The 60,948-nt window shown below is 39.8% G+C and overlaps 7 protein-coding genes and 1 pseudogene across 9 annotated transcripts; 4 read left to right on the top strand and 4 right to left on the bottom strand.

Moving 5' to 3' along the window:
• The first annotated feature begins 3,760 nt into the window (after window positions 1-3,760).
• On the top strand, window positions 3,761-6,292 carry LOC124311900 (annotated as a pseudogene).
• An 11,817-nt stretch (window positions 6,293-18,109) lies between these two features.
• Window positions 18,110-22,630, top strand: LOC124311898. Its single transcript, XM_046776267.1, has one exon. It carries the CDS (start codon window positions 18,110-18,112, stop codon window positions 22,628-22,630), a length of 4,521 nt encoding a protein of 1,506 aa, XP_046632223.1.
• Window positions 22,631-24,326: 1,696 nt separating this feature from the next.
• Window positions 24,327-27,024, top strand: LOC124312618 (kanadaptin-like). Of its 2 annotated transcripts, none has more exons than XM_046777097.1 (7): window positions 24,327-24,937; window positions 25,011-25,527; window positions 25,608-25,794; window positions 25,885-26,039; window positions 26,116-26,289; window positions 26,348-26,752; window positions 26,824-27,024. In XM_046777097.1, exons 1-7 carry the CDS (start codon window positions 24,468-24,470, stop codon window positions 26,959-26,961), a joined length of 2,046 nt encoding a protein of 681 aa, XP_046633053.1. In that variant the 5' UTR covers window positions 24,327-24,467; the 3' UTR covers window positions 26,962-27,024. The 2 variants fall into 2 exon arrangements, with proteins under 2 accessions (XP_046633053.1, XP_046633052.1); XM_046777096.1 differs by having other exon boundaries at window positions 26,821-27,024.
• LOC124312621 (snRNA-activating protein complex subunit 1-like) lies at window positions 26,942-28,731 on the bottom strand. Of its 2 annotated transcripts, XM_046777100.1 has the most exons (7): window positions 28,721-28,731; window positions 28,162-28,340; window positions 27,912-28,058; window positions 27,701-27,854; window positions 27,468-27,630; window positions 27,227-27,382; window positions 26,942-27,162 (listed from the first exon to the last, which is right to left on the bottom strand). In XM_046777100.1, exons 2-7 carry the CDS (start codon window positions 28,299-28,301, stop codon window positions 27,038-27,040), a joined length of 885 nt encoding a protein of 294 aa, XP_046633056.1. In that variant the 5' UTR covers window positions 28,302-28,340; window positions 28,721-28,731; the 3' UTR covers window positions 26,942-27,037. The 2 variants fall into 2 exon arrangements, with proteins under 2 accessions (XP_046633056.1, XP_046633055.1); XM_046777099.1 differs by lacking the exon at window positions 28,721-28,731 and having other exon boundaries at window positions 28,162-28,410.
• LOC124312620 (beclin-1-like protein) lies at window positions 28,566-30,418 on the top strand. Its single transcript, XM_046777098.1, has 3 exons — window positions 28,566-29,228; window positions 29,295-30,047; window positions 30,114-30,418. The coding sequence occupies exons 1-3, from the start codon at window positions 28,828-28,830 to the stop codon at window positions 30,280-30,282; spliced, it is 1,323 nt and encodes a 440-aa protein (XP_046633054.1). The 5' UTR covers window positions 28,566-28,827; the 3' UTR covers window positions 30,283-30,418.
• A 3,911-nt stretch (window positions 30,419-34,329) lies between these two features.
• LOC124352594 (brain-specific homeobox protein homolog) lies at window positions 34,330-35,844 on the bottom strand. The gene is made up of 4 exons (XM_046802128.1): window positions 35,695-35,844; window positions 35,294-35,594; window positions 34,828-35,130; window positions 34,330-34,516 (listed from the first exon to the last, which is right to left on the bottom strand). Exons 1-4 carry the CDS (start codon window positions 35,776-35,778, stop codon window positions 34,398-34,400), a joined length of 807 nt encoding a protein of 268 aa, XP_046658084.1. The 5' UTR covers window positions 35,779-35,844; the 3' UTR covers window positions 34,330-34,397.
• Window positions 35,845-37,519: 1,675 nt separating this feature from the next.
• LOC124352551 (leucine-rich repeat neuronal protein 3-like) lies at window positions 37,520-39,922 on the bottom strand. Its single transcript, XM_046802084.1, has 4 exons — window positions 38,992-39,922; window positions 38,533-38,916; window positions 38,267-38,445; window positions 37,520-38,159 (listed from the first exon to the last, which is right to left on the bottom strand). The coding sequence occupies exons 1-4, from the start codon at window positions 39,742-39,744 to the stop codon at window positions 37,787-37,789; spliced, it is 1,689 nt and encodes a 562-aa protein (XP_046658040.1). The 5' UTR covers window positions 39,745-39,922; the 3' UTR covers window positions 37,520-37,786.
• Window positions 39,923-40,960: 1,038 nt separating this feature from the next.
• Window positions 40,961-41,552, bottom strand: LOC124312641 (cysteine-rich PDZ-binding protein-like). The gene is made up of 2 exons (XM_046777129.1): window positions 41,224-41,552; window positions 40,961-41,149 (listed from the first exon to the last, which is right to left on the bottom strand). The coding sequence occupies exons 1-2, from the start codon at window positions 41,435-41,437 to the stop codon at window positions 41,061-41,063; spliced, it is 303 nt and encodes a 100-aa protein (XP_046633085.1). The 5' UTR covers window positions 41,438-41,552; the 3' UTR covers window positions 40,961-41,060.
• Between the last annotated feature and the right edge of the window lie 19,396 nt (window positions 41,553-60,948).

Here is a 60,948-nt window from a genome sequence, read left to right as displayed (position 1 = left end):
AAGATAGAACCAAAAAATTCATTCCACGGTTTGAAGGCCCATACTAAGTCTACCGCAAGGTATCTCCCACCTGCTATGCAGTAGAAGACTTGCCATGCAATAGAAAGAAGCGTCTTTGGCGTCACTTGAATGCACACGACAGCCAAATCCGTCGATATTCCACACGGCGTGAGACGGATTGGTGCACCGACGATGATGATGAGTATGAAAATCTGGATGAAGAGACCGACCCAATGTAGATTCCGGATTATGGAGTGAACGATGGAGCCGAAGCTGCGCCATACAACCCGGGAAGCAACGATCAGGATATCCAGCAGTTCGAGCCGAAGCCCCTTCTATCGCCTTTCACCACACGGACCGCAAGAGCTGTAAGGCATAACAACATCAACGACGACTTTATTTATTACTAGCTTTTTGTGTTGTTCCCTTCTGTCAGCATTATTATTTTTTTGTGTGTGTGTTTTGTTGTCGTTGTCTTATCTGTGTTCCGTTTTGTTATCCGTCTTATCTGTCCGTCTGACTGTTGTGAATTGTATGTGTTGGGCCGTCCTTAATTAAGATTGTAGATCTTTCTGTCAGGAAAGGCCGAATTTTGTAAATGTGGCGTTGTTGTACTTTTCGTGGCGGTCTGACAACTTCGCCCCTACCTCCTGCGTGAGGGAAGGCTAAGTTCAGTTCAGGCACAGCTTAAGTTCGAGCGTTATTTTCTTTGTCTCTGAATACAATTCGTTTAAATCGTAAACGAGCCGCTTCGTTTCTTTATTTTCCATTTCACGCGATCGTTCACGTTAGTTGAGTCAGGCGAAACCTAACATTGGCACGTTGAGTTTCACCCATTGATTGGGTTTCGCACATTAAATTATGGCGAAACCCAACAATATGGGTTGTGAATTATCTCACAAACTAGAGTCCTAGAGTGCAATGTGCAACTCAATAGGTGGTAAATCTGCACTCAACATACCATTTATACTTTGGAATTCGATGTGTTTCATTGTATGGAAATTGATGTTTGTTTATCCCTTTCAACTAGTAAAATTGTCCATATTCCTCCATCGTTCGATTAAAATGTGATCGCAGGTCAAACAAACATATATGTTAAGTTTCTAGCCGATTTCTCTATTTTCTATGGAAATTACTATTGGATTTTTTTTTTTAAATTTAAATTGGGCAGAGACTCGGAGGCCGAGTGTTGCCCAAGTTTATTACGTCCAAATTTAACAGTTACATATGTACAAGGGGGTAGGAAGAGACACAAATTAGCAAAAATACGATAAGATAGGGGAGCTCGGCCTGACGGTGCACTAGTGCGGACATGTGGTGGGGTTCGCTCTGACAGGGGAAGGGACGAAGATTATCCCTACTGCATCGTGACGTCGAGTTGGATCAATAATTATTTTATTCTCTTTACAATCTAAATGAGTAGGCCACGTAATGTATCGTATAGTATATTCAAAGAGTAGTTCGTACTATTATTAGGGAATGGCGATTTAGTTCGAATGAATTAAAGATAGAAAGCCAGTGGCGATACTATCTAAAGAAAGACAAAAGAAATAATTTATAATTTTTTCCAAAAAGAAGGGGGAAGATAACTTGCAGCGGGTTGGATGGGGGATAGCTAGTTGATGCTCTACTTCACTTTCAACAATTATGATTGACCATCTTTTCTTGCTCGGCCAATCTTAAATTGGCGGAGATCGCCATGATGGATTTGGATTTGAAGAAACGAACAAAGTGTAGCCAGCATTGTCTTGCTAATTATGGAAATCTCATTTGAATTGAAAATCACGGATACGGAACGCAATATTAAGGTAACTGTTTTTTATTGTTGACATTTGTGTTATTATTAAATTTGTGTTTCATTTAAGAAAATTTATGAAATGTTTTGTGATAGCTATCCATTTTTGTTTCCATTAGCTGTAATTAGAAAGTTAATATTGTTATAATTTACTTGCTATTATTATAATTATTTCTATACCTTAAAAATTTATTTTATGTCTTTGAGACAGAAGTAGATCGAAATAATGCTTGTATTACTTGTTAAATATTAACCCTATTTTTAAAAAAATTACTCAAGAGATAAATTTTAATTTTTTTTTACCTTTTTTTATTAACCTTCTGATTTTTGCGACGGACACGTCGATTCCTCTGTTTATTGCCTCGACGCTTGGGCTTGTTTTGGAAAAGTAGAATTTTTTTGGATTCCCCATCCATGGCATTTGCATCCTGAAGCTTTACGATTGAAAAAGCTTTCATCAGAAAGCACCCTTTCTTGAGATTCCATTCCCCTTCTTTAAATGGCTTTTCCTGTTACGATTAAAGATTAGATAGTTAGGTAGGTAACTTATTAACCTATTTTATATATTTACCCCAGTGAAGTAATCTGGATTGCTTGTGAATTATTTCACAAACCAGAGTCCACGTTTCCGATTTTAAGTGGGCTGGAGAGGGGTCTATCAGAACGTAGAGCACCTCTCTGCAAAAAGACGCTTGTTCCACGACAGTTTTTGCATTTTTTGCTCCTTCAATTTTTCAAAGTGTTGCATGACCATGTCATCCATGCCATCCATGCCGTCCAGCGTTAAGTGTTTTAACGAGGGTAATTTCAAAATCTGTAATAAACATTTTTCCAACTCAGTGCTCCAACGTTACAGAACAACTGTTGAACTAAGAATGAAGAGTGATATGCCCCCCCCTTCTCCCCACCTCACAAGTCATATTTAAAATTAGGTTTTTTTTTATTTTATCAGGTGTGTTTCATTTTCCTTTTTCTTGCCAGCATGATATGCGAAATTTTCATTTTTCTTTCTTAATATCGCACAGGGAATGCTACAATGCTTACTAAATTAGGATCGCCCCCAAGGAGCATTGACTATGGTCAATGGATTGTTGCAGAATTGTCCTGATTGGGGTTAAGAATCACAGGAGTTCAGTAGTATTCTATGGGTAGCTCATGATTTATCTCATCTTTTTTAATATTATCTTAATATAAATAATTTATTCTCAGACTTTGATGTCTTGGCTTTGAATCTGGCTGGCTACCCTTTGTTCGTTTGTTTCTTCAAATCCACCATGTCGATCTTCGCGAAGTAACTTCTCGGACGCTCCCAAAAACTATTGTGAACTTTATTTCCAAATTATCTTAACTGCCTGTTGATATAATAACTGGCTGATTGTTACACTTGGCCAATATCAGTGACTGCAAGAACTTTACATATTAGCATTTTTTGGCTTTTTCTGTGAAGTCTTGCTACAAGAACATTGTAGAATACTTTGAATTAAACATTTCACATTACGTTTTTACTCTAGAAATGATTCTATTTTCGATTGTTTGTTCGAATCTGGATCCATGCCTTACGTCCCTGTCCCCTTCCCGTTTGAAAACAGTAAAGAATTTGAGGACTGCTTCTTTGTTGATTTCATTGCCGAAGGCATCATTCAACTACGTAGTTGTTATGTTTGTTAGTAAATCGATTGAGCCATTTAACTACCAATATATTTGCTCATGACGTTGATCAGTATTTGGCTCATGACGCAATTGAAATTTCCAACGATAAGATCCCGACGGTGCGTTTTCTATCCCACTACTACTAATAAAAATAATAAAAATCGCCTTTGGATCGAGCAGATCGTGTGGGATGCCAAGAAGGGCCAGTTGTTCAATACGAGCAAGGATAGCAAGGGATAAAGCGGCCACTTTAGCGCTTCCGCCGAAGCTTTTATCTTTGTTGACGAGCATATATCCCCCTCCTTCGCCACTATCATGAGGGTATTAGCTTTTTTTAAATATTTGTTTGATCGTACGCCCGAAATTTTCCTGTTTTCCGAGTGTTGTGGCATTACGTAAGAGTTTAATGTGTAATGTGTCACGCCATAAGTATGAATAATGAGAGAAATTTCTCCAGCAATCACGAATCCACCCCACGTCTCCGACTCCCTGACCAAAAAATGAGGAGAAAGATTCCCAGTTGAATATCAACACACACACACGTAACACTGGAGCATCTAGAAGGGGCTTATTAGTAAAATATGGGTGAAGGTTCTTGTTCAACCCTACAACAGAAGATCTTACCCCATGATGGGTTATGCAAATGCCGGAGCAATCACCCAGGAAGACATAAAAAATGCACCCGTCATCGTAGGAGTCAAGCAAATCCCCATCGACTGTTTGCTACCCAACAAGACCTATTGTTTCTTCTCCCACACAATCAAGGCTCAGGAAGCCAACATGCCTTTGCTGGACGCAATGTTGGAAAAGGTATCCTTTTATTGGTGGTCCCGCAATTGTTATATTCGCTTCATTATTTCGTTTTCCGTAGAATATCCGACTGGTTGACAACGAGAAAATGGTGGATGCAAACGGCCTGCGTGTTGTGGCTTTCAGCAAGTACGCTTGTGTGGCCGGCATGATCAATATTCTTCACGATCTAGGTCTACGACTCTTGGCCCTCGGACACCACACCCCGTTCATGGTGAGGATTAGCATTTAAAAGATTCACAGGTTTTGTTTGTGCCATTTGTTCAAAAACTTGTTCCTTTTTTCTCTCTCTCTCTACAAACTGGTCATTAGCATATTGGACAAGCGCACACAAGGGGTCCAGCAGTGCAGCATTGGAAAAATATTTTGGTTCCCCAGCTCAAGAGGCAAAAAGGGAAGTCCTTGGTTGTCTTTGGAAAAAATTTGGAAATAAAGGCAGAAAAGGAAACGAAAAGGTAGAATAGTACGGGGGAGGAAAATATAAAGAAGGGAGTAAATTTCACTTATATAGCCACTAGCTAATTAGTGCTAAGAGAGGCCACGGATAGCACCCTTAATCGAAACAATTTTAAGAAAAATCTAGCAACCAAGTCAGCCGTGAAAACTACCCCCGGACAATCAGTCCTTCGCGTGATGACATCTAGTGGGAAATTCAACTATTGAGATTTTAGAGCGTTGTGCATCAACTATGGTGATTGCAGAACCATTTAAATTTGGGGAGTTTTTGTTAAAAAAAAGGTAAATATCCCCTAGGCTTTTGGAACTTTGTTACTTGCCGGTAGCTCGTGTTTATTCATTGTTTATTTATTTCAAAATTTTTGGGGGCAACACCCAAGGAAATTTCCCCTCTGCACTGCCGGACTCCTTGAGCGCACAGTTATCGCAATTCGGGAATGGCTCGCCAAGCCGTTCGTGATGCTGGTTTTGAGATCACCATAGGCATGTTGCCCAAATCCATTGGTCCTTTGACCTTTTGACTAGGCAATGTCTCTTAAGGTTGTCAAGAAATCTACAAGGTAAATAACGTCTATCTTAATTGCAACAGGATGATTATTCTCACTCGCCCTCACGTTTTTTTGGGGTGGCCGATCACGGAGCCACGAACAAAATTTACGCCTGCGAAGTCAGCCGGCGCGATCATCTCATTGGCATTAATGGCGGGTCTTTTGACGCCAAAGAGTACGACGAATATCCCAGCCGTTACATCTCCGTCTTTGGCAAAAATGTGAAAAACCAACCGTCCCAGTCGTTCAACAACAACAACTAAAGTGCTCCCCACATTTATTGCTAGATTTCTCTTTACGCTTCGGTTATAATCAACGAATCTATTGGGCTCGCATCTTGCCAAAGCTCATCACCATTCCGGATTCCAAAGTACTCATCCGCTCGGCTCAGAGTCACCTTCCCTGGGTGCAGACGTCACTCGGCTCACCAACTCTGCCACAACGGCTTATTGCCATTTGCGACATCAGTAAATCAGATTTCTTTTTTGTGTTGTTTTTGCAATTTTGCACGATTAATGAGTTGTATTGTATTGTATTGTATGTCTCAATTTATATAGCGCACTATCGCATGGAACTGAATCCCGATCTAATGACGCTGTTTCGCTTCCAATTTGGAAGATGTGATTGAACACATCACCGTATGTTTAACGTCATATCCTTCAAAGCAATCAAGGATCCCTGTGTTATGCGTGCTGCCTTCCGTCGGCGCGGTTGCTACAGGTTTTTGACGGATTCAGCTAGGTTTCGAAACCAGAGCCTCATTGCCTTTTTTCAAAGCGTTGACGCTCTAATCCACTACACCACCACATCCTCCTATAATTGGCTCTATTTATTGCTGATCATGCTGTTTAAATCCAAGTTTCCGACCCCTGAGGTTCGATCGAGTTTATGAACGAATGCACCACCATCAACAATCAGTTTTGCCTCTACGACGCCAAACAGCACAAGGACAACAGTTTAAAAAATAAAAGAGAAATTTTTAAAATAAATTTCGAAATATTTTTACATAATTCCTCTGTGTTTCATAGAATGAAAGGCCCGGAAATTTTGGTCTGACGACGTCTCACTCTCACGAAGTCGAAATCTTGTAGCTGGATCAACGCCACAAATTGTGGGGAATTAATTTGGTTTGTTACGGCCAATCTAGCAGCACAGGCTATTCTCTGACCTGGCCCACACCGTGGGATTCTCTTGCTGTCATTGCCACCAAAATGTTGATGGAAGGGGAAATTCAACGCAAGGGCACGGTCTACCAGGAGAGGTAGCCAAACGCCATGGTAGCAGAATATCCATGGAACCTTGAAGTTTCCCTAATTTGCCGCTAAGATCACGGGCGTAGCTTGGCCACAACACTCTAATGCTGCCATTGCCGCCAATTGCCGCTGGTGGCTGAGGGTGGGATTCTACGAATACACAGAAAGAGAGGAAGACTATGCGTCACACACAGCTAGTGGCCAAGCTAAGCCCGAAATCCAAGCGGCATTTTCATTGAAGCTTCCGGGTCCCTTGACTATTCTGGCTGGCCACACAGATAGGGCGTTTGGCTACCTCTCCTGGTAGACCGTGGCAAGGGCATGGTCTTGTCCTTGACCCAGGATATTTACAGGCCAATGCTGAAACGCCTCAAGGCCGAAGGCATTGTGGCCGAAGAAAAAACCACTTGGATTTGAATCTCTCGTAATTTTGTTAACTGGGAATTCTCTCTTTAACAGGAACAGTTAATACTCTTTTGCGACTAGGTTAAATTTAACTCATTTAAAATCCCATTAGGATGCTCTTTGGCGATACCAGGGAAACTTTAGCAGGGAAAAAATGCTTTAATTAGTTCTTGTTAACGTTAACCATTGAACAAAAAAAGAATCTCCGATTTGGCGTTGCATGTCAGTCGGTCGGAATGTCAAGACTCTGCTTCTTTCAATTGATATTTTATGAAATAAAAATGCAATAACTCATAGTTTATTAGACAAAGTGCCGTCTAACGGCACCTTTGTCAGAAATGGCATTAAAATTTTGTTAATTTTCTCCCCAATTTTGGATCCAAATTCAAAGTCGTAAATACTAAAACGCGATGTCAATTATTTCGATGTCCGCCATTTTATCAGGTTGTTTTGCGTTGCCTGTAATGGATGAAAGTGTGATTTTCCCAATACAAAGTGGATTTTGTGAATAAGTGTGTTATTTTTTGTAATTTTTTTTGCGTCAGTTTATTGCTACGTATCTTGGTTAGTATGTGTAGCAATTTGTGTTTCCACATCACATTTCTTTTATTTAAAAAAAATGTTTTCCCTTTTGTTTACTCTTTTCGCGACCGAATCCACAGAGAATTGGCCCGAGGGAAGAAAAGGAAGAAAAAGGAAAGTATGAAAAAAAGGAGGCCCATACTTTTCTCCTCTCCTCTTTCTTCACTCGGGCCAATTCTCTGTGAATTTGGTCACTCCACGGTTCTCTAGCATCCAAACTCCAACCACAACTTCAAATTGACTGGGGGAAGTTCGCTTACGCATTAAGACCAAATCTCCCATCTCTCAGAGATTTCGATAACTGGATTAATGTTGCAGTCGGCGCTGAGGAAAACCGTGGTACGAACCCCTAATCAAAGAACCCCCTACACTCCTCGTCAGCAACAAACGAACTATGGCCAAAGCAAAAGTAGTGGATACCGTCAACACCAGAACGGTTCCGGGAAAACCATCGACGGCACTTCTCCTGGCCCCACCATTCTTATGCAATCGATCACTCCAGAAACAAACAGGCCCTACTAACACAGCGATGTACCATGGATATGACTGCAGCGTACTCCCAAGGATAAGGGAGATACAAACAGCATATCCATGGAATGCTTCATGTTGATCCTTATTTCCCCTTCCCCGCTCGTACCATTTGTATGTCCCTTGAATATACCGGTTTGTGTATACACAGTATCCTTAAATAACATCCATCTTTGGATATGATTTCTGTCAGAAATTAAAAGATAAAAGTCTACCCCGAGACTTGAACTACTGACTTTCAATTCCGTAGCTCACCTCTCTAACCATTTGACCAACTGTTCATACATTTGAGGAACAAATGTTTGTTTGTAGTGAAAATAGAGATATTCTTTAGCTTTTTCGTCCACTGTGTACCTTATATGGTTATACTGTGATGCACATTCTGTGTATGTACCAAATGGTATCACAACAAAATCATACCCCCGGGTATATTACTTTGAAGTACAATCAGTATATTAATGAATATACGCTGGTGGATCTACGATGAATATTCTTTATTTCATCCCATACTAGATCCGAATAAATTTATACCTACGCTATACTACCGCCCCCCAATTGCGACCTGGATCTATTCATCCCATATTAACCTACATCTTACATAAAGTGGATGGGCCGTGTTAGTAGGGGGCTGCCCATTCCTCAATGCTCGACCTGCAACGAAAGACCAGGCCATCGTCTTGACTTCTGCAACACATTCAAACGAATGTCAATCAATGAACGCCCTCCCCTTGTAGCTGACAACATCTATTGCTTTAAATGCCTCACAAAAGTGGATTATGGACCAGACTGTCGACGCCCGAACATGAAATGCCAGACCTGCGGTCAAGCTCATCACACGTTACTCCATGGTGCCGACCAACAATTCCCAAAAAGAAAGGTAAAATTTTAACTGACGTACTCATGATCCGTGCTACTCCCAAAACAAAACTCCAGCCTATACTTTTAGCAAAATTTTCCGTTACAGAAATCAAAGGTAATATCAGCGTCAGATCGTTTGCAATTCTAGATCCAGGCAGCGAACCCACTTTGGCAACACGATCTCTGGCTATGAAATTACAGGTTTCAGGCCAAACCGTCCTGCCTGTTGAAAAGCATTCTGAAATTGTATCATACCATCTCAAAGCTTTAAATGGTATCGTCAAAACAACAGACGTGTTCGTTGTTCCTCAAATTAATCTTTCCTGTCGTAAAATTAATTGGCCGCTGTTAAAGAAGAATTGGAGTCATCTTGCCGATCTCACCCTTCCACCAATTGACACTTCGTTGGTTGAACTTTTAATCGGTATCGACCAAGTTTACGCACACACGTACCTTGATGTAAGAAGACCCGTTGATGGCGAAGTTGATCCAATCTCTTTAAAAAGACATGTGAAGAAAAACGTTGACAAAAATTGTCAACCGCTTTTTCTTGTCATATTGGTCATATAATCCTTGACACTTAGACAATATAATGGGCTAATTCTTTCCGCTTTGCATTTTTCATTCTCTTTCCTTAATGTTCGTTGCAGGAAACTGTGGGAATATGGAATCATCTCAACCCTTGATTGGGAAGGGACAGTAAATGTCTGTTTAAAAATGTGGCGATATCCATACGCAACAGTAAGGGAAAGATTTTTTTTGTATTCGACTATTTTCTTTTGTCGGCTTTTATTACTCCCCACCTACTCGTCTGTTTTCTCTTGGTGCTGACCTCGTCCTTTGTTTTGTTTTTCTCTTGTCGGTGGGCGGCTTAGCAGGCTTGCTGCAAAAGGGTGGGAAGAAGGGTGAAAGTGGGTGACATGCCATGGGCTGAATTCTATTCAACCCACCCACCCCAACTGTCATCATACAATCAACTAACGATCGTAATCAAGCCCAACAGGCCTATGTGTCAAGTAATGACGGTTTTGGCCGTTCGATTGACTTATTAACGACGCAATCATCATGAAACTATTCCTTGTCATAATAATAAATAGTCTACAAAGATAAAGAGTATAGTTCTTAGCCATTCAAATCACATACACAAGGCTTATTGTTGTGACAGATAGTGTGAAACTGAAAAATTTTCTGAGTCCATACCAAACGCGAAACATCTCTAATGTGATATATTTCAATATTAACAAGGAACTATAGCTCCGTCGATAGCGTACTGAGCAAATAATAGTATGTCAAGTTGTTCTTGAGTATCAAACGTCGCAACGATAAACAAAAAAATTTCAAAAAAGTTAAAAGGCTTATAAATACAATTTTTGATGTCTGTAACCTAATCGGAGGGTGGTGGTGGGTGGTGGGAAAGAATATGAGGCAAGGGAGGTGGGTGATGAGGTAAAAATGAAGAGTTAGAGTGAGGGTGACTATAACCGGTACTTGCATCCCTTTTTTCGATACAATGAGAAGGTTTAGCACCCGGTAAGATGCGAGCCATTGTGTCAACTTTTTTCTTGACATAATGTCTCGGAGCTGGTTACATGACAACAATGTCAACGTAAAAAATGACAATTGCCTACTTTTCCTTGACATCTCTTCTTAGAGAGAATAGAGCCCGAATTTGAAACATGCGATTTGGCAAGAAAACCCCAACGCAATAAATTTTGACCGTTAATTATCTTTTTCATTCTTCATTTCATTATTATTTCTTTTTCATTTTTTTTTCAACTGACTATATTTTTAATTTTTTTTTGCTATTGGTGTGTTGATTCTGGTACGTATAGTGAGCCGTGAGTGATTTTCCTATTTAATTTTAAAATCTTTTTCTTCTTGAACAGTCTTCTGCGTTTGTATTCGTTACTACGTATTCCAAAAAAACTGAAATAAATGCCATACACACAGTGTGTGGCGATCAAAGTACTTAAATCTCGTTTTTTTCAGGAGTTTACGTTCATTTTTGGGTAGTTAAATTAAGTGGGTGGAATTTTCATTTTTTACTACTGAAAATTGGCCAATTTTCTGATTACTTAGAAAATTAAGTAACTTATTCATATTTAAAGCCATAAAATTTACTTAAAATTTTATTGCAAAAAAAAATATTAGTTTTCGAAAAAAAAATTATTTAAAAATGGACGCTATTTTTTTTTATTTACAGGGTGATATCTGGATTTTCTTAATTCTTATTCAAAGTCATAAGAAAGCGGAGGAGGAAAATTCAAAGTTTTTTATCTATACTTGAATTATACAGTAGCTACACAAAGTTTCCGCACAGCTGAGAGAAGCTTATGGGAAAACGGGTATTTTGAAAATTCGCCAAAAATCGAATTTTCGTCGGACGAAAACGATTTTTGGACAGGGGGTTCTTAGACTTAAGGTTTATAGCATATATTTTTTGGGTATTTTTTCGTTCACGCGAACGTCCCTTTTAAATTGGAAGTAAAAGTTTCCGCACAGTCGAGAGGGCCAATAGTAAATCGTACTACTTTGGCTCTCTTGTACTGGACGGAAAATAGGGCTAGGAGAGTTCTTTAGGGCTTAAAAAAAAGAGCATCGTTAGCTCTATAACCTCATCTGCAATGTTGACCCCCATGCCATTTGAGAAATCACTTTAATTTCGATGTGAAAATGAAAAGTTTTCATTTCTCAGTTATTTTCCCTTTGTTCCCCCCTCCCGTAGTTGCCGGTTTTCCAAAAACCAAGTCTAAAAAAAAGGTCCTAGAGATGGCCTGTCTTTTTTCTCCCCATGCCCCTAATATTTAAAATCTCGGTATTTGGAAAAACCGGCAACTACGGGAGGGGGGAACAAAGGGAAAATAACTGAGAAATGAAAACTTTTCATTTTCACATCGAAATTAAAGTGATTTCTCAAATGGCATGGGGGTCAACATTGCAGATGAGGTTATAGAGCTAACGATGCTCTTTTTTTTAAGCCCTAAAGAACTCTCCTAGCCCTATTTTCCGTCCAGTACAAGAGAGCCAAAGTAGTACGATTTACTATTGGCCCTCTCGACTGTGCGGAAACTTTTACTTCCAATTTAAAAGGGACGTTCGCGTGAACGAAAAAATACCCAAAAAATATATGCTATAAACCTTAAGTCTAAGAACCCCCTGTCCAAAAATCGTTTTCGTCCGACGAAAATTCGATTTTTGGCGAATTTTCAAAATACCCGTTTTCCCATAAGCTTCTCTCAGCTGTGCGGAAACTTTGTGTAGCTACTGTATGTGAATTTTTTCCCGTTTAACTACGTCAGCAGATTTTCCAACAATAATCATGAAATTTTTCCAGTCCAAACTGCATGCATTGATTCATATATTATATATTACACTAATATAATATCTAAATCGGTGTGTTGGAACAATGTCCGACTACGAAGCAGAAGATTCATCCATTCAGTGAGGTCTTTGGGGAAAAAGGCTAAAATTATTTGATTTATTTAAATCGATAATTCAATATGGATAAGTATGCTAAAAAAATTCAAGTAGAAATGTATTTCAGTACTGCTATACTTCTTTCTACACAAAATTTATAAGTAGAGTAGCAAACTTTAATAGGTAAATTAAGTACCCAGTCGCCGCTGTGCATACTACAAAATATTTCATTTTGGAACCTCATTTCCATTTTTTTATTTCTTACTAATCGTGGATATTTCGACTGTGTCAAAGAAATGATGACGTCATTACAAATCAGCCCAAAAAGTTTAAATAGTCAAAAAGCCAAGGATTCGTGGGGTTGCGTGTAGATTCGTGAACTTAACCTAGTGCACAACGAGGCTTACAAGCCAAACTAGGGTCTTTACATAGGGTGGTACGGAGAATTTTAACAATAGGGTGGTACGGAGAACTTCCAAAACTGGGGTGGTACGAAGAAGGGTTTATTTCGAACGCGTAATAAACCCTTCTCTGTACACCCCCCCCCCCAAGACCAGGATGGATTCTAGTAAAATTAGCGTTAAAGCTAATTCGCTCGTTAAATAGCTTAAAAGAGCATGGAATCCGATGGAATCTTCATCATCATGTCAAATTGATAGACTTTTGCCTGCGGTTTTGAGACACCATCATATATCTCAATATCTGCTTCAAGCGTCTTGTCTGGAGACAAGACGGCAACTCTAGAATACCAGTAGGACAATTATTTGGTTAGTATTAAATGTTATGATGTTTTACAATTAGGCCTACCATGAAAATTTTTGGTTCAGCACCAGCATTCAGTCTCCATCTGGAATAAGGGTAAAAGTCACTGAGAAGATATTCCCCTTTTTAACGTCACATTCTTCGAAATGCTGACTACAAATCATAGATTTACTGAATTTTGCATTCGGAATTAACTCTTTCCATCTAATAGAACTATTTGGGGAAACAGAAAAAAAGCGATATCTTATTTCCTGCACTAAGTAATAAACAATTTGTAAATATGCAGTTCTTATTAAAATAACAGGGCACTTACCATTGTCATTTGGTTTCCAACAAGGCACAAGACACCATTTAAAAAAATTAATTGTAAAAATAAATTCAAAGTTACTAGCTAGATGGATAATTAGATGGAGGAAGTAGGAGGCGGAATATAGTTTGCTGGAGGGGTGGTTTACAGACCCCGTAAATCGTCTCTGAGAGAATTATTCCCCGCCATATGGATGCAGTAACCATAGGTTTGATGACTGTCATAACATTGTTTTTATATCGTTTAGAAATAAAATACTCCAGTTTGTCGAATTCTGTTGTTCATTTTAATTATTTTTCATTTTTTCATTTTGTCAGAGCCATTAAGGGGGAGGTCAGTCAGTTCCATAAGAAAATTTAACCTGGGGCCGCGAGTCAGTTTTTCCGAGCTCCCCTTTTTTCCCCTCCTCCTACTTTTGAATTGCTACGAAAAAATCCTGCTATCTCGTGGCCGAAAAAAAAATTTGTAGCAATTACAATTTTTTTTCTGCAGCGTCTGAGGTCTCGTGGGTGGAAGCTATGGCGACATGGCCGTTGCAAAACCTAAACGTATTTACTGCTTTATTTGTGGAAGTGTATAAGAAAACAAAAGAGAAAAATGTGCACTGTTTTGTGTCCCAAAAGGCAAACTCAAAGAATGGTCAGTGGCAATAGGTAGTAACAAGCTTAAACAAATGTCAAGACTGTGTGATGCACACTTCTTGGAAGAGGATATCATCAAAGGAAAGTTAACGGTGGGAAGCTTTTACCCAGAAAAATGGCACCTAAGAAAAAATGCTGTTCGCAAATTGCTACTAAGTAATAACTTGTTATTTATAAATGTTTTCATTTCAGTAATTATCTTCTTTAATACAGTTCAAGGTCTACAGCCTTCCTTACGGAAATCTCTTCAAACTTTGAATGGACAAAACCCAAGAGTGCTTGGAAAAAAGAAATCATTACAGATTACTACGGTATTAAAACTTCCTTTTTGTTTATTTAAGTGTTGTATGACATATCATTTTTAACAGACTGTTCAACATGCTACAAAGGATAACGAAAATGTTGTTCCAATCAACCACTGCAGCACAAATTCAAGTGTGTACATCATTTACAAACATGTTCTATCCCTGTAATGCAACTTTTTACTTCATAAACACAGATATTGGATGTGCTACTAATGTGATGTTGAATCAACCACAAACAGAATGCCTACGTGAAGACAGAAGAAATGGTAGCTGCATGGTTATTGAAGAAACAAATGATAATGCTGTGGTAATTTAAAAATGTTACTCTCTCATGTCTTACTCTCTCATGTCATACTCTCTCATCTCATACTCTCTCATCTCATACTCTCTCATCTCATACTCTCTCATCTCATACTCTCTCATCTCATGTCATAATTATGTAAATTTTCAGATTTATTCACTTACAAAGGATAATGATGTCGTTGATGCTATTAACCACTCACGTAAGTACTCCATTTATAAACATGTGTAATCCCAATAATACAAAATTATTAGTTTATATTTACAGATCATGGATGTGGTTCAAATCCTTTGTGGCTGAATATACAAGAATCGGAATGCTCAGTTGAATCCCTTTGCATGGATATTCAAGAAACAAATGATACCGCTTTGGTAAATGAAACAATCACGACTGACACGTCACCGGTTTATTCACCTACCGAGGACCTCGTTACTGTTGTAACAAGTAGTCAATCCAGCACACTGCCAGGTGAGTACTTAATTAACTATTCCTTTAACACACCAACGTAACAAACTTTTTGTATCAATACAGATCTTGGATGTGTTTTAAATCCTTTGTCGCTGAATGCACAAGAATTAGAATGATCTGGTTCATCCCTAAGTGATAGTTGTTGCATGGATATTGAAGAAACAAATGATACCGCTTTGGTAAATGACACAATCACGACTGACACGTCACCGGTTTATTCACCCTTCGAGGACCTTACAAGAACTTATGGATATCTACAACTTGCAACTATTCAAATGTTTGAATTTTTTAAAAAGGTAGAATCATTAGTAGATAAGCATTTTTCTAACAATGATCACATATAAGATATGCTTTTGAACAAGTAATTTATGAAATTGGTTCTCTACATTTAATACCCCTTTCATGTGATGATCATACCGAAGTTCTATCATTTTTAATAATGGAATGTGTCCAAATTCGTTTTTATTTCGAATCTTAACGATTCAGAGATCTCAATTTAGCTAAAATTAAAACCGCTGTACATACGGGTAATAAAATAAAAAAAAATTAATTCAAAATAATTGAAAATGAAAATTGAAACGTACCAAGGACAAAAGACACACCAGTGCTGTGTCCTTTTAAGTTCTTGCAATCATAAACATTCTTGAAAAGACAATTTGCTCTGTCAACAACCATTCTTGGTAAGTTAATATGAACAGCCATGTTTCTTATTTCTTTTAAACCATTGACAAGAGTTGGGTCTGAGTTGCGGAAGCAGCCCATCTGAATAACAAAACAATTACAGAAGTTAGGTTTACAAGATGACAGTTTTGGAAATCTTCTTCAAAATCACTGGGCTCAAACATTGTTGTAAGATTTGTCTCCTTCAGGAGAGTGTTTTCTGCCTCACCAACTTATGAAGGAACCGCATTATCTGCTTCATAACAGAATGCTAGCCATTCGAAGCCAACATCTTCCACTATAGAGAAGACAGAATAAAAATTAGCCAGGAATAGTACATATTGAAACAGTCTGAGCAATAATAAGCATCAGCGCGATAATAAGAATCAATCAACAGGGCATTGGGATGAGAAGGGCAATAAATTCCAATCCAAAAACCACCTCCTAATGACATTATTCCTAACAAAATACTTTAATTTGCAATTCGTAGAAAGTTAGTACGAACAGTAACAGGCAACAGCACGAACAGTAACACAAAACGTCACAAACTTAATTTGATAGTTTGTCACCAGCGTTGATATAGGAAACGGCAGCATTGGGTAACTGATTGATTCTTTTGCTCAGACCTTCAGACATCAACAGAAAACAAAAAAGGAAAAAATGACTTTTCCATTCAACATCCGTTGAACGGGGATCGCCATGACGCGCAACGCAACGCACAATGACAAAGGGTAGCCGGCATTGCCTTCCGAATTAAAGAAATGTCAAACTCGTTTTTCTGGCAATGTCACAGAGAAACTTCAAGCGCTTTTTATTTAAATTACTTAGTTTAAACTTAAATGTTACCCTTAATAGTTAATTAAGGGTACGGAGGTACGGAGAAGGGGGGGGGGGCACATCACTCTTCATTCTGAGTTCAACAGTTGGTCTGTTACGTTCGAGCTATTTAGTTGAAAAAATGTTTCTAACGGATTTGGAAATTTCGCAAGTTAATTCACTAATCGCTGGACCAATGGCGATGAAGCACCTAAGCAATGAGTTAGAGGGCGCAAAATCAGCAAAAACGGCTCTGGAACAAGCAATGTATTCCAGAGAAGTGCTTTACGTTTTGCGAGACCATTGCCCGAATTACGTTAAATCGGAAACGTGGACTGTGGTTTGTGAAATAATTCACAACCCAGATTACTTCACTGGGGTAAATATAAAAAAAAGGTTAATAAGTTAATGACCAAACTATCTAATCTTTAATCCTAACAAGAAAAGCCATTGAAAGAAGGTGAATGGAAACTGAAGAGAGGTCGTTTTCTGATGAAAGCCGCTTCGATCATGTACGTCTAAAGGATGCCCGAGCCATGGATGTAGAATCCAAAAAAATGGATCTTTTCAAAAATTTTCAAAAACAAGCCCAAGCGTCGAGGCAACAAACAGGGAAATCGACGTGTCCGTCGCAAAAACCAGAAGCTTAACAAGAAAAAGGTAAAAAAAAAAATTATAACTTATCTCTAGAGTAATTTTTTTTAAATAGGGTTAATTTTTTTTAACTCTACACTGTTGTGTACGTGGCAACGTCGCTTGCAACCGCCAGGGGCTACTTGCCGGAAAAGGAGTTGGCTTGGCTTAGAGGCTGGAAGCAGTCGCACGATTTGTGTGCTTACCCCGAATACAATTACGATCGCTCTTAGCGACCGAACAAAGACATAACATGGCGCAGTTGGCTTTGCTTTCGTGATTTCACGTCTTCTCGAACCTTCAGTGTAACTTTTGTGTACTTGTGTGCGGGGAAACTATCGTTTCTACAGCCGGTGTGTACGAGCCCCACGCGGTGTTGGCGGCCATTACGGCGTCCCACGCTTTCTCCCACCATTTCCCCTCGACCAAACGTTTTCGGGTGAGCACCGCGTATGCATTTCCGCTTGCTAATTATCTCCTCGGCAGCTCGAATTTTTTATTTTTATTCGGGGTGGCTGGCAGTGAGTGTGCCCCAGCGACCAACTTGATATCGTGGGCGGCCATCTTTATCCACACAGCTGTGTCGCGGTTGTCGCCCCTGCCCTTTAACACTCGACGTGTGTGTATGTCGACGTGCCCTTGTCGCTCACGTGCTTTTTATTTTTTATCCGTGGTGACGGCAGCAGTGCGCTCCAGCAACCATCTCGATATTGTGTGCCGCCATCTTTCGCCACAGAGCTGTGTAGCCTCTGTCCTTTCATACTCGACGTGTGTTTATGTCGACGTGTCCTCGTAACTTACGTTCATCTGGCCTGGTCCCACCGCACATTCCTCCCCCGGTGCAGCGGAGGCGAAAACGCACCAAGCAGCATCCAGTTTCATCACTCGCGGGCCCTCCTGTGGTGGTCGGCAACATGGCGTCGGCAAATGACGCTATGGATGCGGCAGTGGCAGCAGCCAATCGCATTGATGCAGTCGAATTACAATTGACCGGCATCGCACAACAACTTCAGCTATTGCTCGGTGGTGGCGCTGGCGGAGGTGGCGCAGGCGGCGGTGGCACTGGCGGAGGTGGTGCAGGCGGCGGTGGCGCTGGCGGAGGTGGCCCAGGCGGTGGCGCAGGCGGCGGCGGTGGCGGTGGCGCAGGCGGTGGAGCCGGTGGCGGTGGCGCTGGTGGTGGCGGGGCTTCCCAACGCCGTCGCATCGATACCTCTTGTTTGGAGAAATTGCACGGAGACGCGTCTCTGGCCCAGCTCCGCTCCTGGCGGAATCGGTGGAATGATTTTTGCCACTTGAACCAATTGAACGCCTACCCGGTGAATGAGCAGATGGCGGCATTTCGGATGGCGCTGGATCCAGCCATGCAGCAGGTAGTGGAGGTGGCTTTGGGCATCCTTCCCACGTCGCCCTTATCGCCCTCTGACGTCATCGACCGCATCACGGATCACGTTCGATCTAAGCGGAACATCGCGTTGGACCGCGTGGCGTTTGATGAATGCCGACAGCACACGTCCGAATCCTTCGACGACTTCTACATCCGCCTCCGGACGCTTGCGGACGCAGCCGACATGTGTGCCGCGTGCTTGGACTCTCGGATGGCTACCCGCATTATGGCCGGCATACGAGACACGGAGACGCGGAGGAAGCTGCTGGCACTTAGTCCATTTCCGACCGGTCAGCAGGCCATCAACATCTGCCGCAGCGACGAGTCAGCTAAGGCCAGTGAAAAATCGCTGAATCACCCGCCGTCAGTCGCACAGCTCCAGTCGAAGAGTCAACGTCCCGATACGCCATCCGACAACCATAGATGCGGCTCCTGCGGACGATCAGCGCACCGCGCTAATGACCCCTGCCCAGCGACCGGTAAGCAATGTCACCGATGCGGCGGCATGAATCACTTTTCTCCATGTTGCTCGAAAAATCGCAAGCAGGAGAAAACGGAAGGGGCCAGAGCGGGTGGCGGCAGCGGCGGTCACGGCAACGGTGGCACCTCCAGTGGCGGCGCTAATAGTCGGGGCGATGCCGGCAGCAGTCGGCCGCGTTCTCACATGCAGCGCGTAGTTATCGGCAACGTCTGTGCAAAACGCCGTCGTCCTGCTCCAACCATCTCTCTACAGTGCTGTGATTCGAACGGGGCGGTCATCACCACCGTGCATAACGTGACCCCCGACGGCGGGGCAGAAGTTACAGTGGCGGGCCTCAATGTGATGCGTGCATTGGGCGTATCAGAAAAAGACCTCGCATCCGCGGCGTTTGACCTTGTAATGGCAGATAAGTCTACCCCCCTCTTGGCTGTCGGTGAGAAGGAGATTACAGTGTGTTATGAGGGGATAACGGCAGCGATCACCCTTACATTTTGCTCGGAGGTTGACGGCGTCCTTCTGTCGTGGTTTGACTGTGTCGCTTTGGGCATTTTGCACGAGGATTACCCTCGTCCATGGAGACATTCACAAAAGGGTACGTCTGTCAGTTCTATCGGAGCAACCCCACCATCTTTCGTGTATGACGGCCCTCTCCCATTATCTCCATCCCCAGATGAGATCCAGCGGATCGGAGACGCCATCGCCCGGGGCTATGCTGACGTGTTCGACCAGTCCGGTATATTAACCGAAATGAAAGGGCCGGAGATGGTCATCGAGTTGAAGGACGACGCGGAACCGTATTATGTCAACGGCGCTCGCCCAATCCCGTTCGCGGACCGACCGGAAGTAAAGAAATTGCTGGATGGACTCGTGGAAAAAGGTATCATCGTCCCCATGACCGAAGCGTCCGACTGGGCGGCTCCCCTGGTTATCACGCGCAAATCTGACGGATCTTTACGTATCTGTGTAGATCACACCAAGCTGAATCGTCACGTACGGCGGCCTACTCATCCTACCCGGACTCCGAGAGACGCAGTGGCCGAGATCAGCGGCGACGCCACCTATTTTTCCACGTTCGACGCGGCCAGCGGGTATTTTCAAATTCCACTACACCCGTCATCGCAGCATCTAACAGTGTTTATGACCCCGTGGGGCAGGTACAAGTTCCTGCGAGCCTCCATGGGGTTGAGCAGCTCCAGTGACGAATACAACAGACGGGCGGACTTAGCGTTCCAAGGCGTCGGCAATACCGTCCGCGTTGTGGACGACCTCCTTCGGTACGATTCATCCTTTCCAGAACATGTGATGGGCGTCTGCGCTGTCCTATCGGCGGCCCGGGATGCCGGCATCACGTTCAACATCACGAAGTTCCAGTTTGCCCAACCGCAAGTTCAATGGGTGGGCTTCCAAATTCAACAGGGAGGTGTCGCTGTAGACCCTGATAAAGTGCGAGCCATCTCGGACTTCCCGCGTCCGACCAACATCACCGAACTCCGATCGTTTATGGGGCTCGTCGAGCAGCTGGCCGGATTTTCCACGGAGGTGGCCGCTGCCAAGGGCCCTCTACGTCCTCTGCTGAGTGCCCGCAACGCATTCATCTGGACCGAAGACCACGACAGCGCGTTCGCGGCAGTCAAAGCCGCACTCACAGCGCCGCCTATCTTGGCCCATTTTGACCCAGATCTGGAAACGTCCCTCCAAGTGGATGCTTCCCGCAAGCAGGGGATGGGTTACGCTCTACTCCAGCGCCACGGATCGATTTGGAAGCTGGTGGATGCCAACTCCCGTTGGTGTACCGACACCGAGTCAAGATACGCCATAGTGGAGTTAGAATTGGCGGCGGTCGAGTGGGCGATGAGGAAATGCCGCTTGTATCTGCTGGGCCTACCTCACTTCCGCCTTGTCGTCGATCATCAAGCCCTCGTCACCATCCTCGACAAATATACGCTAGATGCCGTCGAAAATCCAAAACTGCAGCGTTTGAAAGAGCGCCTTTCCCCTTTCATCTTCACAACAGAGTGGCGCAGAGGCCGCGATCACGCCATTCCAGACGCCTTATCTCGAGCTCCCGTCCATGATCCGGGCCCAGACGACGAAGCTGCCAACACGGACGCCTCGTCCTTTGCCCGACACGTTGTTTTGGGTCAGATCCAGGTCCTGCAACGCGACGCCGACGACACCGCGGAGCCAGATCACGGCACTGAACCCGACCACCTGCCGGACCCCATGCTGGACCAACTGAGAGCAGTGGCCGCGGCTGACGCCGACTACAGAGACATTGTGACGGCCATTTCATCTGGTTTCCCCACTCCTCGAGACAAAACGTCAATGTCGGTGCGCCAGTATTGGGCCATTCGAGAAGCCTTATCAGTCGATAACGGAATCGCCCTCTTCGGCCGCCGGATCATCGTTCCACTATCCGCCCGGCACGAGGTATTAGGGAAGCTCCATGCGGCCCACCAGGGGATCGTGCGGATGAAGCGGCGGGCCCGGCAGACGGTTTATTGGCCTGGAATTTCCAACGAAATAACCTTCTTAGTGGAGAGCTGCCAACCATGCCAGGAGCGGCGGCCCCATCACCAACAGGAGCCCCTCTTGCGCGACCCCCTACCTACGCGGGTGTTCGAGGACGTCTCCACGGACCTTTTCCAGTTCGGCCAGCTTCACGTTTTGGTGTACGTGGATCGCTTATCGGGCTGGCCCGTTGTTCATCGATGGTTCCACGATCCGTCCGCCCGCGAGGTTTCTCAGGCCATCGTGGAGTCTTTCACCAATCTCGGCGTCCCGGCAAGACTGCGGTCCGACAACGGCCCTCAATTTGAGGCACATGCTTTCCAGTCCATGTTACGCAACTGGGGAGTCGTTTGGGGCAATTCGACCCCGGGCTACTCCCAAAGCAACGGGCATGCCGAGGCGGCGGTGGCGGCAATGAAGGATCTCGTGGCCAAAATTGCGCCAACCGGCGACGTGACGTCGGAAGCTTTCGCCCAGGGGATGCTGGAGTTCCGGAATACCCCCAGAGAAAATGGACTCTCCCCGGCAGAGATGGTGTTCGGCCACCAACTGCGATCCATCGTCCCGGCGCATCGATCCTCCTTCGCGACCCAGTGGCAGAAAATTATGGAAGCAACGGATCGCCAAGCGGAACTCGACGCCGTCATTAAATTCCGCTACGACGAACATGCCCGGCCATTGGGGCCGCTTTCTGTTGGCACAGCCGTACGCGTCCGGGATCCGAAGTCCAAACTGTGGGACAAAGTTGGGGTCATCGTGGCCATCGGTCGGTACCGGTCATACCGCATCAAATTCGCGAGCGGCAGCGTCCTATGGCGCAACCGACGTTTCATCCGCCCCATGTCGGCGATTCCGGACAGCGGTACAACTCCTTCCGGCGGGGCGAGCGGCGATGGTGACCGCGAGTCGAGCTGCGGCCTAACGGGCGTGAACGACTCCCCCACTCCTTCCGATGCAGCAACTGTTCCGGCCGCAAGCGATCAACATCCAAATCCACCTGTACGACGCGGCACGCGCGCACGAAGAAACAAAGTCCATTTTGAGTGTGACGGATTCTAACAATGGGCCCATCTTTGTCAGTCTCCTTTACTTTGTGGCCCAGATTATGTGTGAGATGCCCTTATTTTTGTGTGTGTTCCGTTTTCCCCACCTCTGCCCTGGCATTCGTTTATTCCTTTATTTTTGTTTGTGTAAAGCGGTTCGCCGCTCGTTGTCCGTCTTCACCGCTTGGGACGGGTTGTTGTGTACGTGGCAACGTCGCTTGCAACCGCCAGGGGCTACTTGCCGGAAAAGGAGTTGGCTTGGCTTAGAGGCTGGAAGCAGTCGCAAGATTTGTGTGCTTACCCCGAATACAATTACGATCGCTCTTAGCGACCGAACAAAGACATAACATACACTACAAGCATTATTTCGATCGACTTCTGTCTCTAAGACAGACTATAAATTTTTAAGGTATATTAACTTTCTATAACTAAATTAACTAACTATAACTATAACTAACTAACTTAACTTTCTAATTGCAGCTTATCAAAAATTCTATTGCACCGTCAGGCTGACGGTGTAATGTGTATTTAAATGTGTGTATTTAAATTACTTAGTTTAAACTTAAATTTTACCCTTAATAGTTAATTAAGGGTACGGAGAAGGGGGGGCACATCACTCTTCATTCTGAGTTCAACAGTTGGTCTGTTACGTTCGAGCTATTTAGTTGAAAAAATGTTTCTAACGGATTTGGAAATTTCGCAAGTTAATTCACTAATCGCTGGACCAATGGCGATGAAGCACCTAAGCAATGAGTTAGAGGGCGCAAAATCAGCAAAAACGGCTCTGGAACAAGCAATGTATTCCAGAGAAGTGCTTTACGTTTTGCGAGACCATTGCCCGAATTACGTTAAATCGGAAACGTGGACTGTGGTTTGTGAAATAATCCATAACCCAGATTACTTCACTGGGGTAAATATAAAAAAAAGGTTAATAAGTTAATGACCAAACTATCTAATCTTTAATCCTAACAGGAAAAGCCATTGAAAGAAGGTGAATGGAAACTGAAGAGAGGTCGTTTTCTGATGAAAGCCGCTTCGATCATGTACGTCTAAAGGATGCCCGAGCCATGGATGTAGAATCCAAAAAAATTGATCTTTTCAAAAATATTTTCAAAAACAAGCCCAAGCGTCGAGGCAACAAACAGAGAAATCGACGTGTCCGTCGCAAAAACCAGAAGCTTAACAAGAAAAAGGTAAAAAAAAAATTATAACTTATCTCGAGTAATTTTTTTTTTAAATAGGGTTAATTTTTTTTAACTCTACACTACAAGCATTATTTCGATCGACTTCTGTCTCTAAGACAGACTATAAATTTTTAAGGTATATTCACTTTCTATAACTAAATTAACTAACTATAACTATAACTAACTAACTTAACTTTCTAATTGCAGCTTATCAAAAATTCTATTGCACCGTCAGGCTGACGGTGCTCGAATGAGGTTTTGCGCTATTGCACCGTCAGGCCGATAGGGGCGCTCTGACGTTTGACGGCTGGGGTACCCTCCCCTATTCTGACGGTTGGAGCTGCTACCCCTTCCTGACGGCTGGGGTACCCTCCCCCTCCCCAATTTTTGGGACCGTTTTGGCGGTTTCGCACCACTGTTTCGCGTTTTAGGAGTTTCGCGTTCCGCCGTTTCGCTTCGCGTTTTAGTAACACCCATCGATTGGACACCAAACCAGTAGGGAACACAATTTCATCGAACTGGCAACTTCGGACGTTAGCCAACTCTATTCAAGATCTAGTTTGTTATTCAGTTCATTATGTCAGCGTTGAGCTCAAATTTTTGTCCATAGATTAGGCATCCCCCTCTCTATCTATACCTGTGCAGTTATCAAAGTTGAAGTTTTAAGAAATGGATGACGTCGCAGAGGTCTTTAAATGCACGGAAAAAAATGGGACTACTCTTCCAGTTTTCAAGAAACCTGTCATTATTGGAAGGAGACCAGGCACGAAAGCATCAGTAAAACCAATTAATCGTCTAACAAACAATCTCGATATAGATTCGAAGCAAGATGTAAACTCTTCTGCAGATGATAATGTGAAGAAAGAAAATGATGTGGTCATAAAAAATTCTACAAAGAAATTGGAGTTGGAAGATAAAATCAGTTCGAATAAATCAACTTTGGTTTCTGCTCAAAGTTGCAACTTAAACTATGTTGCTCCATCTACATCTTCTATCTGTCAATTACCTTATCAGCTTGAAGTTTTAAAGGATGGTGTGATCATACAAAGTGAGAATCTGCAGTTTAAGCAGAAACCTTTTTATGTATTTGGTAGACTACCTACATGTGATTTTGTTCTGCAACATCCATCAATTTCCAGGTAATTTTTTTAGATGAATGAAATTGTAATCAATTGTTATTTTCTACTTTGCTGTTTATTTAACTGTTTCCAGATATCATACTGTTTTACAGTATAAAATTGATGATGAACGGGGTGATTCAGGATGGTTTTTGTTTGATCTTGGAAGCACCCATGGAACTTTCCTAAATAAACAACAGATACCTCCAAAAGTATACTGCCGTCTACATACTGGCCATGTCTTCAAATTCGGAGTATCTTCAAGGTTGTTTATCCTTCAAGGTCCAGAAGAAGACCAAGAAGCTGTTTCTGAATTAAGTGTTACCCAGCTTAAGGAAATGAAACTTAAAAGAGAATTGTCAATTGACAAACTTGATAACCAACACTCATTTAATGACAAATGTGGCGTTTCTACTGCTTCTGTGCCTCCTTCAACTAGCAGTGGTATTAACTGGGGAATGGGAGAGGACGCTGAAGACGAAAATCCTTTGGCTGAAAATCCATTCGCTTTAGCCGACGACTTTCAGTTAGATGAAACTCTGTATTTGGATGACCCTAAGAAAACCCTTCGTGGGTGGTTTGAAAGAGAAGGTTATGAACTTGAATACAAGGTGCATAACTTTACATTTTATTAGAATAATTTTACTAATGTTCTGCTATAATTAACATGTCATTTTCTGTGTATATGTAGGTAGAAGAAAAGAATTATGCTCATTTTATTTGTCGCGTTGAATTACCCATTGACTCCGCCAGCGGAGCACCGATCGTTGCAGAAGCTTCGGTTAAAGGTGGAAAGAAAAAAGAAGCCGTAGTCCAATGTGCCTTGGAAGCTTGCCGTTTACTTGATCGTCATGGGATGTTACGGCAGTCTAAACATGGTAAATTTTTTAGTTTGTAATAACTTGTCTTATATTTCTTATGCTATTCTCTATATTTCTTATTTTATTTTTACTTGTTATATTTCCTAGAGAGTAAAAGTCGTCGAAAAAAGCGTAATTTTGATTATGACTATTATTCCAGTGACGAAGATACGTTTCTGGATAGAACTGGAACTGTTGAACGGAAGAGACAAGCCCGGATGAAAGAGCAAACGTCAGATGTTGTGGAGACTTATGAGAGCTTGGTAAGTCAGCGACAATTCGTCCTCTCATCACTTATGTTTTGTTTTTCACCTTTACTTGAAAATTATTTTTTCGCAGTCACTTAAATACAAAGACGTATTAAAGGAGGTCGCAGACATACAGCACACTTTAACTAGAATGACTGCTGCAACACGGAATCCAGCAAAAATCGATATCGATGATGTCGACGCCTACATGGAAGCTCTACAATCCTACGAATCGAGCAACAAAAAGTCAGCTGCAACCCTTAGAGTAATGATTTAGTTTCAACTATTATAAATAGCCGATCAAATAACAATTTGAATTTCAGCTTAAACTAGGCGAACTCCAAAGAGAAGAGACAAGGTTAAAAGCTTTACTTAAGATTGCGCGACCTGCTGTCCTTTCTTCATCTGAAATACTTTCTGTGAACACAGTAACGGAAAGCAGAGTGGAAAGCAAATTAAAGGGGTTGTCACAGGAAAAACTCGAACGTGAAGTCGACTCAGAAAAAAGTGTCAGTTCTGAACCCGTTTTAACGGTGCCCGTAGTTTCGGTGATTTCCTCAGAGGATGGGATTCCTGGTCCTGATGTATCAAAAAAACATCTACCAAATCTAAAAGAAGAAACTCTATTAGAAGCTCCCACCTGTGAAGTTGATCAATTCAGCGAAGGGAAAAGTAATAACGAAAAAATTGGCTTAGTGATCAGAAAAAAGAGGAAAAAGGACCTAAAGGTACACATTTTTATAACTATTAACATTGTATATCGGGTAATTTTTGTATATTTTTTTTATTGTGTAAGAAGGTTGAAAGCGTAAAATCAACCGCCAACACAAGCTCAAATAACTACATTACAGATGACTCGAAATACGCCATGTGGACACCTCCAGAAAATCAGAGTGGTGATGGGAAAACTTCATTAAACAGAAAATACGGTTACTGAGTTTTGGGTTTATTTTCAAATGATTGTTCAACCCTTATGAAAAATAAAAAAAACTTCCTTCAATGTATAGATCAGTTCAGTGGTCTCGCTTAGATTTCGATGATTTCCTGGCCGAGTCCATAGATGTAACATCTACAGGCATACGACGTGATCGGCTTTGAGACTGAAACGAAGAATTCACTATTCTTCTTCGAATAACACCTGCAAAACGTTAAAAAATTATGAAATGCCTTAAATTTAACATTAGGGGGAATATCAATAATACCTTGATTTACTTCTTCAGCAACGCTCGTAGGTTTTCCTTGCTTGGTACCATTATTTTTTATTTTAGCAATATCGGACTTGAACGCATCTAGAATTGCCTGAATTTCAGAGGGAAAATTCTTACTGGGAGCAGCAGATGAAGAAGTTGTTACAAATCCTAATGCAATTACATGGATCCAGTATACTCTTAGTTAAATGTTGAATATTACTTAAGAAACTAATGATTGCTATCGAAATTTTACCTGCTATCTGAGGCTTTAACTCTTCGTATTTAGAGTGCAAAAGGTCTACATTTCTTAGACTATTAGATGACAAACCCTCACATCCAATCAATCTACATTCATTCTCATCCATTGCATTTCCAACGTCTTCTTCAGACTGGCATTTTTTATTCATTTGGATGTACTATATTTTTAAATAATTTAATAAATTAAATGATTATTTTTGTTTTACTTTCATCTTTCTATTACTGTACCTTGTTTGGGGTACTGCAAGCACAGAACAAAAACGCTTTAGCAATAAAAAGTTTCTGGAAAATAAATTCAGCATCCATATTATTCTGTTCTTTCAATTCACAAGTGAACTTCATGAATTCCTTGAATTCACTTAGAGTTAAACGAATTTTGGATCTAATAAATAGTTGGAAGGGTCAAGAATTTTCACAGTAAATAGTTTAATGGACATACTTGGCTTTTTGAGTAAAGTACAATCCATACATAAGGTAAAGTCCTCCAACCCTGGATGCAAACTCTTTATTTACATTCAAAATTATAGCTTTTGCGATAGCTAACAGTTCACTTGCAAGAAGTGGCAGTTCTTCCGAACTCCTTCCACTACATCAAGAAAGATTTTTTATTGAAAGTGTAATTAAATATATCAAAACCAAATGTAAGCAAAGCAAAGATTATTGTACGATGTTCAAACTTTTCGACGTACCAAAATATAAGTTCAAAATGTGATGCTTTCCATACACGTGCAAAGTCAGCAAAGCTCAAACTCTCTGACTGTGAAAATTTTTCAACCAATATATCACAGTCATTAGCACTTCCGATGGCAACAATAGCATCGTCCAACATTATGATTTCCAAACACAATTAACGTGTGAATAATCTAATCTTTATTAAAGAAACACACGTACGGTACGTTTCAACGTTTGTTCTCTTTTGTAATTGTATGTATGAAAGATTTGTATTTAAGAAGGCCCACGCACGCATTGGCGCAATATTCGACATTTCAAGATGTAAAAAATTAAATCAACGTAGTCAATAGGTGGCGTTCGCCGTTGGATTCTCTGCCTGACTCTCCTCCTTTATGTCCAACCTAATTTCAGGTCATGCGTCGGCCTTTACTCTATTAAATAACTAACAGACTGAATGACAGGGCTACGATGATGATCAACAAAATCACAATTGTAAAATAAATTGGACTTTTAACAATAACAGTGAGTTCTTTGTTGTGTTTGGTATGTGGTAGTCCAACGAACGGCTTAAAAGACTAAAGAAAACAGTGACAGCAATGCCAAACACAAGTAAATCATAAAAAAAAGGACAGTATTAAACTTAATTTTAACGTTTCATTTGAGTGGATAAAATCAAAAAAGAAATGGAAGAGGATGGTCGTGTAGTGTTTTGCTGTCAAAGATGCTGGACACCATTGAAACTGGATACAGGCTTCAGCTGTTCCCTGGATGAACACACAATAGCAGAATTATCATTACCGGCTGTTCGAACACCTGAACTGGATTACACATCACAAGCTTCAAGCCTTGATAACTATGTTCCAAGTAGACAAGACCACTTGTCTATTAATCAAGGATTTACTTTTGTTGGTCATGCAATTGCTGGAAATTCTGGAAATACCAACATTGGGCATCTCAGCCACTACATTAGAAAATCTACTAGGTTGTTTGATCTTGTTTCCAGTACATCAGACATAGATCATCCTCTTTGTGAAGATTGCTCAGATTCACTATTAATACTTTTAGAGCAACAGCTTTTCCAGAGGTATTTGCAGTTATCAATATTTAAAGGTGTTTTATAATCTTACCAGATATTTATCAAATTTCAAAGTGAAGAAGAGTGTCTAGAGTACAAGCAATTTTTGGCAAAGATCACTAAAGAAACTGAGGATGAGAACTTGTCCAACTTGGAAGTAATAGAGAAAGAATTACTCTGCCTGCAAGCCGAAGAACTGGAGTTGAAAAATGAACTAAAAGAACTGGTTCATAAGCATGAGCTGATCACCAAAGAAATTGAAGCTGAGATAGAAGAAGAAAATAATGTTAAACAGGAAGAAGAGAAATATTGGAAATCATACAGCGTACATCGCAATCAACAATTTCAAGTGCTAGATGAGCAAATAAGTCTTGAGTGCCAGTTGAGATTCACGCGGTCGAATCTGGACCGTCTCAAACAAACCAATGCGTTCAATGCCGCATTTCATCTGTGGCACATGGGTCATTTTGGCACCATAAACGGATTGAGAATGGGTAGATTGCCGTCTGTTCCCGTTGATTGGGCTGAAATTAATGCCGCCTGGGGCCAAGTAACTATTCTTCTTTCTGCACTAGCGCGCAAAGTTAACCTTGTTTTCCAGCGCTATAAATTAGTGCCGTTCGGAAGTCAGTCGAGTATTGAAGATCTCGTGGAAAATAAGGTTTTCCCCCTCTACGGATCGGGCGGCTTTCGATTCCTGTGGGATGCAAAGTTTGATTCCGGAATGTGCTCATTTCTTGATTGTTTACAACAATTCCAGCAAAAAGTGGAAGGCGCCAAACAGTCAGAGGACGATACAGGACGCCTTAATTTTCAGTTTCCTTACAGGTTTGTAAAAACGGTTACCATTCTTCTTAATGATGCACTAATTATCATGGTATTTTTATATTTCAGGATGGAACGAGGTCGGATCGAAGATCGTGCAACTCGCCAATGGTATTCAATCAAGATACAATTCAATTCTGAGGAGCAGTGGACCAAAGCCCTGAAATTTATGTTAACTAATTTGAAATGGGGAGTCGCTTGGGTTGCTGCCCAGAACTCGTTGCCAGAATTATTGTAATCGATTCTTCATCATGTCTTGAGTTACAAAAAATTGCAGACGGACGAAATATATTCTTACATACGTGTATGCTCGTAAAGATTATTATGTCGGTTGTAAATGATAGTAAATCCCGAAATAAAATGCTCTTCATCTATTTTGGTTGTCGTTATTTTAATAATCAATGTAAACTCCACGTTTCACTATTAAATATTATTTCATATAATAACTTCCATTCTGAAAGATGGTCTATTCGTTATAAAGCGTGCACATAATGCAGCATGTTACCCCGAAGATGAAAGTTCAATTTTGCCGTTCTGAGTCGCGTATCGCTGGAAAAAAAAATTAGTTCGCTCGTTCTTCTAGTATGCTAATGCTTATTTTGATAAACTACTGTGAATCAATTTCATTTTCGATTTTAAATGCAGTATAATTCAACTGGTGCGTTACAATTTGCAAAGTTCAAAAGAATAACAGAAGGAACTTTGATTCCTCGCAGTGGATTTTCCTAAGCAACAGTTCAAGTTAGAAAGAGCACCCTTATTCTTGAATGAAATAGTCATGTCAATGAAATCATGCTAATTGTTGGAAAAAGTAGGTTTCCTGAGCGTCACAGTGGTCATGGCAACAAGGAAAATGATCCAATAGCATTTTACTCCTCTGCAACATGGACGACTCACGAATCAAAAGGGTTTGTCGGCCCACTCTAGCAGATAGATGAAAGAATTGAGCGAAGGCGGGAAGATAGTGTCTATTGTTAGATCATGCTCTTCACTTAAATGTTTATTGCGTTATGTACCTATTGACTCTTTCCCTCCACGTACCGTACACAAAGCGCTGGCTAGAACTAAGTTCCGTATACTGTTGGGCCCTTCGCTTTTATTGAAAGTCCATTCACCCAGTTATTGTCCCCCTCCCTCGGCAGCTAGCTTTGGAATACGACCCTTTTCTCTTTCGCCCCTGATGGACTCTAAGCGGATTTACAGGACTCTCTTTGCAGCAAAAATGTCCTCACCGGTACACCCAGTCCTTCGCGTCCTCCTGATGTCTACGAAGCCTTCTGGTTAATTTGTTGCTAATAGATGTGTAAAAGCCTTGTTATTAGAACTGATTTGACTTTATTACTGACGTCATTGGCTGCTGCCTTAAAAGGTTGTGATTCCTTGTTTCCTGAATGTAGTCAAGTGACCACCCTGCTATATTTTATACCCTCTACTGCACGTTAAATGAGCTTCTAAATTGTCTGAAAATTCAACGCCTGCGACGTGAAGATACTGTGCTGTCGTTTTTAATAGCCTATGGTGACGTTTAAAAATCAGCGTGATTTAGAAAATTTCAAACTGCTAATGAATTGCTAAGAAATAGAAAAAAAAAAGATCGTCAAACGGTGTATCGAACTGCCAAAGACAATGCATTGTTAATTGACTTAATGACGTACTTACTGATGAGTAGACTGATGTAATGCTAGGTTGTTAGATGTATTAAAAAGGATCAGATTCCCATTAACCCAAGCTTAATTCAAGAGCGTTTACAAAAACGACTTAGGACCCTTAAAAGCTAGTCGCGTAAGTTGCAAAGAGGTTCGATTCAGAGACAGCTTAGACGTGATTGCCAGTAGTAGATATATAGTGCATCACTTGTCTGTATGTGAGGGGGGAAAGGAGGGAAATAAAGGGATGGTTTGGGGGGAAGAATGTCAGCCTATTGCGTAACTACCCATAATTATATTGTTGTACAGTAGGCTATATATATGTGAATGCGCAGTCAGACAACTGCTGTCTACTCCAAGACTCCGTGTAGCATCACACAATCCGCCTCATTAAGGGCGGCTTTTCCAGCACAAGGGACGTAGCATTAGCCAATCGAGTTAATAAATTGACAACCATTTGGCGATGAGATGCGGACAGAAAGATGCCATTAAGGTTATTTTTCGTTTTGTTTTTGCTTTTATCCTCGTTCTACTTCTTTCCTATTAAGTAGCTGCTGGAGTAAGTCCATTACCATTTCAATATTCTGCACAAAAGTTTCAGGGAACGTTCTTTGGTTGTAAACACATGGGCAAACACAAAATATAATTCCGACTCAAATACAACTGAACTTATCAGTTTGACTAGTTCTTAGACCATATTTACATACTATAAGCGTAATAAAATGAGTTACGATACTGAATGTAAATGTGTGTGTGTGCACATTTTGGGGTGAAGCTGGCAGGAATTAATTTGATATAGCTAATTCGAAGCGCAATTGCAAAATAGAATTACCGGTTTACGGTGCGTTTAGAGAAATACTGATCATAATGAGCACTTCGGTGAAGAAGAATATTCAAATTGATTTTTTTAATGAAACACAAGTATTGTAGGGCCTATTCACATTTAAATTACGCAACCCAGTTTCTTGCATTTGGAGCAGATACGATATTGCACATTTGTACTCTGTGTGCCTTTTTAAGCTATTGGTGCGGAATGAATTTTCCTTTTTAAAACTTAAATACTATCGAAACAAATCTTTGCCTATAAGAGACTGATAACAAAATTAACGTTATAATGAGAGATGGTTGGCCTATATTCACATTTGACCAAAAACTCGCAAAAAGTGACTGAATGAAACACAAGTTAATGTTTTCCAACAAACTTTTGCGATCTCGGATCAGCTATTTAGATAATACAGAGATAAAACTGATTTGACTGTTGAACACGTTACTACATTACTAATATACGTACGATATTGCTTAGTGATTACGTGAGTATAGTTAGTCACATCTTTCATTGAAAAATCAGACATCTAATGGGAATCTGGTATAATAAATTGGTGGCAGATTTTCCTTTAGACTGTTTGCCGCCTCCTTGTCCTTTTGTCATTCAGATAACACTATCGGAAAAGTTGTCCTTGGTCACTCGTCAGCAACAGCACCCGACCGGGCACCGCAATCGAGAAAGTATTCAAGGCTGCTGATGGAAGAGTAAAGTCACGTGGCCGGCTCCAGCGGAACACTTTCCTCCAAACATCATCGGTGTTCCCTTTTGCTGGCACCCCCCTTTGGCAGCCGTTCTTTTTAGAGTGTGTCCCAGCTCTATTTTTCATTATTCCCAGAGCCTGCAACTTAATCAACGGAGGACGCTGTCCCCGTTGCATTCCCTAGACTAAGTGCCATCTTATTGGAAACGGGTGGCTGTATACACATAAGAACGTGCGTCTAAATGACTGGCATAATTTGCTTTTGATCAGAATTGATCCGATTTCTAACAAGGTACCTCTATTGGGCCATTCCTCTCCGCGTTCCCCTAGTATCTCATTATCTCTCCTCTTCGGCCAATTAGACCTTCCTGCCGCCAAGCAGCCGCTGCTTGATGTTCTGGCGGGTGTTTACGTCGAAAAAAAGTTCCTCGTCAAAGCTTCATCAGATGACTTTTGTCCACGCTCTTCCCTCTATTCTATCGGGCGCTTGGGCCAGATATATATACCGCGTAGAGTCCTAGAGCCAACATAATATCCGCCAATCAGGGCTAGCTCAATTAAATGTCACTTATTCCAGTTGACAAGATGTGCCCAGCTTGGATAACCAGTATCAATCAACACATTTTCCTCAATACTAAAGACTTGCTAAGTAAATCAAACCAGCGTATGTATATGCAATATTCTCATTACATCCGACTTCATTCATGTTTCTTGTATACATTGATTCGAATAAGGAACGGAACAATGCACAATCAGTCAATCGACATTTTTGTTAGATATTCATCAGTTGATTATTTTCATTAACGTTGAAGTTTTGGTATGTTTTGGATGTATTAAGTGTTATACCCCTTTTATTTAGTATATAGAATGTCATTGATGCTGACACAATATTTTTAAAAAGTGACTAATTGGTCGAGTGGTTATGATTCAAAAAGACGTCCGTTACTTCGATTTAAATGATATGAATACCGTGATGTAAGATGTTCTACCCATTTTAATTGAGAAAAAACACGCTAAATTAAAAAATTTCATTTATATTGTTGTTTGAGCTATAGTTCTTAGTATATTTCTGGTAAGTATGATTTCAAGTTTACATAACGTTTGGGGGAAAAAAAGAGACGAAATCAAATAAAAAACAAACAAAAACAATAATAAACAAAATAAATTTGAATTCTGGAAAATTATGTATCATCACTCATAACATCAACATCATCTTCGAGTAGGCTGTCGGAGCATTCGGACTCGGACGACATATCGTTGGACTGTAACGCACCACGAAAAGATAAATCGGCCGGACCATCTACAGGCATACAAAGGAATTGAAAATCAAAATTTTAGCTTTTGGATGTTTTGAAAGTTCAAAAAATTCAAAGTATCTACCCGAACATTCAAATTTGAAATAAATATCTGCGAGCCGCAAAATAGTACGCGTAAAACTAAATTATTTAAAAAAATCGTTTGCAGCTGCTTAAAGTATTATTTTTGATTTGTGACTTGCAAATTTACTTAACTTGCTATTAAAAATATGATTTTTATAGCATCATAGCATGAATTTAAATTTTTTTAATGATTTAATGTGACCAAGAAGTTTAGATAAAAATGACATTTTACCTTGAATGGAATGATCTAGTTGGCCACCTGACGTAGTATTGCAACTGTGTTTCTTGTCCTCGTGTCTACGTAACTGTTTTTTGTGCTTCATTCTTCGATTTTGGAACCACGTTTTGACTTGAGTTTCGCTGAGATGTAATGCGTGAGCCAATTCAACACGTTCGGGAGTCGAGAGGTAGCGCTGCTTTTCGAAACGCCTCTCGAGTCCATGAAGCTGGTGATCGGAAAAGACTGTCCGAGCTTTCCGCCTGCGTCCGTGTTTAGCTCCGGCATCGGCGGCCAGAAGAGCCGTCAAAGGTAACCCTTCAATGTGTTAGAACGGCCAATAAAACGACAGACTTATGTATAATTCAAAAAATTTCAAATGAGCTTTTTGAAAAACTGGAAAACAAAACTCCAAACGTTGCACAATCCAATGAGTGTACGGACAATATCAGCACAGAAATTTAATCGTCAGGGAAGCTACCTGTGGCTTGAAAGAAAAGAGGTGATGGGTGTTGCGTGTCCATCTTGTTACAGCGTTGATTGTTGAGGTTGAAGGTTGACGGAGGAGCGGGGCAAAGGAAAGCGGCCGCCAGCGCGTTCGGGAAGAAAGTGTAGTCGGAAGCGTTGCTAGAGATGTTTGTTTGCTGCTGTTGTAATCCACTACTTCCACCACTGGACAACAGCATTTCGTAGCACCGATTATTCATCTCCGATGAGCTGTTAGATGACAGGTGGCGATTGAATGTCGAATCTCTGCTTGTAGGAATGTCTTCGAACGATTGCTAATTTTTCAAAGGTCGATTTGACTTGTGTGAATCAACGGTTGAAGCCTAATTTCTGATTCTTTTCAGACTACTTATTCAAAGAATACAAATTTCTTACCTTGGGTCGGTGAAAAAGGATATCCTCTATGAGAAAGGAGGTCTTTGGTTTTGATGGGTGATTAACTGATCCACGGGATTCCATCGTTTTGTGAAACCTACGCGAAAGGGCTTACTCGGGTGTCTCTTAGGTAACCACCGTGACGAAGCAGCTAGCGTCAATAACATCTGTTATCGAAGTGTTCAATGATGTGCCCGTCGACGGGAAACCCGTTTGAAAGAGAGACGCAACTAATACACATAACTTGTGTGTGTGAAAAACGGGCATACAAAGAAGGTGGAACATCATCGCGGAAGTTGTGTAAGGCACAACCAATCCGGAAGTCCAATCGATTCGTCCACGAGCCAATCCACCGACGAGAGGAAGCTGATTGGTGGTTTTATTTGCTCGCCTTGGACTTGGGCCATCAAAAACGGGAAGCCTTTCACGCCTGCGCGTGAAAGTGCAGCACGGCAAGAAGATCCGTCGCAGCTAGAGAGTAGGCTATATACCGTACCTAACGCATTACATCGCAAAAGTCCACGCATCCGCACGCATCTACACGCGAACCCACGAATTCTTGGCTTTCTTGACTATTTCACTTATTTTTTCTGATTCGTTATGACGTCATCATTTCCTTGACACAGTCGAAATATCCACGATTAGTAAGAAATGAACAAATGGAAATGGGTTCCAAAATGAAATATTTTATATGTATCGCATTTATTTAAGTTTTTTCTGAATACGTACAAACGAATACAAACGCAGAAGACTGTTCAAGAAGAAAGAAATGTTAAAACGAAATAGGAAAATCACTCATGACTCACTATAGCAGAATCAACACATCAATATTCAATAGGGACAACAAAATTGAAAATGTAGTCAGTTAAAAAAAATGGAAAAGAAATAATAATGAAATCAAGAATGAAAAAGATACTTAACTGTCAAAATTGATTGCGTTAGGGTTTTCTGGCCAAATCGCACGTTTCAAATTCAGGGTCTATTGCGACTCAGTTATAAGCGGTTATAAGATTCGCTAGCTCAATTACACCCCGTTAGCAGCATCACTCACAATGGACGCAGTGCTTAGAATGCCTGCTGGCGAATATACTGCGGTTGTGTGCTTTCCAGTTCCCATGCACTACCATCGTTTGGCGATAAAGCTCTTCAACATCAGTAGCACAAGGATGACACCAATCATCATCGGTTTGGCTTTGTTGTGTATAGTCCTGTGCCCTATACACGCGTATAAGACTGCATGCTGTGCTGCTGTGACAACATGTGCACGGCTACTATCTTCGGGTAATCGCAAATTATTGATCTGAAAGCTCGTTACGCATACATCGCGAGTTGACGAGGCATCAGCCCATCAAGTGGAAGCAAAATGAGTATCCGTGCCCAGATCAATGAAAGATGACAAGGATAACAGCAGACTGAAATGGCCCCATTAGAGCTACCATTTCCCTTTTTACTCGCTGCTTATCAATTGGACAAAGAGATGAGTCAGATCCAGAAATACCCAGACAATTGTCGTCATCTTTGTCCGTGGTCATAAATAATAGTAAACTGTGTACCGTACGCTATACAGTTTATCCGTGCCCTATCGCCGTAATCATTCCCGGCGAATCAACTGCTGCGCTTTTGTTTACCTATCGTTTTTGTATAGAGCCGGCCCTGTAAGAGAAGAGCATACTGCAAGATGAAAAGAATCAAAGGGGGAAGTTGATGCACTCCAACTCTTCTTGGTTTCCCTATTCAGATAGCTTCGCCTGCTGGATGACTGACTCGACAACATGTGATAATTCTGTCACCGATGATTAAAAATAAGAGTAAATAAAAGCCAAGGTTTTGGATTGCACAATGCATGTCATGTAATTCGAAGGTTTTCAAATTTCCAGACGTTTTCGTTCATATAGTTATGGCGAGATAACAATCATAGGAAATATAAATTTTTGATTCACTGTACCTTTAGCAAGTATAATCGTAGTTATTAGTAGATAAAATAAAATAAAGCGATTTGGATGCGTTCTAAATGACAGCAGTGCTTGATAGGTCGACATAAGGAACCAGCTAACTTAATGAATTTTAAGTGGTTATGATAATTTCTCCATAATTAAGGTTCTTCGTAATATTGGTTATATTCTTTCTTTACAATTGCTTGCTCATCTTCTTGTTTATCCCCAACACCTGCCGTCCTGACGTAATGTACTATTTGCCCAGAAGTGGTGTCATACATTTCGCGAAGGTTGGATTTTCTGACCGCCATCATAATGAAGCAAGCCATTCCACCTATGACCGCAATGATTCCCAATAGTGAAAAAATAATCAAACCCTTGTTTGAAGATGTAGTTCGAACAGTGGACCCTCCGCCATGGTTGTTATCTCCACCGGAAATGATATCAGTAGGATTGGTACAGTTTACAATTTTCGTATCAGTTGCCAGCGAATCTAGCAATTTTTCTTTATATTCTTCCGGTCCGGCGCAACTGTTGAAACAGTAATCATGATTGGAATGTCAGTATTTAGATAAGAAAATTGCTCAATGCTCATCTAGTTTAAATTTCTCACAGGTCTTAACAAAAATGAGAATTACCGTAAACTCGTTATTAATTCAGGTGTTTTGTCCGAAACAATAGGAACGAGACTCGTTACCATCCATCCAATATTGCAGTCGCACTTGAACGGATTTTCTCCAATGTCAACTAGTCCCAAATTAGCCCACGGAAGCAGAGAGGGAGGTATGTTCTGGATGTTGTTTCCTCGAAAATGAAACTGTTGGGTCGTATACGGTTCCAGATTTAGTTTAAGTAAAATATTAAAAAATATTTAATAAAAGGCGCAGTTAATAATTAAACAAACCTCGCTTAGTTGAAAAGTCCCGTCACTTTCATCCATGTTGCTGAAAGCAGCAGGATGTATGGTTTTAAGGGCTGGATTGAACGAGCACCAAAGTTGAATCATAGATGTAAGCGGCGTAAACGTGTTGGCGTCAATCCATTCTAAAGAAGGCATGCTCGACACATTCAAATATTTGAGCTTGCTCAGGCCTTGGAAAGAATCTTTGTCGAGTGTTTTGATTGGGTTGTTGTTGAAATTTAGGTATTCCAAATGTATGGCGTGCTGAAGCTCTTCCGGTATAATTGTGAACTTGTTTCCGGCAAGGACTAGCAATTTTAGCGCCGGCAATGCATGGAAGAAACCACTAGGCACCGACGACAAATCCGTTTCGGCTAAATTCAAAGTCTATAAAAATAAATTGACAAAAATACGAATTAAATTATTTTTAAAATTTCACCAATTTTTAGTTTGAACAGATACCTTTAACTTCCTCAGTGATGTAATCGATATTGCCGTTTGATGATCAATTACTTTTATTGGGTTGTTGTTTAGCTCAAGTGTTTCGAGAGACAATAAATGATTAAACGCATCTTTATCAATGGAAAATATTTTGTTGTAGCCGAGTTTTAGAGTTTTCAACGGAATTGGCTCATAGTCGTCTTCACTGAATGGTCCCTCAAATACACTAGCGGTGATTGAGTCATGAGTCAAACTATTTTCGCTAAGATCCAAATATTCCAACATTTTTAGAAATTTGAATGCCGCTTTCTCAATAACTAAGAGACCATTTTTCCGATAGCTCAGTCGTAATAATGGCAATTCCGGAAATTGTGTTATTTCTATAAACTCGTTGGAGTCAAATTTGGCTTCGATAGTAGTACTAGGGACATTGTTTGGCCATTCGGAAACCAAAAAAGGATTTTTCAAACCTTTTTCATTACAGTCTATGACGAACGGGGATTCACCCTGGCAAGAACATAATGAACAAATGTGGGATTTTAGCGGATCTTCTTCGTCGTTGCTGGAACTTGGTATTGTAGCTTGGATATTCGCAGGACGTGCCGATATTTCCAATTTTGATGAAAGACTAGTGTCGACCGATTTCTCATTGATTGCACTTTCCGGCGAAAGTAAAACATCTGAAGTTGTCGAAAACTGAGAACTATCAGCTCCAATATGTACCAGCCAGAAGTTAGCTAGTATCAACAGAAGAACATAACTTTGCTTTGCCATTCTACACCTAATTTACTAATTTACACCCGTTGGCACACTTGCAGCGCGTTTACTTGATAGTCACAGGTTAACTAACGGCCACTAAATCCACCGCTTCCTTAGTATGTACATCAAAAATTGGTCCTTAACTTGTTTCGTTTTCGTGTCGAGAAGATATCCAAGTCGATGAAGAACAAAGACTTGTTTCACTCCCTCTGTGTGTTAGATAACAAAAACGAGATAAGCGCTAGATAAAGAAGGTGATTTGGAGTTAAGATAAGAAAATATGGTAATGCAATGGATGCTCACCTACCATTCTTAATCTACCAAGTAACTTTAATTTTCCTGGTAAATAAGTGAAACGTATGTTGATGGTGACTAACTGTCCCGATTTTACTTCCGTGCCGGAAGGATCTTGGTAATCTTGGAACTGCCAATACTTTAATTCCATTTGTATGTTCGATTCTATGGGATCATTTTAAGTTTTTAACGAATTCAACAAGAGGTATTATTGCGTTCTTTTCAAATGTTCAAAATATATGTTTTAAGCAGTATCTAATTATAGCCTACCTCCATACAAACAGCTTCGATTTTTTTTCACCAGAGAAGTGACCAGCGTCTTGCTTTGAGACTGAATTTCAAGGAAACATAACAAAGCTAGCCTTGGAACGAATAATTATACCGAATGAAATATAATTTAAAAGATAAAAAATCATAATTATGCAGCAGCTACTTCTCTCGAAATATATCGTATAACGCCTTACAAGTAATATTTTTTGTTTGTTATTGCTTAGCATGGACTTAGCCAACAAGTAAAAAGTACTGCAAATTTTCTGGAATTAGTATATATATGTAAACAGCATGTTTAATTCTAATGCTAAATTGCATAGAACGACATCATTCGCTGTGTTTATTGATTATTGAGCTCATAAAAAAAAACAATTCTCAGTCTAAGTTTAATTGTTCAAAGGAGATTAACCTTTGGTCCTTAACCTTTTAAGCATTACCTCTGACAAAATAAGGGATGGAGTTCAGAGTATAATTTACATATCCATCCATTAGCCATGCCATAAGATAATTTACAAAGAAAATTTACTGGTAATATTCTGCATATACTTGAGGTATGAAAAATTTACAAATTTTAATACCAAAAATTAATATAGTACCACTCAAGATAATTACAGTGATTGTAAGGTCTCAAACTTCACATGAGTAAAGCACTAGAGTACGAAAAGAGTTTCAAGCATCTTAATTTCATATATTCCATTCAATGTCACATTCACTTAAAGATTAGGAGACATAGACAAGATTGTAACACAACATAACACAACAGATTATCAAGTGGAAGATTGTTTGTAGCTTTTTGTGTCAATAATTTTCTTTCCACACATCGAACAGATTCCTTTTTTATAAGCACAAGGTTGACCTGTAAATTCCAAATTACAGTAATTTTGTTAGACTCAATTCAGCTTCTTTTCTTATAAATTCTTAGGTACTTACAATAATACGATCCATTTTGATGAACTTTCTGTTTACATATTCTGCAGCCTTCAAATTTCGGTGTATATGGGTTGAAACGATTTTTTGTAGAAGTAAGAGCTTTGTTTTCATTGAGCTTGCGACCACCACCTTCTGTGGTATTTCGAGCTCCTGATTTCCATGGGTCTGGAGTTATAACTTTACCCAGTTTTTTCTCACATTTATCGCACACCATCTTTCTACAGGCTTTAACTGCGTTTTTAGTTTAGTCAATCAACAAAAAAACTTCAAAGCTAGATTCGAGTCGACTAGTCGAAGCTTTGTTTTTGCAAACTACCACCTAGCGATCATAAGGCAAACTTCAGTTAGTTCACAGAGACAAGCAGAGATGGCTTTAACCTTTTCTAAGACTGGGATGGTTAAATCTATTGCCACGACATGATGTCGTGGCAATACGGTCGAAACTGTCTATTGCCACGACATCTGTCGTGGCACTATCACTGTCGTCGTCACTAGAACGCCCACCCGACACTAGAACGTCCATATTTTAGAAACGAAACTAGAACGGAAAAACTATTGCGACATTAGAACGGCTATAATAAAACCTGCGGTGGAGTTTAATTCTTTACCGCTAGATGTAGGAGATGTATCCGTTTAGGTTGCGCGAATTTTGAAACAAATTAACGCTTTTAATCTTGTCAAAATAACGCAGTCTCCAATTCCCCCATAAAAAAAAACTGGGCAAAAAACCGAAACCTGAATCTGGGCAAACAAACATGATGGCACATTATTATAGGTATCAAAGAAAAATAAAGAGAGTTGACTTGAAGGCTACCACATCGGTAGCCCGTCACGGAATTTTATTTGTGCGTGGGCTATAAAATTGATTTTCCATGATTTTCATGAGATGGCTCTTCGGGGTGTAATAGATCAAATCAGAGGAGCTATATCCGTGGATACGTAATATATTATATACAGTACCCCCACAAAGTTTGGAAACACGGCGAGTGTTTCCGCGCTTCTAACACGGCGGCTTACGGGCCAATGTGTCTCCCTTTTTTCGCGATAACTCACGTTTGAGTTATCGCAAAGCAAATTTAAAAAAATCTTCTTGGTGAGGAAAGAATTTTCTTTCATCATGATTTTTTTCAGATTTTAGTAAATTGAACTTTATCCCTAAAGTGCTAGACATAAAGTTTGGAAACATCGGCGCGCTCGCCATATGTTTCCAAGCTAAAGTGTATGCTAGTTAAAAAATCATAAAAAATTGAAATTAATAAATTTTTACTTGAAACTTTTACCAACGGTAGACGACATAGTCGTCTACATTTGGACAAAGTTTCAAATTTTTCTAATGAAACTCTGATTTTTCCCGATTTTTTAAAAAACAATTCCGATTTATTTTGGTGGCGCAGGGACGAAATCCTAGCCCGGGGGAAGAATAGAAGAGGGAAAACCGCCGGGCCCCTTTCTTCTCCCCTATTCTCTTCCCTCTATTTTTCTATTTTAAAAAATCGAGAAAAATCAGAGTTTCATTGGAAAAATTTGAAACTTTGTCCAAATGTAGACGACGAGAGTTATTACATAGCAACTTCTCATTACTTGTGATTATTTTTCTTCTTCTTTTACTTCGGTGCTGAATAAAACGTCAAACAGTGTTGTTATACCACCCAGGCTGTATCTTCGTCCCAGGCTGGCGCGTTTTCTCTATAATATTACATGCGCTGCACACAGTGATAAGTGTTGGTACTGTGCATGGTTTATACGCGCGACAGCCAACACTATGGTCCTTCAAGAAAGGAGGGAGGGAACATCACGTTTTACGTAACGCCTCGATTATGTATTTAGCGTGATGCGGATAATCTAATGCACCTTCCGCACCGTTTCAAATATTCAATGGAGACGGCACTTTGTTCTTTTAGATTGATTTCGACCTGCTGTGGAAATCGCGGATGGAACAGAACTTAAACATTAATAATATTCCAGTCGGCAGTCGCTAATTGATTCAAAGACATCGCCTCTCTGTATATCTTACGGCACACAACCTTTGATATTATAAGAACTAGGGCCAACAGAATTGGCTAGATCGCTTTATAGATTCCTTTATTCTCTTGCCGCTGCCTTTGTGTAATATAGGACACAGAGTTGCCACAGGATATTATATAATCGAAAGTTGGAAGCTCCAAGACTCATGTCCTGTTTGGCCGCTCGCAAATTGAAAGCAGCTCCCGCGTCCGGCACTTGGTTCCCCCATTTCAACGCGGGGAGACTGGGGTCATTTGGTATACGGGGTAAGACGCTCGTTTGGCTATTATTTCGAGCCATATGAAATTATACGTTTTTCAAAATAGCCAAAGTGTGCACTTCTATTCGTAGAATGCATCGATCAAAATTTTATCCGTCTGCACATCATTCTAAAAGTTGTAATAGGCAAAAACATAATTCATTACTCCCGAGTAACTTTTTTTTGCAAATTATTTCTCTGTTTAACAGAATATGAAGAAGATATTCATGCTATTATGTTTTCTAAGAAAGATTATGCCTTAAGCTATAGTTCCGTGTATTTGCATGTCTGGTAATTAGTTTTCATTTCATTATATTTCAATAATTCGATAAAAATTACTCTTGTGGTAGTTTGGCCATTTATTTTTGGGGTAAGTTGTCCCATTTACTTAACATTGTCTGCTAGCTGGGGTAAGCTGGCCCATTATTTTTGTCAGCTTCTACTTTTCTCTTGACGGCCAACTTTTCCCTTGTAGCGGTGGCGATTGTCCCTAAAAGTGAAGTGATAAATCACTCAATTTCACTGTTTATGAGTAATTTTATCGTTTATATTTTTGCGCAACATTTTAGCTAAGATAATAAGCTTTCATTATTTTTAAAAATTTCACAATTCTGGTAAAAATTATGTGGTGCAGGACCGGGTGTGTAAAAAGTGAGCCAACTAACCCCGGTCTCCCTATATTGGAAAGCCATCTTTATTTTTAGTTTTTTGAATTTTGAATGCATGTGCTAGTAAAAGGGAAAGAGCCAATATTTCGGAGCTGCTTTTCGACTATAAATAAAAATGCAAATAACTGTCAATGGGCATCATCGGAGGCGAAAGCCAAAAAAAAGAAGAGGACTCACCGTTCCAACTGGTCCTCATTTTATCTTTGAAATGAAGACGTGGTCTTTTTTGACGGGCCTCCCCGCCTCCCGCATTTGAGGGTATGGTTTATTAGCTAAGTTAGCTAGTCGACATCCGTTAATAGATTTTTTTTATTAGCTAGTCTAGGCTATTAAAGATGTTTTGGATAAGCGAGTGCATTCGCTAATCTATGGCAAGTTTTTAGTGCCATATGTAGCACCTCAACCCAGCACCTCAACCTCAACCCGGCACCTAGCTATTTTCCGGCGCTATTTTCCGGCGCTATTTTGTCAAGCTATGCTGACATCTAGCGGAGGGAGAATTAAGCGGCCCCATCGAGTGTATAGAGTGGCGTTTCTCACTCTCTCATAGACGCCAGCGCCAGCAACGGATAAACGGGATAACCACGCTAATGTATTTTTTTATTAGCGCGTCAATAAGCAAAAATTACTTGGCGTAAGCGTAATTAGGGTCCTTGCATGAATAAGGGATTCCTTTGAAAAAAAATATCATTAGAATCAGTTTTCCCGCTGATTTTCATGGTATTTTTTTTAATTTTTTAAAAAATTATTTTCCCCCGCAATCTCACTTCAAAGTTGAGATTAGCTCCCCCCACTGTAAAACGGACCCCACGCCATTTTTGGTGGGTGGTCCTTGAAAAGGTTTTTGCAAAAATGATAATCAACAAGTCACAAGACATAAGTTAATTAATCATACATGCGATGGGTTTCGTTGTATGGTTTTTACATTATACACATTACATGCTTATATACATAACGAGAGTTATATAGCAGTTTCTGGATGCAGAAATTTTTCTTTTCCTCTTTCTACTCCTCCCAATGCAAAGCCATATGGCACGATGCCTTGTGGATTTTCCAGTTTTTTTTTACTACCCACGTGCAACAACGTCCCAACGCCTTCTATAAGAATCGTCATTGTCAGAGTGGAATGTTAAAATTATGGAAATCTACACTTGCACCAGTGAACCTTTAATAAACAAGAAAACTTATCTTTTAACTTTCTCTCGTTGGTTTTGGTTTGTGAAAGCGTTGCGTGAAAAAGTTTTTTTCCTGAAAAAGGAAATTGGAAAACAGAATGACAACTCTGCGTATTGGAAATGCCACGAATAAGCAGTTTTTGATTGCCCCTTGAATGATCAATATCATCTCCAATTTCCCAATGGTCAGTTTACAGCATCTTTGAAACTTTAGAAAAAGGTTTACAATCTTGTTTTGTTGTCCGGTGAAACACGTTCGAAAGCTCATCAAGTTATCCCGATCAATGGATTTCACATACAAAATTGCGGGGCTACTTAGAAATGCCGATGGCTGCCGAGAAGTAGGATATTTTGGTGTCTGTCTAGACTTGGTGCTTTGTACTTGACTGTTGTGGATTGTTGAAACGATCCAGATAACACTACGCTTAGCAACGTCATGAGAACCGTAGACGCAATCAAAGAAGAAGACGTAAAGAAGGACATAGACGAGAAGCGAGAGGCACAGCAGATGTTTACAGTAAAAAGATACAGTGCAAATTCCAATTAAAATTATCTACTCGTGTGAATCCATTTCGGACTGTGTTTGGCATGAAGTTTTCATTCATGCTTTGTAAGGGACTTATGTTAGTGACTGAAGTTCACGCGAAAGTTGAACACGCGATGTTAGAAACTCTACTCAAAACAGGTAAACACACATTATGTAGAATTTTAAGTGTTAAAGTCGCATATTTTTACACCGGAATTTAATACAAATTTTTTGTTCACAACTTGGTCTCACAACCTCTTCTCTAATTTGTTTTGTGTTGCCTCCTACGAGCACGTCGATTACTTTGTCCATTTTACAGTAGAGAATAAACGATGTTTCGTCACAGGAAGTAACCAACAACCGGTAATGAGGAAACAGTAGAGAGTTGAAATTGAGAGAGTTGAAATGTTTCCAACCCTTTCTTGGCACCGATATTAGAATATTAGAAAAAAATAGTCGCAGATTAAAGCCAAAGTTTTCCTTACTTCTCTTTTCTTCTCGATTTGCTGTTTTGTTCTTTCGCACGGGCATATCGTATGGCGCGCCAGTAGCCCAAAACTTAAATATTCACAGAACAAAAATGATAAATTCTATCAAAGTTAGAGGTAAACTAAGTAAAACATATAAATCGTTCACAACTAATTATTTCTTAACATAGAATTCTTTTCAAAATTCCATTTCTTTTTGATTTAGTTCAAAATGTAACAGTTCTTCCTTCCAAGAGGAAAGTACAAATTTTGAATCAATTTTAATTTGTAAAGAAGAAGAAGAACTTATTGAAACTTGTTTTACCTAATGGCTAATACATCACATGGTAATATTAAAAATCAAGGGTAGTTACTGAACTACTCCATGAAATAGTTTAATGTAAAAGAAATGAAAAAAAATCTGATAAGTATAATAATATGAATTCTAAATCCGTTCAATTAATTTTGAAATAGCAAGAAGTTCCGACATGGGAATAAAAAAACAGGTGCAAATGACTTATCTGTAAAGAAAAGAGCCCTCCTAGCATCTAGCCCCGATTTCATATTTCAAACTACTATATTGAAAAAGTCTTCGTTAAGGCGAAAGACTAAGTGAACTAATTCATCGCGGGAACCTTATTCAGAACAATTAGTGACTCAACCCAGTATGATATTTGGTTGCACGAAAGTTATTTAGTTTTAGTTTCAGTTACAGTTTATTGACAGTAGAACTCGGATAATCGGTTCAATTCTTCAGCCATTGTCGTGTTCCAATTTCTTATCTACGATCTCAAAAATGGGTCCAAAAAAGTTCCATTATAATAGGGATCACCGATCAGTTCAATAAAAATTGGAAAACGGCTTTTGATGAAGCTCAAACCCAGTTGGCTTCTCGAGATGCTGAAGCCATCGCCGTTCTGCCGGTACAAATGGAACCCATTGTTACTCCTGTGCAGAGAACCAGGCACAGCAGCACTACAATTCTCACATCAAATAAATCTCTCTCGTCTTCCGCAGATGCCAATATTGCGATTGCTGCTGCTCCTGTCCATGACATCCTTACATAGCTACATTTATAAATAATTTTCATTTATATTTAAGTTTCTGAAATGTAAAAATATGACTCAGCTGCTTTCTGGAAGAAAAAAAACGTTACACAGAGAGCGTGGTAGCACTTATTCACCACGCGTTCGCCAAGTGAAAAGTCAAGGACGTTTCACTAAACTCTCTCGTCTCCCCAACACACAGAGTAAGAAATATAAATTAATTTTAAAATTTGAATTCATCCTAATCAAAAACTTATTTCGAAGACGGTTATTTCAATCGACGGAATGAAATATATTGTCACGAGAAACTAGGGCTTACGGCCGGTTCTTCGTACATGACACTCCTCATTGGGTTTCACTTGTAACTAGTGCACGAGGAACTAGGGCTCACGGCCGGTTCCTCGTACACCCCTCATTGGGTTTCCTTCCCAGCTAGAAAGGTATCAGACGTGTTAGGCCTAAACAGACATGTGTATGGCCATTCCGTCAGGGAACCATGTAACTGTAGCAGTGTTCCTTGTGGGTTTCGGTAGTTGGTCGCTTTCCCTTAAAAAGTCGGGTAAAGTGTGCCTTCTCTCTCTCTTTCTCTCTCTCTTTCTGCTTCTAGACGTGTTTAGTTGTAGTGCTTACCAAATACACGCCTGTCAAAGTGACATTGTCACAATATCAATATCAGGAATTTTACTCCTTTTGAAAGAAAATCCACGCCCACTGATGAACCTGAATGGAATATGCGTCAAGATTCTTTGATGGTCACAGCTGCCGAAATTTATCGTGAACGAGAGCCGTCCCCCATCGCCCCAACACCCCCAATCAGCAAGGTAGAGTCCATAAACGTGATAGGCATCGTCTTTAGCACCAACTACGGCGTCAAAGACTACCGAGGAATGAGTTTCTACAGGGGAATCTGATAGAGTCAGACGCTCGTCAGAAGTCTGCTCGACTTTGAATAAACGCTTGCCACAACACGCGCCAAGACACGTGTCCCTGAACACCCCTAATGATCACAGCAATTTGAAGTGTGTTATTGTGAGCATGTTATTTTCTTTAAATCTAATAGAGCTTTGTCTGAAATGGGAATCACTGTCGAAGTTATCACAAAGGCTCGGAACGTGATTGGATGAGGACAGGTAAGATAACATTTGCCTTAATTTAACACACATAACAAGAATAATAAACCCAAGAAAAAAAAGGAAGAATACATTCACAAGCTGGTGCTGAGGGTCGTCAATTAGAAGACCAGATGTGTACTAAAATCCGGCTAAGTTTTTTTATCCCAGTTACAGCGCTGGTTTTGAATACATGATTCAAGAATGCGGTTGTGCATAATGGATGGGCCTTGCACTGGTATTATTTTTGCTTACTTAGAAATAAAGAAATAAATGTCAATCATACCATGCAGACAGAATCAGGGTATTCCTAGGAATCAGGCCCCTCATATCACCCTTCACGGAAAAATGTTCTATTCATCGTGAGATCCAGCATTCTTGTATAAAGATCTAAATTCGCGTTAGATAACTTGAAGATTACGATGTTGTTGTTGATGATGACGTTCTTGCTGTTGTTGAGGTCAGTGATGATGTTGTTGTTGAACCGCCAGAATTGAATTTCAATAATAATACATCCAAGCACTCTGGCGGAAAGGACTTGTGCCAGAAAACCAGGGACCTCACTTGACAAATAAACGCTATGCCCAGTAATGCCCCGGTTTCCGACACCGCTTAGCCCAACGAAGAAGTTGAAAAAAAGGTAAAACCCAATTGAGGAAGCCATGTAAAACAAGTTAAAACTCCTTTTAATTAGGCAAGGCACCGCGGTCCACAACCGAGGCTGATCCCAACACCAGCAAACCGGCTCCCTCAACGAGCACCTAAAACAGTGCAAGTCTATCCGCCAAGAGTGCAAAGAGCTCGTCGCTCCAAGGAGAAAAAAACAGGTGGTAGTTTCCGCCAGACAATGGCCCAAAGCAATGTTCCAATTAGTCGCGATTGCGAAGCTTTTCCGTAACTCTGGCTACGGAACAAGTGATTGCTCCCAAAAACTTATTCGGTCCAATCACGGATGACGAGGAGGGAAACCCTCTCTTGACTCTCATACTTGAAAGTATAACACCTATGAAATTGCAAGTCCCAGTCAAGTTATAATAATTTTTTTTATTTATTTGCATTCCTTTTTTATCATCTGATTAACTGTCGTCTCTGGCTCTCTGATTTAATTTAAAATCGAGGTATGTGTGTATGTCACGATTAAAACGAAGTTAGATTTTGCTTGTAGAGCGATATATGCCGTATATTACTAGGCCAACGAGTCGAGCCCAACTGACCTCTTCACGCACAGAGAGAGGAGTGGCGATATTGCCAATTCACAGCATGTCTTTTTCACCTTATATTGGTTAAACGGAGTAGCTGATTTAAATATTAATTTGTTTTGATTTAACGTTGTAATATATCAAATGACTTAAAGTAAATATGACATCTATTTAATTGAAATCTGATGCATTTCATGGGAGTAGCGAAAGGACACGCATAAAAGCAATCGTGGAGACTCCTACGGAAAGAGGCGACAGATCATCAAATAGGAAACACAAAAGAAAAAAAAGGACGATCAGAAGGTAGTAATACGCTTTTTCTTCAACTTTATGGTGAATTCAGCGTAAGTATTGAATTTGGGCAACGAAAAACCATAACTGATGGGCCATATCTGATGTGTTTCTTTGTATGGCGAAACAATGAACTTGTAGTGTCAACCATTACATCCATTTAGCCATGCATCCAACAGAGACATTGAAATTGTACGGGAGATTTCGTCAAAAACGAAACGACAGTCACCAACTACGATGAACTACATCCTGATGAGTTGAGAACGTCGAACCTCGCCCTTGGTTTTCAATATTTTTCGGCGTCAATTTACTAAATTGGTGTGGTCTGAACGAAGTTCAATTTTGAGAAGAACTACATTATGAAAAAGAAAAACCCACAAAGAAATTTCATTGGTTGAAATGGGATTTTTAGAATGAAATAATGTCGATGGCAATCTAGAAAGTGGGAAAATGTGCGGTTTCTTTGTAGTCGCATTCACTACCTCTTTAGCTTTTCAACATAATCATTATCACTGTTATACAGTACGATAAACCTCAAATGGCATCTCATTTGGATACATTTTTTCTACAAAAGAAGATCAAAAATTCTCCTTTGTCAGTAAAATGATTGGTAGGACACGCCCATGACTGAAAGTGGGGTTTATAATTCTTAGACAACTGAAGACCCTCGTTTGCAATTTATCTCTTTAAGATTTCAAACTTGGTTGAAATTGAAAAGATTTCATCCCGACAAGAGTAGTGGTATTTTTTTATACAATTTGGTTAACGTGTAAAAGTGGTGGAGAAAAATTTAGAGGGCAGCTGAGGCTCATACGTTGAATTTTTTTATGGGAACATTGCATTGAGGAAAACTGGGATCGTGTCTCGATAAAGTGATGACATTAAGAATGGTGTTTTCGACATTTTCAACTTCGGGGAAACCGTGGGACAGTCAGGCAGACTTCCCATTTAGCTACGAAATAGTTTAATTTATTGTATCCGCTTCTGAGCCTAAAAGTGCCGTTTAAATACTTCTTTTTGGGTTTTAGTGCAAAGTTAATGGGCCAAATGATGTTTTGTTGGTTACAACAAGATTTGGGGATGATGATTTACATGATTTTAGCAATTAGTTTTGTGAATTGTGTTTTAGAACAGTGATTATTTCTTGGGGGTGCAGCATTAAGTGGGTATCAGCAACCTAATTCCACAGGAGACCACAGTGACTTGGTATACAGTGAATATTGATGTTGCACTCTGCGTATCATAAGTCAATTGAATATTTTCAGTTATTTAAGGAATGGCTTCCTACCAATGGATTATGGTAGCTTGAATGGTTGACTTGGAGTTTTGGCAGATTATTATTTCTTCAATGCATGCAAACGTTAACTGTACAATCACCAAAAAAGAAAAAAATCGTCATCGTAAAGCTGGGTTAAAGAAGCTTCTCATTATAAATAATAATTAAAAAAATAGTCTTGAAGTTAACAATCACCAATTTACAAATGCACTATTCGGTGTCCATAAAAAAACACAGAGGCAAAGGCGATTTACAGTAGACTATGGAAGACAGTTTCGTGACAAATGAAGAATAAAAGAGCAGCGCGTTCAAAAAAACACCAGGGTACGCGTGGGTCGAGTGGACTATAGCAGGAAAAGTAATTTTCAAAGATTTATTTCCCATTTCAATATCCCGTATTTTAACCCATCAGAAGAAGACTACATTCAAGAATAGGTAAGGAATATGCGACCACTGATCGAGGTCTTATAAATTTTACAGGTGGATAACAAGCATTACAGGTGGATAAGAAAGTCACAATTGAATATTTACTATCCACTCTAAGTATTAAACGAATAAGATGAAATCTCTTCAGAGGAAAGACTGGTCGATTACAAAGCATTCATTTCACAAATTATCTCCGCTTTAACCGTTCGGGTTTCAGATTGCTTCAAGAATGGCAAACTGCATTTTGCTGCAGTGGTGCAGCCCAAATTTAAGCTTAACCCGATTAATGAATCTGTGATGGTTTTAAGAGAAATCTATGAACTATTTAGGGAAGACTGGGGAGAAAATTTAGAGGATATAAGGTGGTCCTAGAGAGCCAGATGTGTTGTGTGGGAGGGAAACAAACGAAGGGAATAAGTGATGCTGCTCATAGTCATCTAGCAGCATTTACAAGAAGAATGGAACTCTATGGCGAGTACGTCGTAACGCACGCCAGCGTAATTAAAAAGGGGTCTCACAGTAAAGCAGGAACTATGAAGGGTGCTCAGTTGGATATGTTATGGTTAAAGTCACAACCATTCATCTAGGCCTGGAGCTTATGGCAGCCAAAGTAATACAAACTGAATTTACTATAGTAATCATCTGGGTGGATGAAAGACTTATTTGAGGCAGCAACAATAACTCCACCTTCGAAATAATCATTAACCCGAAGGAGAATTTTGAGATGCGACCTTCAGATGCCAATCACTTTGTCGGCATGTCAATTTAACGCAAGCGTGAAGAGAAGACACTCTATGTATCCCATGTGTGTGCTTCTCACACAGCAGGTTTTCTGCTCATGAAAATATTTGCTCAGACAGCACACTGGTGGAAGGAATACAAAAATATTTTCTGACTACGTCCCACAACAAACCAACGACCCATCACGGTTGTGATTGCGCCACCACTTTAGAGGTTTTTCCTTCCATTCCAATAACGGCACGTCGATAAACTCTTCAATATGAATGATGTTGTTTGCAACAAGATTGGTCCCACCTGTTTTTTTCTAGATTTCTAGAGGCAACAATGTCGCCATGAAGTTGACTTAAAGACGAACACCGGGATTTCGATGGCTTGAATAATTGGTGTTGTTTCCGTCCTTTTCTCAGCCTGATGAATCCTAAAATCCAAACAAATTAACAGTTCTGCGAGAGGCCCCTCTCTTTCATGTATTTATGTTAGTATGTTAGGAAGGCCCACCAAAATCAAATCAAATCGAAGATGTCACTCAGCTCAGATCTGAAAGTTTTTTAAGGTGGATATCAACAAAAGTAGAGGGTATTTATTCTTTTTTAATTATATTTGCAACACAAATTTGTTTATGTATGCCTACTCTTTCTAGATCTTCTTTCTCATGCACAAGATGATTTACTCGTGAAGTATTTTCAGAAATCAGTACATATACTATGGCCTAACTACAAAGGATGCAAGAATGCTGGCATATGATTTCGTGGTTCAACAAAAACTAAACCCAACGCAACTAATTTCATCGGCCACAACGTCGAAGAATTTTTTTCTTGTTTAAAAAGAGTGGTATTTCCACAACAAACTTTTTCGACGCTCACAATACAGGTTTTACAACTGTTCATTCATTTAAAAAAGTAGGTTAAATTTGTTTCGTTGAGCGCGGAACTCTGGCCACAGTTTGTGTTGCAATTATTGCAAGGTGAAGAGCAATCCCACCATACTCCATCTTTCCCAGTTAAAATTTAGTTATTTATAATAATTTATTAATTTGATTTAGTGATGTATTTTATTTACAGAGTTTGCTTCAAGAATTATTTTCTGAATGGAGCTCCACTGGACACAGCAGAATCCACAAGCAATTCTGGCTGGATGACAAACATTGGTTTTGTTCATTTTATCGAACACTTTATTGAACACGTTTGGCCATCTATGAACAACAAAGTTGTCCTCTATTGGATAACTAAAGCTCCCATTTATCGATAGAAGCCTTGAATCTTGAAAAGAACAATGAAATCATAATGGCCGTCTTCTTCCCAAGTCATTGTTCCAACAGACATTAACTTCTGGACAGAAGTGTCTTCAGCCAAATGATGGAATTCTTCAACAATTTTGCAACTTCTTGGATGCGAGACAACCCTGGCAAACCAATGATAATCCTGGTTATGGCAGAATCAGTTTCAGACTCTTCAGTTTGGTTTAAATTAGCAAAGGGTATTTCGCAGACATCTGGACTGGAAGATTCTTCCTCTTCAACTTGAACTTGAGACAGGGAATATGGCTAGATCGGATGGTCGTTCGTCGACATTGTTAACTAGTTCAGTGACTGAGATCGTGACTGCATCGATTATTCGATCGTCGAGTCGTCGACACCGTTTACTTGACCTGAATCCAGACATTATGTTATTATCAGTTGTTGCCAAAGGAAATGCTTTCCCTACAAGACCATCGATATCGTTGATCGTTGTTGAAGAAAGGCAGGTGGGACATATTTGTTATGTCTTGTCATGACTTTTTAGTTCATTAGTATTTTTAAATACATTTTCGACTTGGGAAACCTTCGGCCATTTCTTAATGCTGCACCAAGGGTGACCACCAGACCAGGACGTAAAAGTCATACAGCTATCTTTAAAGACACACCAACCAAGAAACGTCTAGAAGATTAACTATTATTGGCAGTTCTTGCCAGGAAAAATTCAGCTTAGAGGAGAAGGATTGCTGGAGATGAGAAGACGGCTGGACCAAGAGAAGAAAAAATCGAGAAATTAACTGCCATATCCCCTCCCCCCCCCAAAAAATGATGATAATGCTTTGTGCATTGTATGTCAAGAAACTTGGTTGGCAAGTCTTCCCGGTGAAAAATGGATAAAATGTATAAAGTGCCAAAACTGGACACATAATAAGGAACACAATACATGGAACCTTGTGTCCCGAAAGAACGGCAAATTCCCCAATATAGGGTAATATTGATTTTTTTCGATTTCCGTTTTTTTTAAATGTAATGCAGCACTAATATTAAGCCACATAAAATATAATTAAAATTACTCTAGATAGCAGATTGTTTGCTTTTTTAAAAACTAGTAGCGACTCAACAGATCTTTCTGCAAAGAAATGAGAGAAAAAATAAAAAATGTACGCCCATCCGAACCACTCTCTCCTACTTGTAAATGGTAAAGGAAGTTGGTAAGAAGTAAAGTTGTTTAATGTGTTCCTGGTTACATTAAAATGCACCAACTTTATTAAAAGTTGATAAAAAACAGAAGTTTTCTGTGTTATGATAATGAAACTGGATATTAAATTGACAAAAACTAATCCTTATATCAACTCATCCTATTGCCAAGTACATTAACAAATGCCCGTGTCGAACCGGATGTTCTCTCTATTTATGATAATAATTGAGTGTGACCATGTAATTTTTTTGTACCATTATATGAAGTGGTTTTTGAAGTAAAAATCAAAACAATATTTGACATGACAACAGTAATACTTCCTCAATTGTATACTCCGCGAGAATTTCCAAAAAACTGAAGACAGAAGGATAGTGTCATTCTGTCGTCGGATGGAGAAGCCACTTCTTCCAATAATGTACGAGAAAAGTACTTCTGAACTGTGTACAGGATATTCATTACAAAATTAATTAAAAGACCTCCTTCAAGAATAACTGGTTTTCAATTGGGTGCGCAGATAAATTTAAGCGCGTCAAGATAAGCTGTCTATGATGGAGGAACAAGCTGGGGTGATCATGGTGATAACTACTGAAGATTTTGTTTCAGTTATATTTGTTTACGACAACTGTTTTTTAAAGGTGACGGAGGAAGCTATAAGAAATAGGTTTACCATACATTTGTAAAACGAAAAGTGACCGGAAATCTCTTTCTCGTTTGTTTAATGGTGATGAAGTAGGGATTAAATTGGAAATCAATCTTTAAAGTGTGAAACTTCTCATGCCAAAGAGAATCGAAGACGTCTTTATTGTGAAACACGAAAAATTCAAAATGATCTTTCATAGTAATAACACATTTGATAATATGCAATAAAGGAACGTATTAATAGTTCAAAATCTAGGTAATGGAAAAATGTAGTGCAACAGGTGTCATTTAGTTATCATGGTTTGGTTTCCCATACGAAGGGGTATCCACGGCAGTCAAAAAACCAATTCCTTCAGATAAACAACATGAAAAGGTAAGCTTATTTAATTTCAATTCGGTAACCCTTGTCATGCTCTTTACTAGTATTTGCAAATGGGAACCAGAAGAAAGATTGGATGACATATTCTTGTTTACCTGAGAAAGCCATTTATCTAGTCGTAAAGGACCTTTCTGGAACTGCTTTCTCAGTTTTTCTCTTAGTTGATATAGAGGAAACAGTCATATTTAATCGCATATTATGGTGAAATGTTCATCATTGTCGTTATTTTCTCTTACAAATCTGGCGTGAGTTTCCCTTGCCCTTTAATTTTTTAAATCTTCCGCATAGCACATAAAAGATAATACGTTGACATTACAAAAACCCTTAACATAAATTACAAAAACAAAAAACTTACGGAAAATTTGATCCAGCTCATTTGGATCTATTGCGATCTTCAGATCACTACCAATCCTTGCTTTAGTTTGCGTTTTAAAATGCAAATCCAGAAAGGGGCGTATGAATCCGTATGCATTTTACAACATTAGTACAATGCTCCTTTCTGTTTCGTTTATTTTTTCAGAAAAGCCGTCTTAACGTCATTTAGGACACTCTTGGAAAAAGGAAATGCTCCCTAAAACAAAAAATAGTTTTATAGTGAACTGTACTTAGTCTACAGCGAGCTTAGTTTTGGTGATTGGAATCCCTCTTTGTTCTCTTCGTGGCTTGAATACGAGCCTTCAAATCCTTTACGTCGTCCTTGTCAGTTTGAGATGTACTTGACTCGGATACAAAGGAAGTAGATGGTGTCCGGCGTCCAGACTTCGTTCAAAGGATTCTTGTAATTTGAGCTTTGAAAATTGTTTTGGCTTGGAAATATTTGTCTTTCCACGATTATGTTTCCCAAACCTTGTTTTGATTACATAATTTACCTCACTAACATTATTCACAAACAGTGAATACACAGTCAGGTTTTCAACATGCATAAGTTTTTATTGAAAATATGGCTCTTCTCTAGCAAGATATGGGGCAGGTGTGACTTTTCTAGTGAAGAAGTCACATTGAAAATAATTTATTCTCACTTCCTCAATACTAGAATACATAGAAGCAACAAAATTGACTCTTACACTAAACTAAATCCCTTGGACATAATCTCTGCCTATTGCCCTAATGGAAAGATATATAAACATTTGAAGAAATTGAAACATTACTGAATTCATGCATCAACAAATAGTGTCACCATAGGAGGTGAATTGTAATGGCCACTCCGGGATTCTGGATGACTTTCTACCGAATAAACGCATTAGGTAAAACTATTTCAGATTTTCTACTAAATGGTCCCATGAAAACCATAATTACTCCAAAGAACATTTATACGGACCTATAAGCACCCACGACTTCACAAGCTCTTCTATTGAACTCTCGTTTACTTTAATGGATGCATCCATATATATTCCTCGTTCTGTATTTTAAATACACGTTTTGTCCTCTCTTTCATAGAAACCTCTGATCCGTACCATGAAAATACATGTAAACTAAGAAATTATCTTCTCAGACAAAATTCACAAAAATTACTAGATTAATATAAATCATCACCGTAAAATCTTGCCGTCGCCATCACCAACAGAAAGTCATTGCGCTCATTATCTTGGCACCAGAATCAAAAAAGAAATATTGAAATGCCACAGTTTAGGATCAGAGGCGGACATAAAACAATTAAACTATTTCGTAGCTATAAGTGGGAGGTATAACATCACTTTTAATTCTTATCAAATCATCGAGAACAGATCCCAACTTTTCTCAATGTGGTATTCCCATCACTAAAAATTTTTACATTTGAGCCACAGCTGCCCTTAAAATTTTACTCCGCCACGTTTACACGTTTAACAAATTGTAAAAAATGACCACTGCTCTCTTTGGGATGAAAACTTTTCAATTTCAACCCAGTTAATCAGGGATAAGTTGTACACTAGGGTCATACGTGGTTTAAAAATGACAAACCTTGCCAAGTCTGTCATGTTTGTGCCCTTCCAATCCTTTTGCGAAGAAAGCATAAAAAAGTTTTTCATCCACTTTTTTCAAATATGATGCCAAAGGATCCTGTCCGAAAGTTGAAAAGGGTGGCGAATGCGACGAAAAAGAAATCGCCCACTATACCACCTTTCTGAATTGTCTTTGACATAATTTTATTCTAAATTCTATTGTTGCTGCAGAAACCCAATGAAATTTCTTTTTTTTTTAATAATCTAGTTTTTCTCAAAATTGAACTGTTTTTAACCCATCCAAAATTAGGAAAAAGACGCAGAAGAATATTGAAAACGAAATTAATGTAGGACTTCTCATTTCACCAGGACGAAGTTCATCGTAAAACTTACAGTTGGTTACCTTCTTTTAGTTTCTGTGGATGAAAACTTCTGTACAATTTAAATCTCCCTGTGGTCAGTTCTGTAGAGGTTTATAGTTAAGGAAAAGGACACAACAAGTTCATTATGTTACCAATAAAAAAAAAACACATCAGCTATGGTCCATCAGTTATGGTAGTTCGTTGCTCCAATTCAATGTTTACGTTGAATTCACCATGAAGTTGAAAAAAGAGGTTCCTCGCTTCCTGTCTGGTTCACTATCTTTCTTTGTTTCCAGTATTTGAAAATTTTGTTTTCAAAGTTTAGAAATTTATTCTATTCCATAGAATTTTTCATGCTGATCTCAGCGGTATAAACTAAATACTAAGTATTTATTATTACTTGGTTTGAATAATAATCCCCGCTTAATCCAAAGTGGCCCCCCTCGCCATATTTGTCCCTAAAAAGAATCCCTAAAAGAAATTATGTTGGCAGACGATTCAACAAAGGGTCTAAAATGTCGGTGTTTAAAGTTTTTCTATTTTTAAAATAAATGTATTTATATTTATTTAAAATTAATGCGGTAAAATTCATCAGATTTCAAATTAACAAATGAAATGTTTACTTTCAGGCATTTGATATTCTACATCTTTGAAATAATACAAATTATTTTTCCATCAGTAAGTCAAAAAAATATGCAGTGAATTGGCAACGTCGCCCCCTCCCTTAGTTAGTGTAGCATGGACTACTCTAACTAAAGGACGGGACTTTTCGGCGTTTCCTATGTCAGTCAAATAAATTTTTTTCCGGAAAAATTGGAATCAGAATTTAAAAATAACTTTTAAATTACCTCATATTCCTATACCTAAAATTAATTTTTACAGAGATATTTCAATTTGTTTTACTACAAATTTGAAATAGGGGAATACACCGGTGCCATCTGGTAACCAAACCTTTTTTAAGCTCTTGTAAGTTTGCAAGCGTGGATACCCAGAAAAAGAAAAAGCACTCTCTTTTCTCTATTCCGTTTGAGAGCTGTCTAACTCTCTTTTACTTTTGTAGCTTATATTAGCAAGAACTTAGGGTGCTTGGTTGCTAGATGGCACCGGCGTTTCCCCCTTTTAACCATAATGTTCAAATTATTATCAAATTATCTTTTTAATTATTTTATTTCACTAAGATGTGTATACATGGTTGGAATAAGCGTATAAATTGAAGTTATTTATATTTTGTTAAAATGAAAACACCCTACCCGACTAGCTTTAACACGACGAGATATGCAAAGAGTCCCGTCCTCTTGTTAGAATAGTCTATGAGTGTAGAGGCGAAAGCTGCAGATTTCCTATCCTTCTCCCGGGCAAGAGCCAATGAGAAGAAAAACGGAGGGTACTGCTTCGCCCTTTGACGTTTGGTATTGCCACCTAGTTACATGGGAAGAAGGGAAGGAAAGAATAATGGCAGTGTTGTGAAACTTTTGGTGTCTAAAGCTTTGCTGTCAAATGATAACGGTTAGCATATTTTTACTTAACAATTATGGAATAAAATGGTTTTGAGTGTTCACAATGGAGTTTTTATTTATTGTCCCAAAGTTCTTGCACTGCGCTATTTGTTGGCTGGGTCAAAACTAGCTGTCTTTTTGTTTATCAACAAATACAACTTTCTCTTGTTCGACAAAATTTAAGAAATTTTCTCAGAATAATATAAATTAATTCTTATCTTCTTTCTTATGTTATGTTTTTAAACAGGACGAGCAATTTTACAAAAAATGTGCTGCATTTCTCCAAATGGGGCAGAAGGAATTCCACATGGCCCTGCAAAAATGGATGTCAAGCTTGAAATCTATGGAAGGGTTTCCTTGACAAAGAGATACACCGGTATAGCAAAAAACTCAACCTGTCTCAAATGGTGGATACAACTTTATAAAAAAAAATCGTTGGATAATAACATGTTTTTAGTTTTTAAGAAGGAGCGTTGGACATCAGCGATGTCGAGAGTTGCCTATACAAGCCTTGGCGGCGTCAATTCTAGCGGAAGCCCATCAGTGTTTCAAAGACTGAACCGAGAAGCCTGAGCAAGGATAAATTGAAGGCCCAAGAAAGTGCCCTGATAAGACAGACTAAGGTAGAGTTTTTTTATATAGTTTCTTTTTTTGTGTTGTTTCTGTGGATCATTCCTCATTTTTTTCATCATTTCTGTCTTAGAATTTATACCTTATTCTTTCCATCTGTCTTACGGTAGTTGTATCCCGATTCACCAACCTAACTTCTCAGCTGGATGCCAATGCTGAAACAGGCACAAACGCAAACTGCCGTTTAAGCTGTCCGACCTGTCATACCTCAGCCGCGAGCTCTCATTCACGACGATTAGGCCAACTAGCCGACATCCGTTCAATCAGAATCCCGCGGTCAAGATCTTGGAATCTGAATCAACCAAGAATTGGATGTGGAAGGAGATACTCCAACAACGGGACACAATTTAGTGGAACAGTCCTTGGGAAGTTCTTCCATCAACACACACATTCAAACAAAGGTGGATGAATCCATCGGTGAACTGAGCGACCATGAATTCTTTTGTGATGAACTAATTGAAGTAGAAGAAGCAATCATATTGCCCATTGTTGGTTGCACCGAATCCATATATATATCTCGGAACTATTGACCAATTCCTCGGCAACCCCGGATAACAAAAACGCGATATCCGATTTTGGCCGAACGGATGTTTGAGTCAAACAATGATCTATCAAAACTGACACGCAAGTAAAAGATGAATAGACAGAAGAAAATTTCCAGATCTATTTTTGACATCCTGC

Source organism: Daphnia pulicaria, chromosome 8 (assembly GCF_021234035.1).
Source record: "Daphnia pulicaria isolate SC F1-1A chromosome 8, SC_F0-13Bv2, whole genome shotgun sequence".
Classification (NCBI taxonomy): Eukaryota; Metazoa; Arthropoda; class Branchiopoda; order Diplostraca; family Daphniidae; genus Daphnia; species Daphnia pulicaria.
Note: the sequence above shows the minus strand (reverse complement) of the source record. Positions and strands in the feature narration are given on the sequence as shown.

Bases quoted from the DNA above. Each gene is read 5' to 3' on its own strand.
- LOC124312620 (XM_046777098.1), top strand. From the start codon at position 28,828: ATGGAAGAGGATGGTCGTGTAGTGTTTTGCTGTCAAAGATGCTGGACA. The intron at 29,229-29,294 runs GTATTTGCAGTT...CAAATTTCAAAG, and splicing joins GAGCAACAGCTTTTCCAGAG to TGAAGAAGAGTGTCTAGAGT. The intron at 30,048-30,113 runs GTTTGTAAAAAC...TTTATATTTCAG, and splicing joins AATTTTCAGTTTCCTTACAG to GATGGAACGAGGTCGGATCG.
- LOC124311898 (XM_046776267.1), top strand. From the start codon at position 18,110: ATGGCGTCGGCAAATGACGCTATGGATGCGGCAGTGGCAGCAGCCAAT.
- LOC124352551 (XM_046802084.1), bottom strand. From the start codon at position 39,744: ATGGCAAAGCAAAGTTATGTTCTTCTGTTGATACTAGCTAACTTCTGG. The intron at 38,917-38,991 runs GTATCTGTTCAA...TTATTTTTATAG, and splicing joins CATCACTGAGGAAGTTAAAG to ACTTTGAATTTAGCCGAAAC. The intron at 38,160-38,266 runs GTAATTCTCATT...CTGTTTCAACAG, and splicing joins GAATTAATAACGAGTTTACG to TTGCGCCGGACCGGAAGAAT.
- LOC124312621 (XM_046777100.1), bottom strand. From the start codon at position 28,301: ATGTTGGACGATGCTATTGTTGCCATCGGAAGTGCTAATGACTGTGAT. The intron at 28,059-28,161 runs GTACGTCGAAAA...TTCTTGATGTAG, and splicing joins CATTTTGAACTTATATTTTG to TGGAAGGAGTTCGGAAGAAC. The intron at 27,163-27,226 runs GTATTATTGATA...AACGTTTTGCAG, and splicing joins TGCTGAAGAAGTAAATCAAG to GTGTTATTCGAAGAAGAATA.
- LOC124312618 (XM_046777096.1), top strand. From the start codon at position 24,468: ATGGATGACGTCGCAGAGGTCTTTAAATGCACGGAAAAAAATGGGACT. The intron at 24,938-25,010 runs GTAATTTTTTTA...AACTGTTTCCAG, and splicing joins CAACATCCATCAATTTCCAG to ATATCATACTGTTTTACAGT. The intron at 26,290-26,347 runs GTAATGATTTAG...TTTGAATTTCAG, and splicing joins AGTCAGCTGCAACCCTTAGA to CTTAAACTAGGCGAACTCCA.
- LOC124352594 (XM_046802128.1), bottom strand. From the start codon at position 35,778: ATGGAATCCCGTGGATCAGTTAATCACCCATCAAAACCAAAGACCTCC. The intron at 35,595-35,694 runs GTAAGAAATTTG...TTGAAAAATTAG, and splicing joins TCCTTTTTCACCGACCCAAG to CAATCGTTCGAAGACATTCC. The intron at 34,517-34,827 runs GTAAAATGTCAT...GTATGCCTGTAG, and splicing joins ACTAGATCATTCCATTCAAG to ATGGTCCGGCCGATTTATCT.
- LOC124312641 (XM_046777129.1), bottom strand. From the start codon at position 41,437: ATGGTGTGCGATAAATGTGAGAAAAAACTGGGTAAAGTTATAACTCCA. The intron at 41,150-41,223 runs GTAAGTACCTAA...TGGAATTTACAG, and splicing joins TCAAAATGGATCGTATTATT to GTCAACCTTGTGCTTATAAA.